Source organism: Eucyclogobius newberryi, unplaced genomic scaffold (assembly GCF_026437365.1).
Source record: "Eucyclogobius newberryi isolate DKJ021-1_F unplaced genomic scaffold, fEucNew1.0.hap1 SCAF_2, whole genome shotgun sequence".
Classification (NCBI taxonomy): Eukaryota; Metazoa; Chordata; class Actinopteri; order Gobiiformes; family Gobiidae; genus Eucyclogobius; species Eucyclogobius newberryi.
The window spans coordinates 24,495,416-24,565,210 of record NW_027315834.1 but is presented as its reverse complement, the minus strand read 5'-3'; the positions used below and the strand labels follow the sequence as shown (position 1 = coordinate 24,565,210).

The 69,795-nt window shown below is 39.1% G+C and overlaps 7 protein-coding genes and 1 long non-coding RNA gene across 9 annotated transcripts; 1 reads left to right on the top strand and 7 right to left on the bottom strand.

Moving 5' to 3' along the window:
• Window positions 1-2,594: 2,594 nt before the first annotated feature.
• alpk2 (alpha-kinase 2) lies at window positions 2,595-13,341 on the bottom strand. Its single transcript, XM_072454785.1, has 11 exons — window positions 13,288-13,341; window positions 9,627-11,367; window positions 7,473-8,793; window positions 7,254-7,401; window positions 5,664-5,791; window positions 4,945-4,989; window positions 4,152-4,450; window positions 3,763-3,851; window positions 3,465-3,682; window positions 3,332-3,380; window positions 2,595-3,263 (listed from the first exon to the last, which is right to left on the bottom strand). Exons 2-11 carry the CDS (start codon window positions 11,298-11,300, stop codon window positions 3,056-3,058), a joined length of 4,179 nt encoding a protein of 1,392 aa, XP_072310886.1. The 5' UTR covers window positions 11,301-11,367; window positions 13,288-13,341; the 3' UTR covers window positions 2,595-3,055.
• A 3,073-nt stretch (window positions 13,342-16,414) lies between these two features.
• Window positions 16,415-20,652, bottom strand: oacyl (O-acyltransferase like). The gene is made up of 15 exons (XM_072454818.1): window positions 20,491-20,652; window positions 19,931-20,064; window positions 19,780-19,858; window positions 19,574-19,709; window positions 19,313-19,488; window positions 19,009-19,197; window positions 18,841-18,943; window positions 18,610-18,711; window positions 18,354-18,519; window positions 18,207-18,286; window positions 18,027-18,137; window positions 17,837-17,957; window positions 17,012-17,198; window positions 16,702-16,844; window positions 16,415-16,598 (listed from the first exon to the last, which is right to left on the bottom strand). Exons 1-15 carry the CDS (start codon window positions 20,645-20,647, stop codon window positions 16,476-16,478), a joined length of 2,007 nt encoding a protein of 668 aa, XP_072310919.1. The 5' UTR covers window positions 20,648-20,652; the 3' UTR covers window positions 16,415-16,475.
• A 2,093-nt stretch (window positions 20,653-22,745) lies between these two features.
• Window positions 22,746-28,470, bottom strand: znf532 (zinc finger protein 532). Its single transcript, XM_072454796.1, has 8 exons — window positions 26,305-28,470; window positions 26,049-26,233; window positions 25,763-25,939; window positions 25,303-25,465; window positions 23,881-24,168; window positions 23,694-23,800; window positions 23,477-23,609; window positions 22,746-23,350 (listed from the first exon to the last, which is right to left on the bottom strand). The coding sequence occupies exons 1-8, from the start codon at window positions 28,453-28,455 to the stop codon at window positions 22,844-22,846; spliced, it is 3,711 nt and encodes a 1,236-aa protein (XP_072310897.1). The 5' UTR covers window positions 28,456-28,470; the 3' UTR covers window positions 22,746-22,843.
• Window positions 28,471-29,513: 1,043 nt separating this feature from the next.
• LOC140367991 (uncharacterized) lies at window positions 29,514-33,623 on the top strand. The gene is made up of 4 exons (XR_011928142.1): window positions 29,514-29,872; window positions 32,363-32,435; window positions 33,268-33,321; window positions 33,540-33,623. It is a non-coding gene; the product is annotated as an uncharacterized lncRNA (long non-coding RNA).
• A 2,161-nt stretch (window positions 33,624-35,784) lies between these two features.
• rx3 (retinal homeobox gene 3) lies at window positions 35,785-38,277 on the bottom strand. Of its 2 annotated transcripts, none has more exons than XM_072454812.1 (3): window positions 37,575-38,277; window positions 37,007-37,245; window positions 35,785-36,385 (listed from the first exon to the last, which is right to left on the bottom strand). In XM_072454812.1, exons 1-3 carry the CDS (start codon window positions 37,810-37,812, stop codon window positions 35,948-35,950), a joined length of 915 nt encoding a protein of 304 aa, XP_072310913.1. In that variant the 5' UTR covers window positions 37,813-38,277; the 3' UTR covers window positions 35,785-35,947. The 2 variants fall into 2 exon arrangements, with proteins under 2 accessions (XP_072310913.1, XP_072310912.1); XM_072454811.1 differs by having other exon boundaries at window positions 37,007-37,248; window positions 37,575-38,268.
• Window positions 38,278-39,611: 1,334 nt separating this feature from the next.
• Window positions 39,612-42,637, bottom strand: cplx4a (complexin 4a). The gene is made up of 3 exons (XM_072454814.1): window positions 42,301-42,637; window positions 41,468-41,555; window positions 39,612-40,121 (listed from the first exon to the last, which is right to left on the bottom strand). The coding sequence occupies exons 1-3, from the start codon at window positions 42,462-42,464 to the stop codon at window positions 39,894-39,896; spliced, it is 480 nt and encodes a 159-aa protein (XP_072310915.1). The 5' UTR covers window positions 42,465-42,637; the 3' UTR covers window positions 39,612-39,893.
• Window positions 42,638-44,250: 1,613 nt separating this feature from the next.
• On the bottom strand, window positions 44,251-50,233 carry lman1 (lectin, mannose-binding, 1). The gene is made up of 13 exons (XM_072454809.1): window positions 49,984-50,233; window positions 49,135-49,289; window positions 48,920-49,027; window positions 48,751-48,812; window positions 48,310-48,409; window positions 48,118-48,241; window positions 47,740-47,798; window positions 47,524-47,656; window positions 47,246-47,433; window positions 46,809-46,882; window positions 44,871-45,033; window positions 44,668-44,792; window positions 44,251-44,591 (listed from the first exon to the last, which is right to left on the bottom strand). The coding sequence occupies exons 1-13, from the start codon at window positions 50,201-50,203 to the stop codon at window positions 44,555-44,557; spliced, it is 1,548 nt and encodes a 515-aa protein (XP_072310910.1). The 5' UTR covers window positions 50,204-50,233; the 3' UTR covers window positions 44,251-44,554.
• A 4,626-nt stretch (window positions 50,234-54,859) lies between these two features.
• On the bottom strand, window positions 54,860-69,484 carry ccbe1 (collagen and calcium binding EGF domains 1). The gene is made up of 11 exons (XM_072454810.1): window positions 69,303-69,484; window positions 69,141-69,221; window positions 59,851-59,903; window positions 59,652-59,786; window positions 58,865-59,002; window positions 58,055-58,161; window positions 57,241-57,331; window positions 57,042-57,172; window positions 56,270-56,305; window positions 55,830-55,865; window positions 54,860-55,347 (listed from the first exon to the last, which is right to left on the bottom strand). The coding sequence occupies exons 1-11, from the start codon at window positions 69,407-69,409 to the stop codon at window positions 55,084-55,086; spliced, it is 1,179 nt and encodes a 392-aa protein (XP_072310911.1). The 5' UTR covers window positions 69,410-69,484; the 3' UTR covers window positions 54,860-55,083.
• Window positions 69,485-69,795: the final 311 nt, after the last annotated feature.

Here is a 69,795-nt window from a genome sequence, read left to right as displayed (position 1 = left end):
CCTGTGAGCGGTTGGTACTGGTACACTACTTGTGGACTTTAACTGTTTGAACACAGAAAAAAGTGGGGGACAAGTGTAGGTGTCTGTTAGATGGAGTCAGCAGAGAGAAGAGAGCAGTTCTTGGGGGAGAGATGACGGTTTGGGATGCCAAGGTGAGCCACCGAAACTTTTGATTTGATTTACATCTGTGTTCTTTATGTCACTTTATAGACTTCGCTACACTCACTACAAGCTAAACTATTTATTTTTTATTTTATTTTATTTTTTTCAACATATAGGCTTTCATGTGGAAATGACAAAAGTGTCCGATCTGATCCAAAAAATGTTTTATTCTTTCATTTAAACCTCTTGCCTTAGATTTAAACGGGACATAGTTAATTCAAAAGGTGAATTCTCTTAAAATACATTTTCCTCTCACAGGAACATAAAGATCACCAAATACAATCTTGAACTCAACAGGATGGAACGTTTGACGGAAGATATATGAGGATTTGTTATTGTTATCTATTGCTAAGCCTGATTTATTCAATTTTAAGTCTAAAATGTGAGGTGAAACTATATAAGATATCCAAAATCTCCTCTAATACATTGACAAAAATAGAGAAGAGAAGAAATGTAAACTTGGCTCTGTCCATTATTCTGATTCTAAATCAATCATTTAAGTCTAAAGTTTTTAAAGTAGATGAAATTTTTAAATTTAAGATTTTGCCCTATTCACCCGCAGTCTCTCCTTAAGATATTTTCATATTTGTATTCATATTTATATTATATTATATATATGTGTATTAACTTGACTTTCTAATACTCAATCTGGGAAAAACAAAAAACATTTTGATTTTATTGGAAAATCTCAATGTATGGGAGTATTTTCCAAACGAAAGTATCGTAAAGTCGCACACATTCCACACAGACAAGTAAACACAGGTGTTCTCATCTCACCAAAACTAGAGTGACTGTACTTTGAACTCCACTGATATTGATGTCTTGTTTTTTAGGGTTCTCGTCATCTACTCTTGAATATTTCAATCTGCTCCAGAGCTGTGGAGTGTGACAATGGTGTTTGTGTCCTCTTCGTCAAACGCCATTATCACACTAAATAGCTACAGTGAGAAAAAAACACCAACTTGTTATTTTTACTTGCTGCATGTCTGTGTGTTTGTGTATGTATGTATGTATGTACGTACGTATGTATGTATGTATGTATGTATGTATGTATGTATGTATGTATGTATGTATGTATGTATGTATGTATGCCTGTGTGTGTATGTATGTACGTATGTATGTATGTATGTATGTATGTATGTACGTATGTATGTATGTACGTACGTATGTATGTATGTATGTATGTATGTATGTATGTATGTATGTATGTACGTATGTATGTATGTACGTATGTATGTATGTATGTATGTATGTATGTATGCCTTTGTGTGTATGTATGTACGTATGTATGTATGTATGTATGTATGTACGTATGTATGTATGTATGTACGTATGTATATATGTATGTATGTATGTATGTACGTATGTATGTATGTATGTATGTATGTATGTATGTACGTATGTATGTATGTATGTACGTATGTATGTATGTATGTATGTATGTATGCCTTTGTGTGTATGTATGTACGTATGTATGTATGTATGTACGTATGTATGTATGTATGTATGTATGTATGTATGTACGTATGTACGTATGTATGTATGTATGTATGTATGTATGTATGTATGTATGTATGCCTGTGTATGTATGTACGTATGTATGTACGTATGTATGTATGTATGTATGTATGCCTGTGTGTGTATGTATGTATGTATGTATGTATGTATGTATGTATGTACGTACGTATGTATGTATGTATGTATGTATGTATGTATGCCTGTGTGTGTGTGTATGTATGTATGTATGTATGTATGTATGCCTGTGGTATGTATGTATGTATGTATGTATGTACGTATGTATGTACGTATGTATGTACGTATGTATGTATGCCTGTGTGTGTGTGTGTGTATGAGAATTAAGTGTGCCGAGGACTCTTCACGTGTAAAGCTGAACATAAAAACATGGTGCATAATGATATTACGGCGGCATGATCGTGCTCTGGAGTGACCCACTTTTTGTTGGAGGTGAAACTTGTCACAGTCGACCTGATGATGCCAAATATAGCACACATTTGTTTTTGTCCTACAGAAATGTGCTGTGTTGTTGCCACCTGTTCTTACTGTAGAAATAGGCCAGTAATGTGTACATTTTTACTGTGAAGAATAAAAATAAAATGTCCCTGTTTTGATACAGATATGGTTTTGTTCGCTACATTGCATTGCATCTAAATACAGACATGAATAAATTGCTATTGAGACAGATATTCACTTGACATTACTTTACATTAAACGTAAGTGGAGTATGGATTGTAGAACAAGTTCTACATTTTCATTTCTATCATACAATGTAACAGCAGCATAGAATCCAAGCAGCAGTGAGTATTTGTGCATAGTACAAACATGTTCATATGTGAGTGGTGGCATACACACAACTTCCAAAATAGAGTTTTAACAACTGTAAAAGAAAGGCTAAAAAAAAGAAAAAAATATTGATATTTCAATACTTATTTAAATAAAATATATCCTATTAAATAGACAATACAATTAAAGAAAATATAAAGAAATCAAACAAATTTGTTGCATTGCAACCAAAAGAATAGGGATGCACCATTATAATGACTGCAACGATGTTTTTTTCTAGCATCAGCGGAAGAGAAAACCAAAAATGAGTGCATCCCTAAAAGACAAAGCTAAAGGCATGTTATCCAATCAATTATTAAAGGTTCATTAATTTAATGAACCATCATTTGCAAACATCACAGAAGTATAAAAGCAATAAAACTCAACTGCCCACTTAAATACCTTATCATCAATGCACAGGAAAATACATAATTTCAAGTGTTAAATCTGTCACAGTTTTTACAAGTTCATGAAAGTCAACGTTAAAAAACACTCATTAACACACAAATTATTAAGAAATCAAGAGTCTTTTGTCTTTGTCGTACTCGCTCTGTTATGACTTCCCCTTCAAAGAAGGCTCGAACATCTTCTTCTTGGGGGCAGCACCAGGTTGAGCTTTGAACTTGGGGGCTGGTACAGTCTTTTTAGGCTTTGGTTGCAGAGAATTAAGTCCCAGGATTTCGCAGTATGTGTTGCATTGATGCAAGGCTTTGAACTGGTCAATAAAAGATGTGGCACAATTTCCTTTGAAACCCTTGTACCTGTTTAAGAAAAAACATGTTAGAAATGGTATTTTATTGATTTAACAACCATCTAAATAAATGCTTACCCTTTCTTACAGGTAGCAATTCCAACATCCGTGAGCTTCATACCAACACCTATAAATGAGTTTAAACAGATTGCATTATTATATATTGTTTACTACACTAAGACCATTTATATAGATGTATTGTTATTGGTACCTTGCATATCAGTGACAAGAAGGTTGCCCTCAGTGTGGTGATAAACCCAATGTTGGAAAGCACAGCATTTCTGTCCCGCCTCAGAGTCCTTCCTCATTAGGTTTATTTCTTTACCATCCTTTACAGAATACTTCACAAAATCTCCAAACAGCTCCTCTTCAAGAGTAGCATAAGGTATGTCATTAGAAGGACGGTGGACCAGGTAGATGGGAATTATCCTTTACAAACCAAAATAAACAATGATTTAGAAAGATTTTCTCCTACAATCAACAGCAAAGTATCGACCACTGGTTCTTACTGTGGAACTGGTCCAAAGGCCTCAAAGGACTGGGCCTCAGCAGTGTACGCCTTGATGTACTTCCTGGCAGTGTTCTGCACTTGACACTCCTGCAACCAGAGAGGCAGTGTTGATAAAATACATCAAATAAAATGCAATAAATCCATAAAATAAACTGAACAGAAAAAATACATTGTGTGTGTGTGTTTTGTTGTTTTTTGACACAAAAACAAGTGGTCACGTGGTTTGCTAACGCTAGCTTCAAACCAGAAGTAAACCGAAGTGATTTTACGCGGTAACATTGATATTTCAAACTAGTAACCATTGTATTCATATTGCTTTTTTAAATGTTGTAAAATGATACATCCATATAATATTATAATCCACAAAACAGCCAATAAAAGCCCTACCTCCACGGCTAGATTGAAGTTTTTCTGCACCAGCTCATCGTTGTTCTTGGTGCCATAGCTGATGGCGTTGTGCACCTTGAGCACACAGGCGTGTCCGGGCACGAGCAGGGGGATCTGTCCCTCCTGCAGAGTCGTCCTGAAGGCCCGCCGGTGCATGCCCTCGCCGAAGTGGACCTTTTCTGTCACGACGTTTGCACTCTGACTCTCCCCAAAGTACTGGTCAGCCAGAAAGTCCTCTTTGAACATGAGTCTGGAGCAGGAAATACTCTCCTCTTCATGGCCCGCCTCGACCTCAGCAGCTGGAGATAATGGACATCACTCAGACATGTCAGAGAAGAAGTGGTACGTTTGCAGACAATTTACACAAAAAACTACTAGCTACAAGTTTCCTGCTGCTAACTGCTGCAGGTGATGGTCTTACAGCTACAACACGGTATTTAAACCCAACTGATGCAGTGAGTGGCATTTCTGAAACATCCATGTGGAGGGACAAATCCCGTGGTCATGGAAAGATGTCTGTGTTTGAGAAGGGTCACATCATTTGCATAAAGCAGAGAAAACATCTAAGGAGAAGCAGAAACTAATGTACTACAGATCTGAACCTGAGAGTGTTTTGTGCAGTGTCACTCTCTCTCTATTGTCGCAGAAGCTTATTGGAACTAAGCCATAGAGAATGTGTGCTGCTATTAAAGCTAAAGGCAGCCCTACCAAATATTAGGGAGAGTGACCCTTTTTTCTGTGGGAAATGTGTTTTTGATCAGGCAATGTATTTTTGATAAGTGATTAGACTTACCAGGAGTAGTTTTAGGAGTTGTTGGGACGACAACCTCACTGAGCACTGTTAAGAAACATGCATTATTTCAATATGTATTAAAAGTATCAAAAATCAGATACTAATTTATCCTAAAACTAGAATTGAAACTAAATATTAATTTGTGTCAATACCAAAAAAGAAAATCACATTAAAGCTGGGGTATCTACCATTTTTGTAAATGAGTAAACTGTGTTCTCCACCAAAGAGTTTAAAAGCAGCACTTTCTGACAAAAATAGACCACTGTGCATTCCCCGCATCTAATCATAAAGTGTTTTATGTCTCTGGCGCAAGAGCTGAAGCAGCGCTCTGATTGGCTGTGCTTGGATGGTCCCCCCCAGTTTCATGTTGCCATCTGACTCAGAAAAAAGCCGTTTTTTAAAGGTTTTTTTAGAATGAGTTACATGGATGAGAAAATGCTTCCAGTTTTGCAGTGCGTAAAGCAGGAACCACAGCTTTAAGGGGACACATGTTATCCTTTCCTGAACAGTTTTGGAATGGTCTTGAGCTTTATCAGAACTATTTCAAACCAATGTGATAACAAATGAAGTATTATAATTCAGTGTTGAAAATATCATTCTATATTGTCAAAAAAAAAAGCATTTTGAATTATCATTGTGGTATTGAAATTGATATTGAGAATTAAGAGAGTTTGAAATGTTAGACAACAGTAATATGGCATTAATTGTGTGCTACTTACACTCATAGGTGAGCAGGAAGTCCAGGGTGACCTTTCCATGTGCGTTTTTGAGTTCACACTGGTACTTTCCCAAGTCTTTGTGGGAAGCATTGGAGATGTTCAGTGATACTCTGCTCTCATCCCCTGCACTTCAAAAACAGGTAAAATGTGTCAAAAAGGAATTACTGAGCTCTCTAATGTTTTACATAGTATTTATACAAGAATGTTTGAAGACATACAGCCTGAGCTGTGTTATAGGTCACCAAAATGTGTGATTTAAGAGTAACATTACTTCTAAATGGGGCTGTGTCATATGGCGATAAAAAATGCATCTGTGATCTAATCTTTGTGATGATGAACTGTTTTGGTGATTCAGTGGTTCTCTGTTTAATGCAAGTCAATATTAAACACAGTTTCCTACCAACTACTCCTACTAAACTCAGGAGTGTGAAATAACAACCGTTATTAACAAAATATTCCAGCATTTTTTTTACAAAATGTCCATAGAGATACATTGGCCAAAACAAGACTTAAAAAGTAAACAAAGAAGTGTAAAACCCCCTGATAAACTGCTGGATCACTACTATTCAATACATTTATCTCACTGCAGGAGTCAGGACACCTTTGAATGAATGCTAAGGTTGTATTTAGCGTCTCAAAATCTCCATCGGTTTACTAACATTATGTTAACCGACACGATCCTAAACTCAATTTAGAAGCTTCTAGAGGTTTGTTAACAAAACATGATGAACAAAAGTGGAACATGATGGGATTTCAATGGAAAAACTGGGATTAACCACAGTCAAGGGGGGGCAATGAAAACCACTCACATACATAAGTGACCCCAGAGTCTGGTTTTAAGACATTTACAATTAACATTATGTTTGTTTTTTTTAATAGGAGATTACGATTGACACCGGCAAATTCCAGATTTTTTGTTTTTTTCTGGACAAATACTTTAAATTTTATCTGCAGATATATTACATACTTTACCCTTACATACTTTAGTGAAGCTAAAACTGACATTTCTACTTTGGAAATTCAAAATTGTTTCTTACTATGTGTTATAACATTTAGATCTAATGTAATCTAAAATGTATGACTTCATTTTGCCTCCCATCTCCTCCATTACGGATTTTCAAACATTCTGTTGGGTCTATTCGTCAGCCTCCATCGTTCTCTGCTTGAGGGACAGGTGGATTTAGCCAATCACAGGGCAAACTCTCTGAAGCAGTAGACACCTTTAGTTACCCCCAAAGGCAATGTGGAGGGAATCGAAGTATTTATGAATCAAAATTGTGAGCTAGGCTCATAGAATGTTTATGGGTTTTGTATATTGTCTCCCCCCTACTTTAAAGTACTATTCAAGTACAAGAACTACAAAAGTACAACGTTTAGTAAATGTGACATACACAACAACACTAAAAGTTTCCCAGTGTGATAATGCTACTCTAAGCACAATGTCTTCTAATACTTAATTAAGAAAATGTGACCATACCCACCAAAGCCCACTACTCATAAAAGAAAACTGTTAACCGTTGTCCTGTTGTTTACTCATTTTGTATGGTGAAAGTTAAAGATAATCTGTAAAATAAGGCAAACATAGCATACCTCCTCTTCATTTCAGTCAAAACAATGCTGTCTTTTCTCCATGTGACCGTGTAGTCAGTGAGAACATCTGCAAACTGACACCAGAGACAAAGGCTCTGTGGGTCTCCACTCACAGACACTGCCTGGATGGGCTTCACAACCTTAAGATCTGGAAATGAAAAGATTTGTATCATTAGGTTAGAAAAAAGGTCCTGTGATGAATGACAAAAAAGCAGGTACCTTGCTTAGGCTTGACACATTTCTGCTTCACAACTTCGCTGTACGCTTTCCTCCTGGTTGCCCCGACGTCAGCCTTGTCTTCCACTGCTTTTGATGTGTCTCCTTTGTTTAACTTAGATTCTAGAGAACTGACCAATTTTCCAAACTTATCCTGGGACAGACGGCGCTTTTTAATGAAGTCATCATTAACACTATTTTGGGACAATTTGTCTTTTGGTGCTGTTTTTGTTTCTGCTTTCTCAATCTTTTTCTGTGGAGCCTCTGATTGGTCAGTGCCCTTTGTAACTTGTTTCTCTTTAAGAACATCACTTCTGGCTTTCTCCATTTGTGCCTCATTTTCTACTTCAGTCAGGGACTCTGTAGTTTTACCTGGGTGCTTCTTTTTCTTCTTGCTCAGACGTCTGCCAGTTTCTTTCTGCGGGAGCACTGCAGTTTCGATTACATTTACACTGTCCTTATGCTCCAATCTGGTCTCCTGTTCTTCTGTGATGTTTTCTTTGAATGTACAAGGCTCGGCTTCAACATTATTGCGTAGGTTATCTTGTTTCTTAGAGGTTTGCCCAGCATTGGAGTGACCAGTCGGCCGGTCCTTTTTGGAACGTGTTTTGCCCTCCAAGGAGGACTTGTGAGTTTTGTGTGGCATTCTGGCGACAGGGGTTTTTGAAGTCAAAGGAAAAAAAGGGTCAAACAAGTCCAAAGTGAAGCATGCTACCTGTTTTTCTACACAGACTGTGAAATGATCATTTGGTATCACTGCCAAATTTAAAAGGTCTCTTCTTTCTTCAAAAATAGTTTTACTTTCATTGAAAAAACACTGTGTAACTTCATCAGACTTTAGTTCAATTGAAGACTCTGTGTCACTTTGCTTTGAGCAAGCAATGTCCTCTGTACTGTCTGAGAAGTCAGTAATATCATCCGATTCTGGCTGGCAATCCAAAGTTTTATTAGGATCATAAACACTGTCTCTATTGAGAGCCCATCCAGTCGCCTTTTGGTCTCCATTCAAATGGCTGCTTGCTGCCTGAGTGACAAGGGACGAGCCAATACTGAGAAGAGCTGAGGGCATTATAAAGTTAGGCCTCCCCCACAGTGGCTCCACCTGACATGCTCCATCAAGGTCCGCAAAAGCGTGCACATTCAGACCAGGGTTAGTGTCCTCTTCGCGCACGTGCAAGTTTGCTGGAGTGAGTGCGCTGAGAAAATTGAAACCTAGTGCGTTGTTCCCTTGATGAGGGACCTTGAGTGTCTCCGGTGGGGCACAACTTCTGTCAATATCCAGCGAAGAGATATCTTTTACCTCATGCTTGTTATCTCTATGGAGCTAGAATAAAAACGTATACTTTAAGTTTCTGTAAAATTGCATTTCCAAAACAAACATCATAGCATATTAACACACAATAACACATTTATTTATTAAAGACTTACCTTTGTGTAAAGCCCCAAAGTAAAGCATCCATGCTTCTATTAATCCATATAATTTATCCAACATGCAAAAAAGGTTTGCTTTGATCTGTAGTTCTATTGTTTCTATTGAAACAAAAGTGTGTTGGCCAGTGGACCTGCTGGGTTTTTAAAGGGGAATGGGTGTGTTAAAGGGTGCACTGGAAAAGAGAGAGAGTCGTAGAGGGTCATGTTACAACCATCAGCTGTGCTCTCCTCTCACCCCTCCACCCTGACACGCCACGGATGCATGCTATTATCATTGCACTCCTAGCTATTATTAGATGCCATTTCTGTCCATCTGAAGTTTTCACTTAAGCGCTCCTGTTTCCCCTTTCACACACACCTGTCCGTCTGGGATACAGGAGCCAAACCACAACACAATCAGACTCGGATGAAGCATAAATGGCTCTCATGTGATGTTGACCGTTGCTTAAGGTCAGATGAGTAGTGACATTTGTGTCTCATGACTGTCTATCAATACGACTGCAGGTATGACAACACCGACAAGGACAGGAAGAGAAAAGTCCTTGATGTTCTTTCCATGTTGCCATCTGTGTGGGAATATGGCCATTTAATTTAGCCCCATGGAACAGATACTTGAAATAAGCAGTGTCAAGGCCATTATAGAAGTAGTCGAGGTGCAGTACCGTACATATGTTAATTATACCTTCTCCAAACATACACATTTGAATGCACACAAGCCATCCTTACCTCATTGAGAAGATTTCTAGATGTTTTCTTGAACTCCACATCTGTGTCCTCTACAATGTTCAGAACCACTTCTGTCTCAAATGAATCACCTCTTGTGTCCAGACGACCTGTTTCCCCGGGTACCACAGAAAGTGAAGCTCTGTCTTCACTGTATAATTCTGGTGTTGTGCCCTCAGATGAACTCATGGATTGCGCCTTGGGCTCAGAACGACATCTGGTGACCTCTGACAGTTCCACTTTTGCTGTACACATCGGCTCAATACCTACTTTTTCTTGGATCTCACCTCCAAGACAACAGGTCAAGCAGGTTTGTTCTGCAAAGATGGAGCTCTCTTTGCTGATGTGTGAGTCCAAAGGCTTGTCTTGGACTCCAATAATGGGCTGCTCGAGGATATCTTTAGCTGTCTCACTTTGTTGTCCTATTTCAATCTGTGTGGTTACCTCAGCGAGCGCCTGTGTCAAAGCATCTATCTCTGCGCCTATCTCTGTGAAGGCAGCCGTGAGGTCTTTAGGTGGAGAGGAGATAATCTCTGCCCAGTCAGAAAGAGCGCTTGCCCAGCTATCTACTGACGACCACCTCTCAACCGGGGCCCCCCAACTTTTGTTGTCATCTAAAGACCAGCCAATCACTTCACAGGCCTTTTGACTGTAACCTGATCTTTGGGTCTCATCTGAGGAGACAGAATAGTCACTTGTGTTGTTGGACATTGATTCCTGTATCACAGGTACACTCAAATTTCTACCCTGTGAATTTTCAACTGCAAAATACTGGCAAGCATCAAGCCACAGTTCAATAGGACTATCATTTCTCATTGTCACACCAATAACGTCAGTGTTCTCCTGTGCCACATCACAGGCATCCTCAACAGGTGCTTCTACACTCATCCTGTCCCGCTCCTCTGACTCATACTGAGCTATTATCTGATCTTCTAACACGCCCTGCTCATGTTTGGTCACCACAGATGAATCACTGGCTTCTAGATGTGTTGTAAACTGTATGTCTGCTGCTGTTGTGTGTGGTAATGCCTCGGACTGTGAGCATTTCATATCTTGGAAACCAGGATCAGTGCACAGGGAAAAATCTTTTGCCTCACTTTCAAATATGTAAAGATCTGAGAGCGGCGCAGGCATTATATCGCTCTCGGAACCCTCTGAATGATGTGACAAGGACCTTAATAGACCACCAACATCGCAGTCATCGGCACTAAACATAAACTCCACAGACAAAGTTTCTGCTGTAGATGGCACAGTGGCAGGTGTGTTAGTCATCGATGTGGATAGAGCAGCTGCTACCACAGAGTCACTGGTATTTGCTCCATCCAGAGGGACTGCAGCTTGTGGCAAATCACAACAATCCCACTCTATCATAGCGTTGTCATTTGTTGTTGTTGTTTGGGAGTAAAGTATGAAGCTCTCTGACATATTCAAAGGCGTGTTTGATTGGGCTCTGTCAGTATTTTGCTCAATTGAGAGAGATTCGGTATCTGGCAAGAGTGAAGGAGTTTCCTCAGCACCGAATACGTGTGATATATCTCCTGGTACTTTCTCAGACATAGCTGTTTCTGATGGACGTTGTAAATGAGAACCGGGGTTGACATCGTGTACTTGAATGGCTGAGGCTGTGGACAGTGGTTGAGGCTTTGATTGGTCATCGGTGCACAATATGAGCTCCATTTGAACATAGACCTCTTGAAAAAACAGAAGTAAATTTCCACTTCAGCCAAAGTTTAAAGCTCAGAGCCTGAAATGGTGACAAAAAAAGTAAACTTAACACAGTCGTATACAATAATTTACACTTTAAATACATAGCAATTTAGATCATAAATGCAAGAGTCCCTGGTGTGTGCTCGTAGTATAGCGGTTTAAAGCCGAATGTCCTGTCGTATAACGCTATTGGGCCCGAATAAAAATAAATACAAATTTTAAATCATTGGCACTGGGTGAGCGATTACGATTGTGATTCATTTGTAACGATTGCTTTTCATTTATCAGTTTTTTCCTTTAACCAGTAGCGTACGGGGACTTTTATGGATGGGGAAACAGACTTGGGGAGTTCAACAATATTTAGTGGATAAAACAAAAGTGAAAAAATATAATCTAATATGCAATGGTGGGCTTTGAACATCTTACTGTGCTAAACTCCCACACCTGGACATAGTGCTGAATGGATTAAATAAACTGACTTCCCTGACCAATTCAATTCATCAATTAGCATTCCATGTTGTTAAATGCCTGTATTTCTAACTATCTAACAATCATTATAAAAATGAACAGAGCCTTAGCTACAAACTCTCTTAAGTCAGTTTGTTGAAATTTGGCACTGCTGTTACTTCACTTCTCCTTTGCACATGCTCAGTCAGGGCAAAACCTGCAAACATTCATGATTCCCACATTATTCAGCGCGGCTTGAGTCTGTGTTGTCCTCAGAGCACATGCGCAGACCTCTAAAACAAGCTGTTGTTTGCTCAGGTTGTAAAAGCTCGTTAGAGAACGTGCCTCTGAACCGTGCCGAAAATAAGAACCCAGCGGCCTGTAGCTGCCATTAAATGACACAGTGACTTCCAGCTAAGCTTCAGCAGCAGATGTGAGGGGAAAACGGGATATTATATATAACTGTGTCAAACGGTCACTTGAGATTTTACTGGCCAATCACTGCTTGTCTTGATTGCTCTGAATGTACGCCACTGCCTTTAACATGTTTTGTTTTTGTGTTTTTTTTACAAAAATCATATGATATCTGAATACCTGACAAGTATCGTGTATTTTTCCATCTTAATTTCATAGATCACATACGTTTGGTTTGACATTGATTTGAAGTTCTGCATCTACACTATGATACACAAGCAGAAGAGCTGTGGCACTGACACTGGAAAAATACGAGCACATCTTCACCCATGACCTGCATTGGTCACATTCCTGATGCACTGAAGGACGCCTGACTCCTCAGACCTCTGGCAGTGTGTTTACTACACGATTGACAGTGTAGAAACGTTTCATGGCTCACTCCTGAACAAATGAGGGATTACACCGGTTTATAGGATTCGCACAACAAGTCTACCATGTACACTACAAGCATTTCAACTGCAAAACAGAACATTTAAAGCTGTGCCAATATAATTGCTCTTGAATAACAGCATGAACTATGCACCTGTTGCTCAAGACATAATTGTACGTGGCAAAACTAAGTCTTTTTGAGGACGTGACATCCGTTTTGTTGGTCTGCTTCATTGGTGAATTAGATCTAATCTGTGCTAACACTAAAGCTGTCAGCACAGAAGACAAAAATATGCAGTAGTATCACTGAGCCAAAATAGCTCCATTCTCTGTCACACAACACTGATAAGACTCCACATCTCAGGGGCTTCTTTTTTTTTACCTAAAGAGCCCCGAGACTATTAGACTTGTGGTGTTGAAGACATCAGCAGGAAACAATACATCAATAAATCACTTTAGATAAACTATAGTACAATTCAGAATCTGACTGTAAGTGTGTCAGCGTTAACAAACTTTGCAACCAATTTTTATCACATCCAAACAGCAAGCTATTTCTATGAAAACTCCAAGAACATAAGACAATACATTCTTTCCTATGACTTATGTATATAACTAATCATTGCGTAGCTGTGAAGGGGATTTCCAGCTGTGCATGAGCCATACGTACCTTTTTCATTGCGGTGAAGTGAAGAACCTATGAGACTTGAACATGAGCTGAGGCTCTGTGGATACACTTGGGGTGAGGGACTATTTTTAACCTGGCCCCCACAAGTACAAAGTCGGTTACCTGATATTGGAGACGTGCCGATCTTCAGCATTCAAGACTGAATATCTATATTGACATGGGTGACCTACTTTATATACAATATTCATTTTAAACTAACAAAGTTGTTTTTTGCTTGCAGTTATCTTGTGCAGAATATACTAAGTGGTCAATCACTCATATTTCTGCATAATGTATCATGTATAATATTTGTTTATAATATATATGATACTGTGTTGCCATTGTAATAGTAATTTGTTATTTTTATTCTGTGGCAGAACTTAATACACAAAATGATTAACACAGAATGTCTAAAACTCTAAATGTTAAACATTTGAAAATACAGACATCTGTTTGTTTTCTAAATATAAAACACCAGTATTAATATCTAAAAAATATCACATAAGTAGTTATAAAAGTACTAATATAAGACCAACAGGTGACATGCATGACCGGGCCAGACGCTGCATTTCTGTGTGGAGTTTGCACGTTCAGGTGTGTTTCCACCGGGTGCTTCCGTTTTACCCATCAACCCCAAACATGCACAATAGGTACCAAGTCTGCCTCCAAGATCTGGAGATGGGTCCCCAGGGCTCTGCTCCTGAACAGAGGCTACAGCTGCATTGAAGGATGGGACAAATGCAGGGGACAAATTCCTCACATGGACAATAAAATGTACAGTTTTTCATAGCTTATACCGATTGTTTAGAAAATCAGGGAAACCGAAAAGATATGCTTAGCTGATTTTTTCTGCTATGTAGGGCAGATTCAGCTTTTTCTGCAATTATGTAAATGTACTACAAGAAGAGCAGTGTAGTCTAGTTCTGAGCAGTGCCCTCTTCACACTGAAGTGTTAACATAAAGCTTTATGTTTATTATATAAGCAGCAGGTCAACCAAAACAAAATATTGGCCTGTGTATCTATGATTCTGAATTAAACAATTTGGTCAATAAATTTGGTGTTCCATGGTATTAGAATTGGTATTGAGTATTGAGCCTTTAACTTACTATTGAAATATATTAACTTGTGTTCGGTGATTACAATATGGGATGACACATTGTCAAGAATATTCTTTTTTTGCTACAGTTATTTTTTGCTCAACTTACGTTTGTACAAAGTAGATTAAAATGTTTAGTTTGGGGGATGTTGTGTCTTAATATTGGCTAAATACTGGTTGTAATACTTAAGTTTAGTTAGAATTACAATTAGCAGGGATCCCAAGATGGAAAGGTGTATTCATATTTTTTATTATTATTTCAGACATTTCTATTTTAGATGTAATTTTCCCCCAGAAATATTGTAATCTTTCTTGCATCAATGTCCTGCTGCAGGGCTCATGGACCATATGTAAACACTGCTGCTCCTTTAGGCCTTAAGCAGCCGGATGCTTGTGAGAAGAGGGTCACGTCCTTTGACTTTCTGCTGTTATGTAACCCTTCATGTCCTTACACCTGTTCCTTGTGGTGCCTTGTAAATTCACTGGGCAACAAGGAGTGTATTTTGGGACTATTTAAACAAGTGGTTTATGCTTGACAGTTCTTTGTTGGTTTAAGGTTAAACAATCTTTTTTTAAATTTTTTAAAGTGTTATGTCTAATTGACTTGTCGAATTGTCTAATTGACTTAAAATGACCAATGGTTTATTTGAGATAATTGTGTTTGATTAACTCAGACTTGAGTGTGTTGTTTTTGTGCACTGGGATTTTACACGGCTATGTGGAACCATGTTGTCATGGAGAGAAAAGTGTTGTCTTACCCAAGTTATATTTTTACTTCATGTTGTTGCTCAGTCTGCCTGATCCAGGACATGTCTGGGCGGGGACAGGGAAATGTGTGCGTCATTACAACTTTCTGTTTTTGTGGAAGACATGTAGAGGTATGTAATGATGCCCGAGGGAAGCGTTTAATTACACTATGATTCAATCACGCTATGCAACAGGGAAGCTTGTTTGGTGTTGAGCGACTGTCTGTGGGGACGCTCTGTGAATCTTAAGTTCTTAATCGTCTTTTGCTTGATACTGTGTGATTCTATTTAACATAGGGTGAAGTCAGGTAAACTGAGCCACATAAGGTTGTAGCCCCCTTAGTCTTAGGGTCTTAAGGTCTTAGTTTGTTGCCTCTTCTGTATTTTACCAAAAAAACTAAATATCTGATTATGTGTGAATGTTATTATCAGAGCAAAACAGTAGACAATTCATATTTAAAACTACAAGGTAAAAGTTGATAATTCAATAGAAAATGAATGTATATCTACAGAAAATATATATTACATGTTGTGACTGTGTTTCCACACATTTAATTTAGTCTGTCTAGCTAACTTATTATTTTCAAAAAATGAACACTTTGATGGTGACTAAACTTACCTTAATTCTCAATTGACTCAATTTAATTTATTGACTCGATTTTTATATTTTAATGGTTCTAGTTTAATACCTAAAATAACTTTATTGTGAATATGTGGAAATTAATTCGTAATATTCAATATGTATAACCAATACAGTATAGCAAGTGCAGTACAATGATCATAGTCATATACAGCAGTGTCATATCTGTGAGATTCTGCTTCTTTCCAAATTATTACCCCACAATGAATTAAAACATTTGTCTGCACAGTTAGAGCATATTTTCACCTGAACACAGCTCTGAGACAATAAAAGCATTTTATTTTCTAACTTCCCAAAATATAGGTATAGGTAACATCATTTAATGCTAAACTTATTATTATTATTATTGTCCAAAAAGTTCCAAAAAGTACCAAAAAGTTGCTTGAATAACTTCACCCTATTTATTTTATTAAATGTGATAGTAGTCTGTATAACATAATTTTAAAAGCTGCAGGTACATTTACTAAGCAAAAAAATAACACATTTCCCTACAGGGACAATAAAGTTTGAACCTGAATCTTTGTGCGTCATCAAAACCTTTGCTTCATCTCATGAACTGAGTCACTTGTAATTTATGACTCACTGCCATTATTATGTATATTTCTCCCTGATTGCCCTTCTGTACGTCACCATCAACAAGTTCAAGATATGAAACGTTTTTTATTGCACATTGTTATTTGTGATAGATGATTAAATCCAAAATTGGGATTATGTTGGTGCTTGTTCCCTTGTTTTCATGGACATCAAAAGAACATATGGTTTTTCTACGAGCACACATAATACATAGGCAACCATCAGAGTAATCACCACAATGCCAAGAAACAGGTACATCTGGAAAAGAAAAGACCAATTTAGCTTAACAGACCAATCATCTGAAAGCAGGAGGAATGATATCAACTTATTACTTGCAAAATTAATTATGAAGTACACTTACAAAATTAATGTCTGAGTAGTGGATCGGTGTCTCTTGTGAGCCAATGTAGATGATGATGAAGATCGGATGTGTCAGGTAACATGCAAAACTAATGTTGGAAAATGGCATCCAAAAACGTGATGATAAAAAAGTATTTACAACACCTTAAAGAGAAATATGGAATGGTAAAGGTTTAATAAACATAAACTTTAAAATCGTGTCCTGTAGATGTTTTTGTTTTCTGGTCATTTTTTGTCCTATTACCATTTTCGATATTTATCTATTGAAACAGAATGTTTAAATATGTCACGAGTAGAGCTCCTACACCCACCTCCATAGCCCCCTTCACAGGCCAGTATGATCCAGGTGATAGCCAGTGCCCACAGAGGCCTGTGCAGTCCTTGATAAAGAGCATGTGGTACAGAGGGATGAGAAGGGGCCTCCCGGAGGATGTACGCCAGTCCAACCAACACAGCCATGCCACCCAGACAGCACAGCCAACCAACTACTGCTTTCCACTGAAATATTTTCAGCATACAGTGAGCAAAATAAGTATTTAAGTAATAAGTTAATAAGTAGTATAAGTAGTATTGTATGATTTTTAAATAATGATAAAAATCAGTGTACAAAAAGATTCAGTTGTAGTCAACAACTGAATCTTTAGTCCTAGTTTTATAGGGGAAAAAACAAAACACTATAGTAATCTTTGAAACTGTGATCATTGTTCCCCAAGATGGTGAGATCTTGCATGGAGCCCCAGTCCGAGGGAGGTTGACAGTCATCTTTAGCATCTTCCATTTCTAACAATTGCTCAAACAGCTGATCTTTTTTTCACCAAGCTGCTGCCCATTGCCTCGTAGTCCTTTCCAGCCTTGTGGAGGTGTGTCAGGTGTCTTTATGCAGCCAATGAGCTCAAACAGATGCTACTACGGTAATTAAAGTGAATAAGTGGAGTAGAGGTGGACTTAAAGGCAGACTAACAGGTCTTTGAGAGCCAGAAACATTGCTGATTGGCAGGTTTTCAAATACATTGCTACGTTACAGCAATAACATACACTTGTCAGATGAAAATGTCAGACCCCTTAAAAAAGTGGGAGAACTTGCAAAATCACAGGGTATTCAAATACTTATTTTCCTTACTGTATGTAGTATGTACCTTTTGATTAAGGAGTGGAGCTTTTTTAGTTGTCAGAAAGATTCCTGTCATAATTCCTATCAAAAATGGCCCATATCTTGTGTATGGCCTTAAATAATAAAATATATATTTTTCAGATGTCCTGAAAGCAAGAAGAAATATGAATTAAAAAACACTCATTTCTTAATCCTTACTACTTTACTTTACTTACATTATTGTTGTGTGAAAAACTGGCAGATGCCATAGTGCAGTTATTACTGAACTGGTCACAGTTGTCAACAACAGGAGCCCACCTGCCACTACTCCAAATACAGTTTTGTTTCTAATGAACAAAATAATGTTTCTTTCAAATATTTTCCTATTGAAGAAGGTTTCAATCATGATCACTTACAGTCTATACAGGAAGACCAATAGAGGAGTGGTTGTGTAGCACTGAAAGTCCAGAGACAGGTACCACGTCCATGGAACACACTGCAGAGAACACAAGATAATATAGTGAATAATGTGATTATGTGTCAAATATGCTTCTTACACTTACAATTTTATGATCAGGCAAAAGGTTGCTGACCAGGAGTAAGTTAGCCCACCAGTACGACTTACAATCCATTATTGTGTTTACAAATGGAAACCAGTATGGCCCCCAATGAACCACAGACATAAGGCCAATGGTAAGACTTGTAATAAATATGTGCAGAGGCTGAATCCTAGGATCACAGGTACATTTATCAACACTTCATTATTTACACAATTATTCAAATTGTCAAGATAATTGTATGGAAGGCAATGTCATTAACCTTTTGAGCCTGCTGAAGAGAAAGTGGGTCACGACACTGAGGCTAAGGGTGTCATCAGCCTTTCGTATTGAGCTTAATAGAGACCTAGAGCTCAGCAGACCTCTACAACAGGGAAGGATGATCAGAATAAGACACCCAAAGACACTCTACAGAACAAGTTAAACACATTAGTATCACTGCAATATTTTCTTGTCGTGTCTAGGTGATATGTTTAAGCACTTCTATTCTCACCCCAATAACAGGAATGTGTCCACTGCCAGAAAGACAGGTCCGCTGAGACTAAACACATACAGGGGACTCTTTTCAAAAGCTTTCTTCCAATTCTTATAATTATCTGCGAGGAAAAGAGGTTTATGAAAGTATGAGAAATAAAGTTGAATTAATGGACATGTCTCTAACCAATGCTGGCGATAATGGTGTACTGTGCTGAGTGGCCACACATGATCCATAGCAGGCTAAGGACGCGGATGCCATGTAGAGATGGATACCCTCCTCCTGCGATAGAGGAGGAAATGCTCAACACGTCCTGGGTGGTCTTCTGTAGGGAAAAGGCCTCTATGCAGCGGGAAACACTTTGCAGAGGTGTGTCTGTGGAAAACAATATCAACTAACCTTTTGGACATGTATTGAGAGAATTAGAGTACATAAGAGATTTCTATACATATATTTGGAGTTGACTATTGATCTGTGAGAGTGTTTGAGCTGTTGTGTTCCTTACCACTGGAACTGTTGTTTGTCATGGTCCCATAAAGACCTAGACCAGTCTTTAAACTGGATGACTGTTCTTCTGGACCAACCTCTCTGTTCCGCTGCCGTGTTGTGATAGCTGTGAATAGACTGGCTGCCAGAGGAATCGCTACCATCAAGCAACACACAAACCTAAAGGGCATTTTTAAAAATGGATTTAAGACTCGACAACAACTTCCTAATAACGATCACGTTTTGTTATGTTTAGTAGACTCACAGGAAGGTGACATCTAACATGTTTGGTGCAACAGTGTCTGGCACACAGTGGGTCAGGAGCACCTCTTGCGTGGAGTCATTCACCAGAATAGAAGGGAAAGGCGCCAGAAGAGATGCACGCCCAAACTGAAACCTGTCTATTAAAAGGGAAAACAACCTGTTTTATGTATAGCTTCAACAACAGAGAAACATGCTTTATAGACTGACCATGCAGCGCCAGCATTTGGACATCCTCTTCCTTGCAACTGTCAGGGACACAAATCCCCACAAAGTATTCAATTGATCCCTGAAATTTGAATGTAATTAGTGCATCTTATACAAATATAATAAAATGACTTAATTACTTTTGTAATGTTACCTGTCGGAGGAACACTTGACAGTACTGTCCAGAGAAGGTTGGAGCCTGAGCAGACTGGCACAGCTTCAACAGCCCAGGCTGATCAGTGTTACCACCTTCCACATTACTTCCCATTTTACCAAAGGCATCATACACTGATTAAAACATAGCACAGTCACCCTCTGTTAGTTACCATGCCCATAATATTTTCATTTCTTTAGAAAATAAAAATACTTTGTGGCCCTTGGACTTTATTGACAGGATAGTACAGAGTGAAAGAGAAAGGAGGACAAGCAGCAAACCGCCGGAGTCGGGAATCAAACTCACGACACTGCAGCCGGCCGCACCATTACAGTTCATGATAAAAAAAAGTACTGTACTCTTCACTCCACAAATAAATAAAGTTCTAGTGCCTGGTATTGTTGCCACAATACCTTTGTAAAGCCACTTTATTCATCCAAAATAATGCAATTGCATGGAAGCATCACATGAAACAAGATGAACTCCATTCATTTTTATAATTATGAATAACTACATATTTGTTCTTCAGAGTAATAGTTAATTAATATATCGTTACTTACTGCGAACAGCATATTCTTTTGGATGGTCCATGTTTATTTCAGATAGAAAAGTGTCTGTATCCACAAGACATCTTTGAGACAGTGTCAAGTCTTGTGTCGTGCCCAGGCCTCCACATGAGCATAATAAAAAGAGCAGCAACAACAAACTGACTTTCATTTTAACACTGACTTTACCACTCCACTGCCAGCTGCCTTTTATAGTCATTATTCCACATCCACGTCATTGGGATGAAAGCATGAAATTCACACACAGAGAGAAGCTAAACCTGGGATTTTACCTTGGTGTGAGCAGGATTGTGTTACAACATGAATGTCACTGAAGAATGAACAGGATTAGACATTACATCTGCAGTGAGACTGATAAACCACTAGATGGAGCTAAATGATACCGCAGAGCTGCTTTGTAACGTAAACGTTTTAGATGCTCTCAATACAAGTCTAAGGGAGTGATTTGTAAAGCAAAAAAAACAAAAAACATATGAATTTAGTTTTGAAATGCATATAGTTATAGTCAATTGGAGCATTATGTCTGGTTTGTTGGCTCAAAATGGCCTTTTTTAAATTGATGCGTTTTGATTTATTCATATACAACAGCTCAACTATCAAAAACAGTGTCAGACTTGCTGATAAAACATTGAAGGGCAGTTTTATTTCATTTGGCATACATTCACTATTGAGACTTATCTGATTCTTTTCCTTTATATATAACAGAAAGTGTACAGGGCTGTTGTATTGTGCTTGATACAGATCATAAAGGACAAATGACCACTCTATATTATGAACCATTGATTATTGAATTCTAATTATTTGTCAAACTTAGCTCATAAAGCTCAATCCAATAACAGTAACAGACATGTAATTATGAAGAATCTTGACCTAAATTACTCACTTGCATCGAGTGGGACTGTTGAAATAAGTTTGTGTACAGTATTTGCCCCTAATTATTGACATCCAAATGTTTATTGATTTAAGTTCTCAAAAGGGAACAATGTAGCTACATTACAGTTGACAATGGGAACTCTTACAAAAACTTGTCATACAGATTACATTCATTGGACATTAGCAGCATAAAAACCATGTTTTGCTGACTAAACAATGTTATTTCAGTATAGGCTACAATACTCCCAAAATGTATAATGTATAAATGTTCTAGACCAGGCATGTCCAAACTACAGCTTGGCTTCCTGCTAAGTTGGTCCAAACAACAAAAAGTAGTACTTTTTACTGTAAAATTGGTCATTTTCAAGCATTTTGATGACTAACCTAGTATTAATGTTCCAAGTCTTATTAAAGGTTTGTGCAGTCTTATTAAAGGTTGTCTGTGGCCCTCTGCTCCAAATAAGTTTAAAAATGCGGCCCTCAGTGAAAAAGGTTTGGACATCCCTGCTCCAGACAATCATAATAAATTTGTAATAAAATGTATGCAGTATACTTACTAATCAAACATTGTATTTGTATTTGTCTCCAGTAGATTAGACTACTGTAACGGCCTGCTCACTGGCCTGTCCAAACCAGTTGTAAAACAGCTGCAGTACATCCAGAACGCTGCTGCTCAGGTCCTGACTAGAACCAGAAAGTACCATCACATTAGTCCTGTTCTCACTGTTCACTGGCTCCCTGTGGCTCAGAGAAGAGACTTTAAAGCAGCTCTGCTTGTGGTGCCAGAGTCAGGACTAAACATGGACCGGCCTCCTGCTGGTGCCAGAGTCAGGACTAAACATGGACCGGCCTCCTGCTGGTGCCAGAGTCAGGACTAAACATGGACCGGCCTCCTGCTGGTGCCAGAGTCAGGACTAAACATGGACCGGCCTCCTGCTGGTGCCAGAGTCAGGACTAAACATGGACCAGCCTCCTGCTGGTGCCAGAGTCAGCACTAAACATGGACCGGCCTCCTGCTGGTGCCAGAGTCAGGACTAAACATGGACCGGCCTCCTGCTGGTGCCAGAGTCAGGACTAAACATGGACCGGCCTCCTGCTGGTGCCAGAGTCAGGACTAAACATGGGGAATCTGAGTTTCAGTTTTATGCAGCTAAATTCTGGAACAGTCTTCCTGAACATTTGACAATGTTCAAATCTAAGCTTAAAAACAGTTTTGTTTAGCTGTGCATATGACTGAAAGGATTTGTTTGCACTCTTCTCTTTCACGTCTTAAACTGTTTTGTGATTTCTGTGCATTTTTCTCCTGTTGTGTGAAGCACTTTGAATTGCCTTGAGTATGAAATGTGCTCTACAAATAAACTTGCCTTGCCGTAAATAAAATTAACCAAATTAACTTGACAATATGTTGCATTTGACTGCCTGTTATTTACACCTGTATTTTGTTCATGAAAGCTGTATTGCTTTTGGTCAGTATTCATCGCTTCTCTGCATTGAGTTTACTTGCTTTTGCTTTAATAAATGCCATTCCATGTGTCCTCATGTGAGTGTTCAGGATCCCCTCAGATTCAAAATCTCTGTCGCACACTTTACATCTGGTGTTTGGTGCGCCGTCATCATTCTCATCTGCACTGTTGAGGTGGTTCTCTCTTTGACTCTCATCGCCCCCTTTGCCTTGTTTATAGCAGTAGCCGAGCCCACGTGGCTCCTTCAGCCGGTGAACGATAAACAAGTGTCTGGATAAAGAGCGAGGCGAGGTGTAGCAGAGGCCACACTCCTTACATTGGTATGAAGAGCCATCACACTTGTGCCGATGGATGTGCTCATGGAAAGTAGCTATGTTCTCCGTGCTAAAGCCACAGACAGCACACTTACGAACTTTTAGAATATTTACTTTGAGTTTCTTCAATGGCCCTGAATCAGAGCCCCTGCTATTTCCATCTGGAGACCCTTTATATTCTTCAGACTTCCGCTTTGGACTGGCCTGTGAGAAAGTTATATATGATTGTTATATGCTGTTAGTTTGCTGCGTCATTAAACAGGATGTACTAGATATTAATAGCAAATACTAAAGGCATTTAAATAAACATAAATATAAAAGCAAGAGTACCTTTTCTTTATCAGACACTGTCGTCGTAATATGAGTACTGAGAGTTTTCTCCTCTTGATCACCATGTGACAGCTGAATATGTTGGTCCAACAATACCTTTTTAGTAAAGGGTTGACTTATAGGTGGACATTGTCTGTAGCAAATAACAAAACATAAGGTTATTGTTTTCATCAGCATACAAAATTACCTGTAAATATTTTTACAACTGTGGACTCACGGGCTGGTGAGATCTTTGCCCTTGTGTTTGAGGCAATTATGTCGACAGAGACTGTGCATAGAACAGAAGGACTTCTCACAGTGATGACATGGGTGTTTTTTTAATATCTGTAAATAATAAATAATGACATTGAATGCATTTAGCTCTGTAAACCAGAAATATTTAGTGTGTGGCTTAAAACTTCCACCTTTCCATGCATTTTCCGCATGTGTCCCACATATGTCTCTTTGGAACCAAAGATCATGCTGCACACCCCACATGTGTATCCAGTACTCGGTGTGCTTTTGAACTCTTTTTGGCTGTTACTGTTTGCTCTCTTTGGTAACAGATACTTATCAGGTCTGCCATGACATTTTTTATTTCCACTGTCTTTGATGTGGTTGGAGCTGGCACTAGAGCCCTTTGAGTTGGTGGGCCTTGTGATAAGAGGAAGATTTGGTGTGTCCTCAGCTGTCTTCAGAGTACCATGAGTGGCCTGACAAAAAAGCAGAACTCATCAATTAAACTGATCATACTGCCACTGTTTTTCAGATTTCAAAATCACGATCATATCATACTCTCAGATGGGGCCCAAGAAAGAAAAGAAACAGGGGACATTTACAGCAAAAACATGCATGGAAGTATACCACTGGAATACTTTGAGGGACTGGCCTGTCTCATTTAATGTCCAAACCGAGCTTAGAGCTTTCCTGTTGTGTCCTCAGAGTTTACCATGACCATGACTTTGACTCCGGCTGCAGGACACGGAGGAGGGACACTTATTTCCTGAGTGCTTTTACTCTCCTCAAACTGCCATCTGCTAACCCAAACTGACCTGTTATGCTGCATTGAGACTGTTTGGAGTATTTCACTTTTTTTTCTTCTTTTTTTTTTACTTCAATGTTCATTAAGTTATTTGTTTGATTGAGTAAATTTTCCCAATTGATAAATTCACAGATATTGAAACTTATCATTTTTAATTGTTGACTAGGCTAAAAAAACAACAGCATTTTAACAATATACATTTTTGCTGACGCTAGTATAACATGTACAGTATATACTACCTGTTATGCATTACACTGCCTGTCCACAAAAAAAATCACCACATGCTTCAACTAAGGGGATGCATGGATGATGATCTCACAGCTACAACATGGTATTTAATTCTCATTTCTAAAACAACCATGTGGAAAGATAAGTCCCGTGGTCATGGAAAAGATGTCCGTGTGTTTGAGAAGGGTCATATAATTTGCATCAAGCAGAGAAAACATCTAAGGAGAAGCAGAAAGTAATGTACTACAGATCTGAACCTCAGTGAGAGTGTTTGAGCTGGAGAAGGCTTTGTGCAGTGGTCACTCTCTCACATCATCAAGACAAGATCAACTGCTGAAAAATAATGCAACACTGAATGGAAATAAACATTTTAATGTCGCAGAAGCTTATTGAAACTATGCCACAGTGAACGTGTGCTGTATATATTAAATATTTGTCAATATTAGAGCGTGTGCCTCTTTTTTCTGTGGTGCCTTTTTTTTGGACAGACAGTGTGTTTTAAATACCTACAGTAGATAGAAAGTTGATTATACTTTTGAAGTTTGTGACAAATGGCTTGGCAAATACGCTTATATACCTTGATGTGATCGAGCATGAGTTGTTTGTTGGCATAGTTCATGGAGCAGTCAGGGCATTTGAAGACGGGTACCCTGTGAGTATTGACATGCTGTTCCAAATGTGTGTAGAGAAGAGACTGTAGAGTGAATACAGTGTCACACATGGCACACTTGTAGATCCGCCTGGAACACAACAGAAAGAAGGTAAAAGCTCTGTTCGGAAAAGCCTCATTTGTAAGACGACTCCATCTAAAGGTCGACACCTGGAAAAACAATTAAGAAACTAAGCTACCGTGTCTAAAGTCTCTAAATCCTTCTATTGAGAACGCAATCTATTTCTCAAAGAATACATTAGACATAGGTATAGCATAACACTGTCTAACTACTATAGTAATAGTAGTCTATACTGCCATTGAAAATTGTGTTTTTGTAATTTTTTGTCAATACACAACACATTTTAAGTAACTTAAAGATACTTACTTGGCCTCTCCTGCTTTCACGCCTGAATGTTGTGTATACGCGTGGGATTGTGTCCCAGCCGCTGATTTGAATGCCATTGGGCAGATAGGACATTTATAGAAGATCTCACAGTGTGAACTCTGGATGTGGGACTTGAGACTGGAAGCATCAGTGGAGATCACGCTGCACTCGACACATCTATTATAAGACAAGTGTCAATAATATCATACAGTAATATTGTGACCTGCGTTGAGGGTCACCCACCAAGGGCTTGAATTTTTTAGTTACCGTATTCAAACTAGCTCACCTGTAGCCACTCCGCCGGGTGTAGTGGAGGCATATTTTGTTGATGTGATGTGACTGAACGTGGGCTGATTGAAAATGAGCTCCACACTCAGGACAGACATACGGAGATTTATGTTGGTGAATTCTCTCATGTGACAAAAAGCTGCACTTGTTTGGCAGAATCATTTGGCAGACTGAGCATGTTTTCTGTAAAATATGATTGGTATGATTAAATTATGCAATTACAAAATCAGCTAATTGCTACGATATACACACACCTGGCTATTGGACTCCTGTTTGTAGTGGACTGCAAGAGAGTATGCATTCTCAAATATTTCATTGCACCCCCAACACTTTTGTCTGTCCAGTTTTGACGTTTCATCCTCCAAGGATTTGGCCTTTGCTGTACGTGGTGATGATAGTAGCTCTCTTTTTACTCTTTTGGAATGGGACATGGAATTGGTGCTGTACATACTTCCTGGACTTGGGGTAGTTATCATCTGGTCTGTCGGAATTGGTTTGAGGATAAGGTTTGAGCACTGCATGACCGTGCCTTTGTCTTTGTGGCTTCTGGCGTGAGACAGCAGGCTGCACTTGTTGTAAAAAAATAGACTTTTGTCGCAGTGGTTGCAAGTCACGTCAATCCTGACACTGCGACGCTCACAATGCTGTGTCAGGCTTTTCTCCAGGGCAAAAGAATCACCACACTCCAAGCACCTGTACCCTTGAGATGGGAGCGTTATTTTGGCCGTTAATGGAGGGGAAAGGTCTGGGACATACACAGGAAGAGGGTTAATGCTGCTGAGGACTTTGTTGAAGGCATCCACCAGAGAGCTTTGAGAACCCCCAAACACTTGTATCTTGGACAATTTTTTGGACATTTGGTCATTAAAGATTGGTTTTAGTTGCTGTTGAGACTGATTCTTTTGTGAGGATGGGTAGACTTGTTCACAGGAGGATAATGCTATAGCGTTAGGTAAGAGATTGAGGTTTCCAAGATGCACTGTCTTTGGCACAAGTTTAACATTAGCCCCTTTGGAGGAAGGTATCATTGTAGCCTGTTGTTGAATGCTATTTGCAGCTTTGAGAATTGCCCCATGTATACTTGGCATTGATGAAGCTGGGATTACTGTAGCTTTGACTGTGGCGTTATCTGCCAGCAATAGGCTGATCACTTGGGAACCAGCAGTTTTAACAGCTGATACAGGTAAAAAGGATGTCGCTACAGGTTTAATTGTCATCTGCTTTGGTGCTTTCTTCACAAAGCCACCTGAATTTGCTACTTCTGTTGTTGGCAGGGAAGGTTTTGACGTAGATAATATTGCACTGGTTGTTCGTTTAAAGTTTTGGCTTTTGGAAATCCCAGATTGTTTGTTGCCCTTATGGTCAGACGAAACTCGTGTAACTGTGCGCTTTGTTTGCCCTGTCTTTGTCTTTATAGTTTTAATATGGACTTTTGGGATCACTGGGTTGTTGGCAGTGACTGAGGAGGGAGAACTTCTGCCACCCTCCCTCGTGATACTTAAAAGGCTATCTGGTAGCTCCGTTTGCAACTTATTTTGGGACTGTTCAGAGTTTTCAATCTTTGTAGGAGTTTCAGGACTACCATCCTCTTGATGATTACCAAGTACGGATTCAATTTCCACTTCTAGAGAATTATACACGTCAGCCTTCGTAGCAGCAGTAGCCCTTTTGGTACTATGGACCACTATGGCTGCCACACACTGAGATAGTTTATCAGAGGTTTTGTTTATTACTTGGGCGATATCAGACAAACAAAGAAGTTGCGAAGGCTCAACATTTTTGCTCAGGTGTAGTTCTTCTAGTTTTGGAAGAGCTGGTAATTCTTCTTGTTGCCCACATTTCTTGGGTAAAAGAAAGCAATCAGTATTTACTTGGTTGTTGTTCTGATCATGTTTTACATGACCCTGTTCATTGTCATAAAAAATAAGGGCATCAGGCTGTTTATTTGTGGGTCTATTGGGGGACTCACAACCATCTTTGTTACCACAATCTTCAACCTTGTCTTCCTCATCAAATTCCTCACCACTTGAGATGGGACTGAATTTATTGAACATAGGTGACTTGGCTCCAATGATATTTGGAGGCCTCCATTTTTGGGGGTTTTGATGACAGCTTACAGATGGGATAGTGGACAAACAGCCATTATGAGGTCCATTTCGTGATTGAGTCTGAGAAGGCAAATGTCCTTTATTCTCCTTGTTTCTTGTGTTCTTAACAATGACACTAATGCCGACATCTTGCGTTCTCTGGAGCTCATCTCGAGGTGTAGTTGTTGAATTAGTTGGTTTGAGTTGGCTCTCATGATCAACTTGACCTGACTCAATAGCAGCTTTAGGATCCACCATGTCAGGGATGTCAAAGGCTGCTAATAAATCATCAAAGTCTGGAGTCTTCATGTCTCCCATGATCTTGATCACATCATCAGCATCCGCTCACCTAATAGATGAATAAAGATTAAGATAAGTTTGATATCTTAAAATGTGTTACCCCCTCCCAATTGTTCTAATTGTTCTAATACACCACTGGGGTATCGAGGCTTTGGAGTCTACAGCCCTCATGCCAGAAGCCCCAAACCGCCATCCACTTCTGTGCATTAGTGTTTTTTCATGTTTCTCGTAAGTCAATAAACACTTTTCATCCTAGCTGGGGTTGGGGTCCTTGCTAGTGAAACATTGTACAATGTACATTAATTTCAACTAAATTACCATGCCATATTGCAGTTTTGACCTCCCAACAACTGTCAATTTTCCACTTTTTAAATTGGTTATCATGCCAAAGGTTTGCAAATTTTTTTTCCCAGCCGGAAATCAGACAGCCAAGCCTATTGTGCAGCTATAGCACATTTAAATTATTGGCTCAGTATTGATTTAGGTAAACTGTCCAGACAATATGACTGGATGTTCAGAGCAATGCTGGGCAGAGGAGGAGCATGACTGTGGGGAAAATGGCGGATGAGCTCTGGGGAATTAAGATGGACTTTGAGTGAAAGAAAATCACAGACATACGTATCATTTGCAGAGATATTTAATTCTAATATGACTAGAACTGTACAACAATCATGGCATTTAAACTAATTTATTCTTGATTCCACATTTGTTCTTTAACAATAATGGAGCATTAAGACGTTACGCATGTTGCATCAAATGCTATTTAATTAAATAAGTGCAGAAAATGCAACATGCAAATTACATAGCATTTTGCTTGCCTTCAGTTTTTAGACCTCTCTATCCTTTCTTTTCTCCATCTTGGCTGCAACAATGAATGACAATACCAGTGACTCACAGAGAAATATCTAGCCAAATGTGTCTGCAAATAAATGCGTTTCTTTCCCATCAAAGCTCAGACCTAAGGGTCAGGTCTCCTCTTTAAATGATTATGTTTTAGGTAAGAAACCCTCTCAGTTTTAACATTATCAGACGGGCTGTCTGAAAGATGGTGCTGGTGAGTGTGTGTGCCTGTGACTGGGTGTGTGTGAGGAAGATTCACTCTGCCTGCCACGTCCACTGCTCTCATCTATTCCCATTCTTCCATGTGAGCATGCCCATGCTGCAACCACGACAACTGCTACAGTAGCATCGGCTTCAAGGAGTTCTGCACCACAGCTAAGCACCATAGAGCTGCCACAGAAGAAGTCTGGAGCAGCCCTCTGTATCTCTCACTGGAGCACAGAGACAGCATTGTTCCTGTATTCCCTCCATCTGCCTCCAACCGGTTTCAGCTGGTTCTGGTCACCCAGCCTACAGCAGTACTGCAGTACGGCCTTAGAAGGGAGACAGAAGCCTATCCTGAAGGAAATATTGGACTTTTGTCTTTGTATAACATGTAAGTATCTATATTTATGTGATGTCAGTCTTCAGCATACTTAAGACCACATGTATTTTCTCCTAGTTAAGGCCTCTGTAAAAAAGAATAGTGAAGCATAATGGACACAGAAATCATAAGAAATGAGCTATTGATATGGGACAAACAAAGAGGTGCATGGTCAGTTTCTCTACACGAGTAAATGAAGTAAGCAAAGCAGACTAATAAAGATGTTATTCACTTACATAACAGAGGATGTTCTCTTCATGATGATGGCGGGAGAAGCTCAGTCTTGGCCTTTTCCTCAGCCACATCCCCCCAGTGCACACATACATACACTCTGCTCCAGCCCGCCCCCGACACCCAATAAACGCCAAAAAACTGACTTTGATACTAATAGCCCTCCAGCTACACCTCCAGCACTGTGGTCTTAGAGGAAGCAATGTAAATAGTCACTGTCTCACATAGAGCAGTAATCCAAAGACATCCCTGAGAGCTAATGCTGCCCACTGTCCCTGCTGTCACAAAGACACACATAAACATGCAGCTTCATGCATAAACAGAGAAGGCATACCCTTGTCAGGTTTCCACACAGGTATTCAGTAAAAGGGAATCTTCATGTGCAAGCCCCATGCTCCCACTACTGCATTTCCCCAATGTCACATCCTTCACTGTTTCCCCTCTCTCATTTTCAGGGTCATTCCCAGATTTTAGTCTTACTGCAGGCCCTTTCCCTCTCCAGCCCCTGCCACCAGCGCCAACACGGCATGAAGGGACAGATAGAGAAAGGGGGCAGTGTTTTGCAGGCGAATCAGGCCTTTTGTCTGTGTGAGGGGGTGAGGGTCTCTCACTTTGGATTGTACAGCAGCAGCTGGTGCAGAGACAGAAGAGAGAAAGGGAGACAAGGTGGACGGGAAATGACAAGCTGGAGACAATAAGGATTACTCAGCAAGACTGGGTTCGCCCCTACAAGCTATTTCTGATTCTTATTATCATATATTAACTTGTACTTGTGATTGCAGCTACATATATTCTGTATAAGTCACCTTAAAAAAAAACATTGACTGCTGGGTATTTAACACAACATACTACAATTAAAGCAAATGGATAAAGTGACAACACTTCACCATACATCTCTTATAGACTTACTTATTGTGGGGTCCTACCTGACTCAAGTATTTTCAGTCAGTTGTCTGAACCTGGGAGCATCAGCCATTAAAGCATGAACTAACCAATATGCCAGGTCTGCTTTGTTCAATATACTGTACACGTACATTAGTACTCTGAAGATACTTTTTTAGTGTAAAAAGGCCCTAATCTGAAGTGAAGCAGATTCAGAGCAGGAGATGGCGCAGAGGATGCTGTGTTCCTCACGTTTTACTGTCATAGTCACATGATCACAGCAATCCTCCATTCATGCTGTCTGCTCCGGCATTCTGATTAGGCTCAGGGATCTGTCACAAAGGATCCTTGTTGGTTTAATCAGAGCATATATGTTGTTGAGTAACATATACACATGGTCATTTACCATCCACATACACACGTAAATTTTATAATGTGTTACCATGTTAAAAATTACTCTTCAATCTTCTGTCTTTTGTAAGGCCTCTAGTGTCTTTATTGAAATCACTGATTTGACAGCTGCCATGAGACAACTCAAGTCTGAAGGGCTTACAATGGATAATTGCCTTCACTAATTGTCAATTTGCTCAGAAAGATTTTTTTCTCATTAAAAGGCCCAATATCATCTTGAAAACAATGTTATTTCAGTCCGCAAGAGCACTTAATTTAATTTGACAATTTAAAAGAAACTGCCTTTATTCATATGTATTACTTATATATAAGCTATGACCCTGAAGAATGATTAATTTGTAGTGTATTTCTTCATAAATTTACCCCAAAATGAAATATGTACAAGAGCTTCAGCGTGAGCCTCCATTTATTTTAAAGTTGGCCTGCAGTGCCCTCTGGTGGATTAGATTTCTTGGGTTTATGTATTATATGGCTTTTCCTTCTATTGTAGAAAGTTTGCTAATGTTTAAAACTATGCATTGTTAGCCTGTTTCAAAATATAATTTGATTTACTTTAACTGTCTGTAATTAACGTCCTTTTTTAAATTGATGGAAATAAGGAGTTAGCAATCATGAGTAAGTGGCTGTTTGCCAGACTGATTATTAAGAGCTGTACCGATTACACACAATTCAACATGCTGTGACCTAAAGACTTCTTCAAGTGTGCGGCTGTTTATTATAATTTAATTGCTGGTACTTTTATTGCCACATTTTACACATACTGATTTTCAAAAGTTTGATAATAATGTATTACTATTTCTTTAGACCGGACAAATCACTGACATCATTTTAGCAACACGTTTGAATGTATTTTCACATAATTATTCTCTGGTCTGTTCTAACAGGTTAAAAGTGTTTTCAATTTTTCATTTTTGTATGCATTTTATTTGTCAAGTCTCTATGTGAGCAATGTTAAGGTGACTCACTGTTTTGTTTAAGGTCATCCATGGACAAAGATACTCTCTGGAGGACTATCTGGTCAATGCAAAGAGGATGTGACTTGTGCCAAGAGGTAACCCTAACCTTTTCAACACAAATGTTAGCTGCAGACATCCACTTGAAGCATATTGTGCTCCCTTATCGGTCACTGTGTGTATTTGGCAATATTCATGTCAATGCTGGATGCAAAAATCAGTCTGGTATGAAAACTACACATGAACGGCAGGACCACACTTTTTAAATTTACATATTTTCCAACGGACACACAGTAATAGTCTCAATCATTGTATTTGATATATTAGGCTACTTGTAAAATGTATATTTCAGTTACCAAACGGAATCATGCCAACATTAAAGGCAAACTAAATCATACATTACTGTAGTCTTTTTCGGGCATTTGATTCAGATTTGTTTGATTGCTCAATGACCCCAGTTAGAGCTCTACAATTATTGGTCCTAACCCATTATTCATAGCAATTATAGTGAAGTCTTGAAATGACGTTGACACCTCCTGCAATCACCCCGCAATCTTGGGCCAAACAATATGGACGAAGAATAATTGCATAGTCTCATTTGTCATAGCTCTGGCACCGGCTACTTTTCAAAACACAGCTGACGTGCAGCTCGTGCATCAGGAGGGGCTTTAAACTTGACCTAAAATACATCTCTACCCAACGCATAGAGAGTATAACTGCTCCGCAACGACAAAAAAAAGCGATTGTCTGCATATAATTATTTGATGGAGATTGTGATGGATTTTTGATGAAGTTTCTGAAAGTAATTTAGCCAACTGAGACACGCAGTAAGACACAATATGCGCGCGCTGTGCTCCTCGTGGACCTGCAGACCATTTCTGCAACTCTTTGTTATTCTTGCAACAATTTCCTGTTTTTTGCACTGCATAGAAAGTCCTGCTCCTGTTGGGAAAATGTATCCGCGCGGAAATCACTGGGCTGTAGGTAAGTGGTTGGCTGTAAAACTTGATAAAGTAGTCCACACGCGCGTAATTTTCATCCCACGAAACATATAACTTTAATAACTGACTATATAGTATTTAAATAGGCCTAGCAATTAGAACTTTTCTTGGCTGTACAGAGTAATCTGAGGGTTGCTGCGCTCCTATGTCTGTGATGATGAGTATTTTATCTTACCCGTGTCTTTTACATAATCTGTGTAGGTCATTTGATGGGCAAGAAGAGCATCAATAGTTTCTTCTCTTTACAACACACTGACTACGACAGAGACCACTTCAGAGACCACCCCAGAGACCACCCCAGAGAGCCAGGGACAGAAGAGACCACGCGGCTGCAGAGAAACGCGCGCCTGAAGCAGCGGAAAACTTACCGCCTGAAGTGGAGGCGAGAGGACAGGTACACACTTCTCAGAGAGGTAGGCTTGTACTAAGCTCTACATTTGTCTTTTTAAAGTGACATATTCAAACTGTGCATATGCTGTCTTGTAGATAACCGACCTCCTGCTTCTGGCTTTGAAACTCCAAGAAAATAAATCTCTTTGAATGTTGTCATTGCCAAATATGGGCAAGTTTGTTTCTGTTATTTGCTAAAATCATGTATACAACAATGCTGTCAAATACCAATTCACCATCTTATATAAGTGACATTCTGCTTACTGCACTATTACTTGACAAGTTGTTTAAATCCACTTGCACCACAAGGTGTCGCACAAGTTTCACAGAACTGTAATTAAAGCGTGTCCGTGGACCATTTACTGTTGTGGATAATAAATAAAAAGTCAACCTTAGCTCTGGCTTCTGTCTTTGCAGAGACACAAACACAGTTACTTGTCCCTGTGCTGTCCGTGGTGGGCTGGAGTTTGCATAATTTGCACTGAATTAAAGATGCTAATGGAAACAATTTGGCTACACACATCTTTTCTAAAGCTAAGAAAAGATTTCCTTCCGTTTTCTTCTTATATTTGTTACGGCTGATCGGTAAACAAAAGGGGAACAATGGAGTTACAAGACACTTTTACTGTTTTGGAGGCACTAATCCCCCGCAGGCGACGCGATGAGGTTTACAGAGGATAATGAGCTGGAAATAATGAGACTCAAGACATCAGAAATACAGAGGAAGTTAGTCTGGTTAGAAGTGCCTCTTCTCCGTTAAATAGGCCCTTAAAACAAACATGATTTGTAAGAATTGTGCCAACTTTATGGGAACAGTGCAACTCACTGCAGTGTTAATGGAAAGTCTTTATAGTCAACTATACACTTGCCTTTTAAAATAAAAACCTTTTCCTGAAATGTTGAAGTATTTTTCCCCCATCTATGTTTTACCTGTACTGTCACTGTCATTGTATTAAAAAATGCTTTTTCAGTATTTTCTAACTCTGAAACTCGGGGTTAACTGCAATTGACAAAGTCTAACTTCTGAGGTGAGAACAACATTAACATTAGGCATTAGGTGTGCAGTGTTAGATTATTTCGATTCATTAAAATCACTGCTTTCTAGAACCAAAGCTGCCTGAATAGTTCAGCTTTCCAAAGACAAGGGAGATACTTATGTTTTGATGTATTTTCAGCAAACATTTATGTGTTTGCACTAGTTTCAGAGAAAATGTGTGTTCTGGACATGGACATGTATACACGTATAACATGTATATGTTCAACGTTCAACATGGTAAAAAGTTCAATATCCAACATATAGATGTGTCAGTGTTGGCCTCATACAAAGGTAAATGAACATACAAATGATGGCCATCCTGCTTGAGTCTTTAATGCACATTCAGTCTTTTTGTATTTATCATTTCCCTCTAATAAATGCCCAGCAATTTATTTTCAGGGATTTTCTCTTAGTGAATCTGGACAGACGGACAAAGGGTGAGAAGAAGAAAAAGAAGAAGAAGACATCAAGTCGACAGGCGTTCAAGACTCAAGATCAGATTCTGCAAGTTTCTGAAAGAGCGAAGGACTCTTAATAAACTATTTTCACATTTTCACCACCTCCCTCTAAAGATACATTGTCTTGAGTTTTATTTTAGGAAAGGTTTTACAGTTTGGGTTTTATTGTTATATAGATCTATTTACACAATACAATTTGCGACAAATCTTTGTGTTGGAAGATTAATAGATAAATGTCCGTAATTTGGATTGAAAAGTGTATGAATAAATGAACATAACCATTTCCATTTTTTGATTGATGGAATGAATTCACATCGTGTTATTTTAGCAGAACACTGATTACAGATAAAATAACCCTTTTCCTGAATTTTAAGTTGAAGTACATATACAATATCGTTATAAATAACGAATAAATACTGCACATAAAATGTTTATTGTCACACCCAACTATAGGCCTGATGATTATTATGCAGTTGGAATAAAAATGAATAGGCTAATACAAACCACACACACAGAAAGATTGCCTATGAAAGAAAGTAAAAAAGGAGTCACTGCAAACTAGTCAACAAGTGCAGCATTTCAATTTGTGTTGACAGGGAACATTTTTTTTTGCAAACCAGTTTCTTTGGACTTAAAATGTCAACATCAGCAGAATGAAATATCTCAGTAGTTCAATAATGATAGTATAAGAGCTATAATGTCCACCGTTGCTCTCATTAGTAGCATCACCACGACTTTCCAATTGTTTGAATGTGTTCTTTGGCTTTCATCCTTAGAGAGGCAATACTGGAGTTTCTGGGATCCACTGCACACTGGTATGACACAGGCGGACACACGGACCTGATGAGGGGCAGGTGAGTGCTGTGAGCCAGGGCAGGGGGGCCGAGGAAAGGGCCCGCTATAGATGGTGAAATGGAGGTGGGAGGCGATGCAGTGTATGTCCCGGGAAGAGCATGCTGTGGGCTGAAGCCGGGGAGCGACTGCATAGAGGTGGAGGAGGTGATGGGGGTGGTCAGCCAAGAGTCCAGCTGCAGCCCGGAGCCCAGCGCGTGCGTCGGGGAGCAGCCGAACGACAGCAGTGAGGGGCTGTCCTGCAGTTTGATGGAACTGACTTCAAGCTTTTCCTGGCGACGCCACTTTGCGCGTCTGTTTTGGAACCAGACCTGGAGAAAATAACATGAAAATAGATAAAAGAGCCGAGATAGAGACATTACCAATGATGCTCGTGAGAAAGGGTATACAGGTCATTTTGAGAAAGACAAATAGCACGTTGTACTCACTGAGTCACAAAAAAAACCGCTGTTATTTTATGATGTCAGGACACGTTAAGAAACTCGGTGTGAAATAAAGGCTTTTCAAATTATTTCTAACCAAGTGAGTGCTTGATATGAGTTTTTTTCTAAATGAAAATTGGTTACACATCTTCCAAACCTACAGCCACATATCGAATGTTGGACTCAAGACAGTTTAAGTTGGTTATATTCCCTTAAAAAAAGACTTAGCAATAGATTCTGGACTTTTTGCCACATAGTCAATGACATTTATATATATTGAAAAAACGTTATTTAACAGTAGTTTAAATTGTAGTCATCAGCCGCATAGTGGGCCTATGACTGCAGACATGTATCCAACTGAAAGATTTTAAAACGAATAGTTTACATAGAAACTAATGGAAGGAATAACCAGTCAAATAATTACAACATCAAAATTCTCCTGGACGTTTCACACAAGTTTAGAGAACTGCTCTGCATTGGCCCTCACATGGACAGTGTACGGGATGTTACCTGCACGCGGACCTCCGGAAGGTTGACTTTCAGGGCCAGCTCTTCTCGACTGTACACGTCCGGATAGTGGGACTTCTCAAAGGCTCTCTCCAGCTCGTGCAGCTGGAATGTTGTGAACGTGGTGCGGTTCCTCCTGTGCTTTTTCTTTGAGTTTTCATCGTCGGACAACTTGCATCCTCCTCCTCTGTCCGGAGAGTCCACGCACGCAGATGGCGCAGTGACGCTTTTGGCGCAACACTCTGCTGCGGGGCACGGGCGAGAGGACAGCGGGTGAGCCATAGCTGTAAGTTCACTTTCAACTTTTTAGAGAATAATTAGCCTGCTTGGATTAATTGTGCTTGATCGTATATATAGATTAGGTTCACTGGAATGCCTAAAATGACGCGTGGTTGTTAATTTAAAGTAAACATGGCACATAAGAGGGTTGTAAATTAAAATAATTGATAATCAGTTTAAGTTCAATTGAAGTTAAAGTCAGACTATTAACGACACAACAATGTGAGAGAATATGAGAGAATTCGGATGTGTTATTTTTATCTTTTTAATCTAAACACGTGTATAAACTTACTGTCAAACTTGCCGGAGTAGGCCTTTTTCTTCGTTGGAGTTGCAGTGACATCCTCATTGCGCTCAGCGTCGGTTCCCAGCTCTCTGCCCATCATGCTGTAGGACTTGTGGAAGAGTGCGTCCTCTCTGAACCCCAGGATGGCCTCTATGCTGTGCGCGGTGGACACGGGGCAGTCGACCGCGCGCCCCGGGGACACAGCGTCGTTCATGACTGGAGCAGGTGATCCGAGGAGCCACATTTGTCCCAGATTGAAAAGAAAGCAACAGAAGAGTATTTTTTTTTTTTTTTTTTTTAAAGCTGTCTGTGTAATCAAGAAGTTGGAATCCTAAGTTGTCACGCCCGCAAACGCTTCTCCCTCAGAGCATTCAAACAATCTTCAGATGGGGCTTTTAAGCGGTAAGACGCCTATCCTTGTGGCAACCCCCGTGGACGTCAGAAAAGGGGACGTCCCGTTGGATTTAGGGATAACATAACGCGTTAAACGGTGGCCCTCAAAGACACATGTGCCCTCCATCACTCCTCCTCCCCATAAGTGTGCCTCCTCTCTGCCAATATTGTCTCTAAACCTACTTACATAAATCTTAAAACCATCTTTCTGCTCCTCCAGATGTCATGCTCATGTCAGACTGTGAAAAAGAGGACGATTAGGCTCACAGATTAAGGTACAGCAAAACCATAATTACATGACTTCTTAGGGCACGGATTGAAGCATAATATTTAATCAACACATATATTATATTATGGGGGAAAAACACAATATCTTCTTTTAACATGCTTTAACGATTTAATGAAAAGAAACAGAGGTCACAGTCAAATGAAGATCAGTTTGGTCAGTTTTATGAAAATATAAAGTCATATTCACCTGGCATATTTGTTTGAAAAAATAAAAAATGTGTAGATGTCATTGGCCTCGGTAATAAATGTTTATGCTGTTATACTATGCTTTGGTTTAGGATTTAAACTATAGTAATAGATGAAAAATCAGTGAAAATGACCTTCTTCTGTATATGCCTTTGCTCACCTGAATATTTAGTGTGCGGCTGACTGTTCAAACCATCATTAGTGAACATTTCCTGAACTTATCCACCTAAATGTGAGATGTAACCACTTAACAGCAAACTTATTCTGACACCAGCGTGGTGATCCCACTTAAGGGGATTACAGTGTTTTACTCAATAAAGTTAAAAGCCCAAAACTATTGAGCTTTTCCTAATTACAAAAGGTGACCAGAGCTTTTGTTTGACAGAGTGAGGTGGGGGGAAGGAGGCTAATGAGTTACTGGATCAATTAACATCATCGTTATGGCTCAAACATTTGGATTTGGCAGCATTTCACCGTATATTCACTCAAATTATAACAGGCTCATACTGAAAAATGTATTTTATGGGTTTTATGCCATTTCATATGAAAAAAACAACTTTTGGAAGTTGGGCTCAAGCTACAAAGAATTTAAATATTTCTTTAAAAGTACAAATAACAATAACTACACGTTGTTTTCCCCCAAACTAAATATTACACAGTTGGGCAGACTCTGCAGTTTGATAGGCACAAAGTGACAACCTTGAGATTACTGATCCTATTAGTTGGTAATCCCTGGACTTCACAAATCCACAGACATTAAAACACAGGTCCATGTCAAACTCTAAACTTGTTTCCAGCCTGTCCCAGCAGGTGTTTAGATAATGCCCAATTAAGTGAAGACAAATTTCTTTATTTGTTGCACTATCATTGATATAGGCTGATCGGATTAAGAATAGTCTTTGTCCGCTCGCTATAAATAGATTTATTTTAATTTATGTTTTTCCCAAATAAAGTGTACAATTCAATTTGACCTTCTGTAATTTCACCATCATCGTTCTGAACAACACATTGCAGCTTTTACAAACCGGTGTTATTACATGAGTCTTAAAACAATGTGTGTGTTTTTTCAATAAAGCGAGCAAATCCGCAAGTCTGTTTTTATGTTTCACATGACTTTTAAGTTAAAGAAAACTACTGAAAGAGAGTATTCTTTGAGGCATAACATAAAAAGACAGATTTCACTCAAACAAGTCTGGGAATTTATTAAAAGGAAGCGTTCGGGAGGGTCATTTAACGCACTCGCACAGACAACAGTGTTCCATATTCACCACACACCACACAGCTGAAGAACATACGTGACATTACATTGTATGGGAGGGAGAGTTCAGGGTTTAGCATTAGAAGTTGGTTTTGTTGGGCAGAAGGAATATTTACAAAAGTTACAGTCAGTGGTCTAGACCTGCATAGTGCCAGTTAACATGTACATGATCTCTTAAACGCTGGTGGTTTCTTCTCTCTTCACATGACAGAGCACTTCTCCTCGGCTTTGGTCTTGAGCTCGGTGACAGTGGCTGAAGCCTTCTCCTTCAGTTGGTCCATGTCCATGTTCTGCAGGTTCTGAATCTGGCCCATAAGGGAGTCCTTGCCCTCCTCCTCTGTGGCGTCCTCGTCCACCATCTTGAGTAGCTCTTCAGGCACATCCACATCATCTCCAGCCATCTCAATCATGTTGTCATCCTGCTCGCTCTGAAGGTTAGAAAAAACAACCGACTTCACACAATGCACAGGGCCAAGAAAAAAACAATACAAAAACATTTGTAATACATCTTTTGTGTGGATTAGCAGGTATTTTAGACTTCACATGCAATGGATCTTTCTTTTGAGCTTATGGGAGATTTAGTGTTTTTAAACAAAAACAATGCCACAGTGAAAAATATTTAATAGGATTAGATCACTTGTTTTCAAAAACACTTGTTGTTTATTACTATGGTCACTCTACTACTAGCACAGAGTTACATTTTATGTTTTATTTTTTTTTTAAATAAAATGTTGTTTCCTGTTCTGATGTTTCATTCCTCAATGAAATTATCTTCACTATCTTGTGTTTGTTTAACTGTATGAAATAGCTTCATTCTATACCAGTGCATGCTTATGTGTTGCCAATGAAAGGAAGAGCAAAGGTTAAAGCTACAGAGAGATAAGATAAATATGTTGACTAGTGTGGAGCACTAGCCAGTCTGTGGGATTAGTCCGAGGTGCTTTGGTGTTTTCTCTTTGGATCCTGACGATAGGCTAAAGATATCCTCTGCAGTGATGCACGGGACGTAAATCCATTAAACCGCAAACATTTACCGCTTCAATCATGTCTTTTTCTATTGCATGTTGAATATTATAGTATTAAAAACCTGTATTTGATGAGCGTCCTGTAAGTTAGTTACCTTTGTTCCATTCAATCCTTGTACAACGTAAACATAATTAACGGTAATTAATTGCTTCATTTGTGTTGCCAACAAGCTTTTGTTTTTGTCTTGAAAGCGTGGTTTCGGGTTAAAAGACCAATAGTGAAAGGGTAAAAAGCCATTGTTTGAGGAAAGAATATTTCCCCGATTGTAAAGCATTGTATAGTCAAGGCCTTCAATGTTTGCAGTTGAATAAACACAAGACAATTATACTACAACTGGGTTTAGCTCTACAACCATCATCTAAAGCAAGGTATTGTCTCAGCTTAATTATCATATATGTTCTCATTCAAAAAATAAATTCAAACATACCTTCTTTTCCCCCTCCATAATAACAAGTTTGTAATTCTCAAATGCTGAGCTCCTAGAATATGCACTAAATGGTGTGTCTTCGTCTACAGTGGCTTCTCCCTAATGAGCCTAGACACCTGCTCAGTGGCACCTAACATTTCCAGGACCTCGTTCAATGCCTTGCTTCCTAATCCACTTGTGCTTCCTGCAGTAGGAACTGTGGCTTGCATCAACAACATCGTAGTATTGGTGTCCTGTAGTTAACATCTACAGACTATGTACTTTAGAATGAATCCACATAAAAGAGAAAATAGATGTATATGTTCACAATGAAGGGTTTACCTTTGGGAGTCTGTATTTGTCTCTAAGGCAGACCCGCAATGTCGCCCTTTCTGCTTTCTTGTGTAGAAAATCTGCATCTCTCTCCATTCTGAAAAGGAACAACAAAAACAGCTCAGCATTAGTACAATACTAGGAGCTGGATGCATTTATTGTAATATAACTATATATGTGGTATTTTTTTTGTGCTGTTTTTTTGTTGTAATTTTTTTGTTCAAGGTTACAATCCAAGGGATCTTCTTTATTTCTTTTTTCAAATTACCTAATTAAACATAATATTGTATGCAGGCTTTTAATTCTTTTTTTTTTAATAGTAGTTGATGGAATGCATACATTTTATAACAGTGCATGACTTTCACCAGGCCTGAATATAATTATTTTATTGTATGTTTGTGTAGATATGTACATTTGGTCTAGGTGTCCAGACTGAGTAGAGCAGATTTCAAATGAAGCCAAGAGGCCACAAATCAAATCAGGGATAAGAAAATAAATATATGTATGTCTGTATCTTCAAATATAATTATATTCAAACATTTTCCACAACTAATCCAGTAAGGTCTTATAGGGAGAGTGAATCTGGTTATGTAATAGGGCATGGAGGATAGATAAAGATAGAAAAAGATAAATACCAAAATGTATCATCCAGTCCAAGTTAAGAAATGTTTTGTTAGAAACATTATTCTATATTAAATACAATATGCATAAAAGGGCCGTTATCTAGAGACAGACTAATTACCAAACTACTAAACACATATAATAAACACATTTAACACCAAATATAGTGAAAAGCAGATTGTTCAGGTCAGATTGTGCAGCCTGTCTTTGTTAGTACTTACTTCTCCTCCACCAACTGTTTTTGATACTCCTCATATTCCTCCCGTGTCATCCCAGCTGCTTTTGCAGGATCTTTAGGGGCTTCGTCTTCTTCTTTGTCACCTCCACCTCCAAGTCCTATGCCTGACAAGGGGTTTCCAATCATGCTTTTGATCAAGAATGCCATCTTCTCTTATCTAATATAATGGCAAACAACTACAATATATCCTGCAAAACACAAATATTCCTCTGCTTTGGCTCCCTATAGCTGTCACATCCAGTGGTAGCTTTGTAGTCAACGTGCTGCTTGTCTATGGAGCCAAGGACACACTGATGACAAGCAATAGACATAAACCGGCACGCACAATCTTATGCACACATCGTTGTGCGCCAGCCGTAATCTGGATTTAATCCCTCGTGCTACACTATACTAAGAGACAGATGGCCTGTTTACAAATTTCCTGTAAATTCCTGCAGTTTCTCTTTTTATTTGGTAATTTTGTGAGTTCTTTCACAAGTCACGGTGCATCTCTTCACAAAAAAAATACATTTTAAGATGAAGACATCAACTTCTGACTTCACTTGTGACGTTTCCACCCACTTGGGTTTAATCATATTAGTGAAGTGCGGGCCACGTGCTGTGGCGGGTGAGACCAATGGGAGCAGAGAGAGGAGCGGGATTACAGTCCTCTTTATCCCCATCGAGCTGCCGTGCTATTGTTCAGTGGGGGATGATTGACGGAATGGTAGAGAGGAAGCGCCACAATGCCATTCCTGTCCTCCATTTATAGTTTACACTTTATTTCTGCACCCTTATAAGGAATACAACTGGTTCTGTTATAATGCATCAAACCACACTATGCATACTTGCCAGCCCCAAGCCTGAATAAGAGGAAGGACTATTTTTTCAATGTCATTTTGTCATAATTTAGTTGTGAAACAAACATTAATATCTATCAAATTGAAATTGCACTTTGAATAATAACATTTATGTCAATAACATAACAACCAACATTTCCTCAGGTTAAAAAGCTCAGTGACACAACTGTTAGGACATTTATCTCATGGGATTCTTGCATTAGTTTAGTAGTTAATATCTCTGATAATGGTCTTCTGGGGAGTTCTTCTTTCAACCTGTGTGGAATGAGACTCATCAGCATAAGGCCATCTTTAATAGTTCCTGTGCTCATCGTGACACACAAGCCCCACAAGCACTGTAAGGTCAATGCAAATCTGACAATCATAATGCTTGTCAGGAAAATTGCAATCATACATTTCGTTCGACCCTAGAGTAGAATCCTGTATAATGGTGTGACGTATAAGACATCTGTTGTGGCCAAATCTCCTGGTCAATGCCTGATCTAGTCTGATCTTTGAAGCTAAGCAGGGTTGGGCCTAGTTAGTGATTGAATGGGAGAAGTGTGCCACAGTGGAGCAGCAGTGTCTAATGTGAACTGTTATTCAGCAAGACACTTCACCCACTTTGTCTTGTTTGAGTGATTGTTTAGAGACCACCACAGGAAGTAAAACATGTGTAGAAGTGTTGTTCGAGTGACTGGAAAAGTAACACTTATGCATTCATAATTGAATCACCCACTGCACTGAAAGTGAAAAAGAAATAATGTCACATATAAGTCGCTCCGGAGGATAAGTAAAAGTATATAAGTATAAATATAAGTATAAGTCGCACATCGGCCAAAACAATGAAAAAAGGTGCGACTTAATACGGTATGTAAGTTACGCATACATTGTAAGCCTATTTCTATTGTTTTTATCCTATAGCAGATTTGAATTGTTTTTCTTTTTGACTTATATAGGTTGTTTTATTATTGTTCATTGTGTTATGTTGCATCACCAAATCACCAAAGCATGTTCCTATGTTTGAGAATTATGTTCATAAACAATGGCATTAAACCTTTTCTGATTCTGATACTATTACCATCTTGTGGGTTAAAAACAGAAGCAGCACCCAGTCCTTTCAAGTATTTCTTTATGGAAAGATTTACCAGCATTCATTAAAAAAAAGCATTTTATATTTATAATGGTGTTCTGTTGCAACTTTATACGAGAGGCTATGGATGGGCATTAAAAAATCTGACAGAAAAAATACTGAGGGCAAATGATGGCTTGTCAGTGTCATACTAGCATTCATACATACAAGGCGACAGCAATGATCAAATTAAATCTCCAAATAATTACAACAAACTTCAAAATTCATAAACATCAGCAAACTGAATTCTGTGCAAGTACAATAACTTATATCCAATACTTATCAAATCAAAAGAACTTTTTTGCAGCTGCCTCTTGTTGACTTCTAAAAGATAAAAACAAATACATTAGTGTTCACAGATTTAGTTCATATAATGTTCAAATGACTTGAATTCACTCACTTGTACATGATGTAGCAGAAAAACACGACCGACTGGACAATTATGAATATTATAAAATGCATGGTGGAGAGGCACGCGGGCATCGGAGGTGGCTCTGGGCATTTGACGGCCTTTTCAGCTGGATTCTGAAAAAGATGCAACAAATGTCAGGAGAGTGAACAGGAAACAGACATGGAGTATCAACAGTGACATAACAGTGATACCTGCACGCTTTTCTGAACCAGATGATCCACATCTCTTTTGACTAAGTGCAAATGTTCCTTGATGTCATTAAAATGTTGGAGGCTCTCATAAGTTCCCATGCCGCCCGTGTTGGCCTGGTGTTGAACTGAACCAATCTGCTTCAGAGAGTCAACAAAGGAGGATCTGTGGAAATATGCAGTAATCCCAATAAAAAATTAAAAAAAAAAACGCGCCAACCCAACAAGTTAAATGCTGAATAATAACGTTAAAATTCACTTTGGTATCATGACCGCGGGCAACAAAACTGGACCAAAAATGAATCCCTAAATCCATATTCACAAGAGACTACATGCTCTTAAAACTTAAAATACAGAAATTACCATCCGATAAAGGAGGCATAATCTCTTAAAAACATGTCCCTTTACAGATTACAAATAGAACAGGCCAAGAAGCATGTTATCGACATCGACTGTAACGTTATAACAACAAAAATATTGTTTTTCATTGTTGTTTTTTAAACTGTGGTTTATCATACTTTTTGTTTAAAACCCCAACAATGAGGAAACACCATTTTTACATAATGTGGCCAAACTGAATTTTCACTGTACTTTTACTTTCAAGCTACGAGACGATTATTGGATAAAAAAATAAATAAAAAAAAATCACTAAGATTTAACACATGATAAAATTCACACGAAAGTAAGGAGGCCTGGGGCAGGATTATGTCATAAGGATAAAACAATTGGACCAAAACCCTTGGTCCATGTACTGTCGTTTGACAGATGTATTGGACAACATCTAATCTGATAAGGAAAATAGTGCTAAGATGTAGGCTTTTCTTGCCCCGAGACATGGCTTAGATCTGACAAGATGATTCATAAACAAAATCTAATTTGTTTTAGGGAATAACCACAATCTTCCTTGAGAAAGTAAGTGAGCATTTATTAAAGCCTACACCTAATCTTCATCGGCCTCAAGTGACCCATTTATGAAGAGACACTTCTTGAATATTAGTCCAAGAGAGAGTCCTATCATGAATTTCAATGACAAGGCAGGATAAAATGAATCCTTAATCTACAGTGTATTACAAATGAGCTTTTCACTTGAGCAATTTAGAAGGAACAGACGTGTGCCTTTTGACAGGGGCTAAACTCCTGCAGTCACGCTCCCAGGATTTAATCTACTGTGACAGCATTTACATGCCCTCCTTATGATGTGATTATACCTATACAGGGCTTAATCAACGCACTCATTATTGGTATTAAAGACATGTTATAACAACCAAATTCTATTGGCCATAAAGACCATGGGCCATATTTGGCCCCTGGACTTCGCGTTAACGGGAGCCTTTTCCAGGGGGTGGGATCAGGGCGCTATTCTGCTACCTTACCAAACTTAACACTGGCATAAAGAGGCTGGACTTGGCCGCTGGAGGCTGGAGTGGGATGGTACCAGTCCATATATGATGATACTGTTTGAACCAATGACTGATAACTGTGGCATTCAAAAGCACCACCTGAGTTGGATGTTTGTCATGGCCTCATAAAAGGGATTGATTTTCATTAATAATTTAAAATAAAAAGTTCCAGAAATAGATAAAATAAAATAATACAATTCATTTAAATAAATAAATGCAGCCTCAGAGCTTTGGTTCTTTATTTATTTAATTCACCTTTTTTTGTTTTGTGCAACACTGAGAACTCGCCTTCATCCCCGGGTTCCTCGGGCTAAATCCAGACTAAACCACATCCAAAACCCAGAGGCGCTGAGCAAAGAATGCGATTCCCACGAATGACCCACGAATGACCCACGAATGACCCACGAATGACCCACGAATGACCCACGAATGACCCACGAATGACCCACGAATGACCCACGAATGACCCACGAATGACCCACGAATGACCCACGAATGACCCACGAATGACCCACGCCCTCAGGTAGCAAAACGAAGGTACCTCAAGTCATTCAAATTCCGAAGGACTTCCTGTTGAGTTTCAAGGATGGAGCTTAGCTGCGAAGTGGAAGCCATCTATTATAGACAGGGGGAAATAAAGAAATACATAAAGAATGAGAAAAGCAAACACATAGATAATTTTGTTATGCAGTGGTCGTGCCGTGGTCGTGCCGTGGTCGTGTCGTGGTCGTGCCGTGGTCTTGCCGTGTTCGTGCCGTGTTCGTGCCGTGGTCTTGCCGTGTTCGTGCCGTGTTCGTGCCGTGTTCGTGCCGTGTTCGTGCCGTGTTCGTGCCGTGGTCGTGCCGTGTTCGTGCCGTGGTCGTGCCGTGGTCGTGCCGTGTCGTGTTCGTGCCGTGGTCGTGCCGTGGTCGTGCCGTGGTCGTGCCGTGGTCGTGCCGTGGTCGTGCCGTGTTCGTGCCGTGATCCTAGTGGTCCTACCTGTCCTGACTCAGCGCTGACTCCTTTCTTGGAGACCTCATCAGTGATAACAGACACATAGCGACGCTGCTCATCCAGGATCATTGCAAGTTGTCTGTGGAGTTGTTTGATTTCCAGATGAATCCGGTTCTGGCCTTCAAATACTTGACGAATCTCAAGATCATTGACGGTCTCATACAAGTCCTCAACTAAAGAGAACAATACAACTGTTTTAAGCATCATTTGACAGTCATTTTACATTAAACCGTTTCTAAGTGATTTGTCTCTGAAATACTGACTTGGCTCTCCTTGCACATCAGGGTGTTCTTTCTGAAACTCTTCTTTCTTTTTGTCCAGCTCTTCTTGAAAGTTTTGAAATTCTTCCTGATATTTGTCCTTCTCTTCTTTGGGAATCTCAGATTCAGGTGGAGGCTTTAGTAGAAAATAGAACAATATTTGCTCAATGCCATTCCTTATAATGCACAGAAATGTAAGTGACAGATGTATGTACTTACTGGCTCTTGTCCTGGCTCTGTGAGACTGAATAATAAAAAGGACAAAACATCATGGTCATCTAAAAGAGAAATCAAAACATTTTAGATGCAATAGGCTTTCATTGTCTTTAGAGGTTCTCAACAAATGTTAAGCAGTGGTAATTTTGTAATGTTTATTTTAAACATTTACAACCAGCAATCAGTTCCCCTAAAGTTTAAATTTTATTGAGATGTTAGGAGTAGTAGGTTCCAGGTTCCTGGAATAGATTCTGTTGGATAAGGGGTCCCTAAAGCCTAATACAGTTTGTTGTTTATGAGTAGTATATGCACATACACAAGCGTATATTCCATTATAGCTCGGGAAAAACAATGGATTATATTATTAGTTGAAAAGTCTACCTGCTAAGCCCCCAGTGGCAGCTGAGATTCCAAGGAAGCCTTCATTGGGAATCACCATGTTATCTACCTTTGCACAGAACTCATAATCCTCTTTATCAGGAGTAAACCCATTGTTGATCATTACCTATATTGAAAGCAAAAAAACATAAAATAAAATCTGGAAATATTTACCCAATTCATTTTGTGCGTTACCGTTAATGTCTTCTTGTAGTATGTAATTTTGGCCCGAATAGGATACGGTTTGTTACGAAAATCTCGTAGACATGTTCCAAGGGCTTGTGTTGTGCCATCACTGAAACAATACATTTTAAACAAAATGTCAAAAACATTAAACTCTGGCTGGGCAATGTGATCCCAATACTGAAGTTACACCAAGTGTGCTTAAAGTGGATAGTCAGATTATAATGCCAAAAAACATGCTTATGCCTGTCCATGTTTTTGTAAACAAGAATATTATTTTAGGTCCCAATATTTATGATTTTAAAAAAGTGACGGGAGCTTTCACTGGCCTTAGTGGGGATTATCAAAAGTAGAAGATTATTCTTTTTCTTAAGCAAATACAGTATAATCATATTTTGTAATCTTCTTTGAGTTGTGAGTTGTAAATTGGTGACATCAGAGATGTTTGCTTACTTTTGATGGTCATAAACAAGGTTCCCATTGTTTCCCACAACAAGTATAGCCGGGTTATTTTTCTGGATAAAGAAGAAAACACACCAAAGATTAAATCTAGTGATTCACCAGTCTTAACAATAAGAATGTGATTATCAACACAAGTACATAATAAATGCTTCCCACAAACCTTGCCGTCATTGTCAAAGGAGTCAAAGAAAACCCCAAATCCATTCCATTTGTCAGCAGCTCCATAGACTGGACCATCAAGTCCTTGTTCAGTGGTAAACCAAAAAGCCTGTCAGAGAAATTCAAACCAAAAATATGCAATGAAATCAGCTAGAATAGGCTCCACAAACTCAACATTGTGTAATTGTCTGGAGTCAGTCCAAACAAGCCCCTTACCAGTCCATCTGCCCCCATCCTGCCTCTGCCAGACACGCGGAAGGTCACCTCGGCCTCCCAAAACTGAAAGTTGACTTTGTTTTTTGTCCATACAGTGCCTCGCTGACTGCGGAGAGATGGTGTGATGCGCACCTGGTCTGCGCTGGGAATAGCATCTGCAAAAGACAAAGAACATGGTCAAATCTCAGTTGGCCTAACTATCTGACCTATCTGAAGTCTATGATATTGCCACACAAGGTCACAATAAACTGCCTACACACCTTGTGTATGGACAGGCAGCGAGGCAAGTGGCAGCAATTACAAATATAAAGTTAGTCGTCTACTGTCTTTGTGATTTAAATGCATTTTTTCCTGTTGCGTGAAGCACCTTGAATTACCTTGTGCTCTGCAATAAACTTGTCTTGCCTACTGAGATCAATGACAAAATGAAAATAATAATAATAATGTGTGCACTGAAGCCACATAAGATAACAATCCACTGCCACTCAACAGGGACCTTGGATCTCTGCTCTTTGCCAACAGATATGGCTCAATGTTTATCAAATTGACATTCTCAACATTGAGACATTTCTGTAGCAACTTGTGTGTGGATATAATGCCATTGATGACTCAAGCCTTGATATAGATTCAAAAATAAATGGAAATATACTGATAATAGGCCATATCTGCATGAGTGACTACAACTGAGGCTTCCAAACAGAAGCAACCCGACTCCATGTGTGTACTCTGTGCCATTACACCCAGAGCACATATACCAATACAACAGCTTTATTGTTTTTGCCACAACAAGTGAACTTCTTTCCACAGATCAAGCAGTGCTCTGATGTTGACATCTGGATACAAACTTACTTCCACTGTGGATCCAGAAGGGGATGGATCCATCGCTCTGAGCCAAATGCGGACCTTTAAAGCTGTATTTATACTCGAAACGGCGGTGAGGAAGCTCCTCCGTCCCCGGGGCACCTGTGGCCACGTCAGCTACGCCATGGTGAGATATTAACGCAGTGACAAAAGTTATAATCCACACATGAGTCGTGGCAGCCCGGCGCCGCGCTGTGGACACCGCCATGTTTAGTCTGTGCTGACGTAGCGCTAGAGCGCGAGCGTGACGGGATGTGAGGCCAACAGGGCGCGCGCTCATTGGTGGCTTCAGCTACAGCCTTTTCACTACAGCCGCTCAATGTAGTCTGCAATCTAGCCAACACATGTACATATACCTGGGCAGATTATAAATGCAATAGTTGCAATAATAATAATAATCTCCAAATAGGAAGCCATGCACAATTAAAAAAAACATTGAATATGACAAATACTTTTGAGCATTCACGCAGCTTTAGGTGAAGCCTCTAGAGGCCTGCTCATGCTCTTGAGAATAGGCTGCTCTTACAGACAGTAACCTGTAACAGTGACCTTAGCCCACTGCGAAGTTCACACCTAATAATTTGTCTTCTCGGTTTATGAAATGTTGCTTTTTCATACATTGTAAGTGAACTAAATGACAATAGCATATAGGCTGTGCATATATAGCTGACTCTGGGCCTGTATTGCCAATGCGTCCTAAGATTAGAGAACACACACTTTTCCCCTCATAATGGCCCTCAGGGTTAGGTAAGGCGAGCTGGACCATGCTGGACACTCAGTCTTTAATGTTTACTGAGTGCAAACAATACAAAACATGTCATATTCAGACAGTGTTGTTATTCTACCAAGCTGCCTTCAGGTCTTCTTTGCTAAGCTGACATTTCATATTGTTAGTAGAGAAAGTCTGCTTGTTGTAAAGCAGTATAATAGTTGATTTTTGATCAATACATTTTTTTTAAAAAAGCAGCCAATAAGCTCTGCTGATATTATTTTATGACTTAAAATCACTAGGCCTTTAAAGTTACTGTCTACTCAGTGCACTGCTCTACATTAGAAAAATATAATGAGGACAAATAATATACACAAGGTATAATTGGCTGTAGTCTCACTACAACTCTCTTTCCCTGCAAACTTGTAAAGCTGAAGCTCACAACCCAGTCCAAATAAAATGTCATCTTGTGTTGAAGCTTTAAGTACAATATTTACAATGCAAATATCAGCCAGCCGTCTCTTCTTGTCAACGATTGTAAGATTTAGCATAGCTCATTCAATATTCTGAAGCTTTGACCCCTGCTCACAGCAGTGACATTCAAATCTCAAACCATGTGGTGTCCTCTTGCATTAAGAGCATTGTTCATGTATTAGCATGTGCCTTGTAATCCTGTAAATTGTCAAAGGTTAGCTGACACAGCCTTGCTGCTCCACTACAGAGTGAAAGTCTCAGTGGGAGATGGAAGATGACACAATTAGGCACCAGTCACTTTCTTTTCAGCCGTTTCTTCCACTGTCCTCAGCAGGCTTAACATTACTTTTTGGCTGGGCCTGATTACGGGTTCAGGAAACAGCCTGATGAGACAACTGCAATTGTTTTGGCACAAATTGGGGGTTTAGCAATTGATCAACCAAAGTTTCTGCCTCGATGTCCCACAGTTATAAGGCTATATTTAGCATCTGAAGAAGAAAGGGCTGGGCAATATGGTAAAAAAAAAAAAAAAAAACCTCAAACAAACATAAAGATTGATTTCCTCTCAAACAACATACATTTACTAATAGAGAAGATTGGCTGTTGACGTCTTGTTTAAAATAGCCCAAGCTGATAAATGTTGGAAACATTTACAGTTGATCTTTGATTAAAAAAAAAAAAAAGATGTAAAAAATGTCTACTGCAGTCCAATTGATTGCAGTTTGTTTGGTGAATTCCTGGACCAAAACTGAAATATGTTTTGGCAAGAAAGGTAATCTATATTACCACTATCCCTTTGTTGGTCCAGCTCATCTTAAATTGTGGTTTTTGACTTAATTCTTAAACATATTCCATGTTGAAAGTGCTCAGTTTTATATTTGTTCACAACACATCCACTCCTCGCTTGTAAAACCGTATGCCACATGGGGAGAAAGGGAGAGTTGCTTATTCTCTCCTGCTGTTAAAGCCAGAAAAAGCAGCATGTAGTTCATTTATACAAGGAAACCCAAGAGCAAACCATTATCACACGAACTGAGCTTCCGCTGAGTAAACGACATTGTGAGGAAGTCAACTGATTAACCTCACTCCCTTAATGAACCAGTTGTGGTGAGGTACTTAAAGGTGCACTTTGTCACTTTTCTGTTGGGGGTCCGCCACCTGCTTGTCGTCACTGAGATGTTATTCATTTGCCTTGGATGTTCAACTCTATGGCATTGAACTTATTGATTTAGCAATTATTCATACATGTTTTTTGCTCCAAACCACCTGCCAGAGGATTGACCATTTGCTTCTCGATTAAAGTTTGGTATCCCCGCCCTACTTAAATATTAATACATCAGCATTGTTGATGTTGTGTTGATTTTGCTTTTCATGCAGACATTTTCTATTGGTTTTCAAATACAATTCTCATTCGTCACACTGACACGCTATTTGAAATAAAATAACCAATGTTTTCAATCACTAGTTGCTGCCTTAGTTCTGTGAGCACAAGACATACACTCCATCTTAATAATGCTAAACCTTTATTTCCAATTTCTTCAAATCGGTCCAGTGTGGTCCAGCAAAGAGTGCACTTGTTGGCCACTCAGGACTTTGCCACATTCATTTGATGAGGAGCCCTTTTCCCCATTACCAGCGGACACACTAAACGATGGGCAGTGGACAATACCCACCAGATCCCTTTATGCACCACAAGTACTCAGTGTTGCGGCAATCATTGCATGCCCTCCACCAACTGGTCTTTTCAGATACCTGCACATGAGCGAACTACGTAGATGCCACAAAAGCAATCCTCAACTTCAGTTTAAAAAAAAAAAAAAAGTTCTAATTGTGCAAAGCCTCTCATTAACTCGGCTCGTATTGCCTCCCTTGGACTGGCCATTACTGAAGTACTGGATGTTGCAAAAAAAGCTACCAATTAGTCCCTCATCAGCTCCAATTAGGGGAGACAAAGCCTAAAGTAAAGATAACTCAATGAGAGGGAGCGGTGGAAGGGTGGAGGTTGTCTGTATTTGTTTGTGCCTGTGGACAGGCCCGGCACAGCAGCTTAGAACTTGTGGCTATTCAGAAGTGACCTGCTGCTATGGGCCCATTCACCCTCTTGCCTCCTCAGCAGACCCTCTTTTTCTCAGGGCTAAGTGTTGTTGTGCTGGGAAGACAGGCCTCCCAGGAGTCCCAGTAAAAAGAACTATTCAAATCCCCCTCTACCTGTTTGCAGCATATAAAGCACTCAGGGCCAAACTGATCTCTCATGATTGTCTCCTTCACTCTGAATACTTCCTTAAACTTAGGCTTCGAGAAGAGCCCAGGCCTTTTATGCAGAGAAATAAGGGGATGAATGTTGAAGGGGTGGCTTTCGCCTCATTAGAATTGAATTTGCACTGTCCTCTAATTACGTAACAGGGCAACAATGTATTTTTTTTCAAGCCCAATCTCAGTGAATAGAGGATTTTTGGGGCTGTTAATATGCAACCCTCAGTAATGCATTAATTAATATATTGGGTAACTCTAATTTTCTCTATCCTGCCTCTTCTGTTTGCTTCCCCTCAACTGTTCCACACACTTTGTATTATTAAATTACCTCATTATGAGATGAAACCCACTCATTCATTTACTATCAAATATTTCTCTTTTGAAGGCGAGTCATTGGGTGTACTGTGGTTCTCCTTTGTCTCTTGGTGGTTAGTTCTAAATAATGAGGGGGACAAGCAGGAACTTATAATTAGGATTGAGGGGCACTTCAGTAAATATTTACTCCCAGCACCAGTAATTAATTACATCCAGAAAGAATTTTAGTCAAATATAAATGTGAGTTTATACATTTGTTTGTGTGTTGTTTCAACAATCAAAGCATATATTTAATATAATACAGAATGTTCCTAGGCAAGATGTAAAAGTGGAATAACACCAATTTGTGACTGCAGTATTTACATGAAATGTGCAATATTATTGTTTTGTCATTATTATTAGTTATTAGATATGTTATTTATATTATTATTTATTATTATTGCTGTTCTTGGTGTAGTACTCTCCGATCAAGTCGCACTGGAGAAAGTGCCTGCCTGTTTAACGCGATAGAGACGCTTCCTATCGGAAAATAAGAAGAACTGCATTTAGTGCAACCTTTTTGGATTGGAATATAAATCTAATAATTTTACTGCCATAAAAATAACCTCTTTCCCCCCCAATTTAAATTAAGCCTATAGTATTTTATAGAGCAGATAAAGAGGGCTAGCTGAGCAGAAAGTAAGATAAGTTAGCTTCTGAAAGCTGTCGTTGCTGCAGATACTAGTTCATTAATCTGTGGCTCCCTCGTGTGGTCATAGATTGCAATTACCGCCCTGATGCATTTGAATCTAGGGAGTGTCTGCAGTGCCGCGGCTCCTGAAACTGAGCCGCTATTTGACCGCGTTTTAGCGCCGTTTTAGACCGCGCCGGGTTAAGGTTAGGGTTAAGGTTAGGGTTAAGGTTAGGGTTAAGGTTAGGGTTAGCCATGAGGCTATAACGGGCTATAAGGGAAATGCCGCGGTCCCTGCGGCCCTGCGGCCATTTGACCGCGCCGCGGCTCTCCAGCCTCGGCCTTTAATCTAACATGCCTAGTGCATTACCAAGCCTAATAAAGATAAATATATTAGACATTATTGCATCAATATTGAGAGAGTGCCACAATCTCATCCCAATATTGGATCAGGGCCATATTCTGCTCGATGTTTTAGTTCTGTAATAGATAAAAGAGAACAAATCTGTATTAGATATGCTTTAAGTTAAAGATAATAAAACATTTAATGAAAATATAAAAATAAACATTTGTGAATATTAAAAATACACTGCATGTTTTCAATATAAACTAGTCAATAAAATATAGGCTATGATCTTAATTTACACCTGCCATATAAAACATTACATCATCTCATATCAGTCTGTGTGGGCTTCTTCTTTCGATTTCTCTTTGAGGCTCCTCCTATTCGAGACAGAGGAGGGTGTGTTTTGTCCTCTTCCCCTGAGCCCGTGTCTGAGTCCTGGTCCCGTTTGCTCCAGTTGTCTGGGATGGAGGGAAAGTCCTCAGGAGACTGCACTGGTTGCCCATAAACCTTACTCTGCAGGTCAGATATGTCATTACGAATGTCTGCCATCAACAGGAGCAGGAAGTCAAAAGATCCTGGCGGGCCCTGGAGGTCAAGCAGAAACACAAATACATTCATGAACTACGCAATATCGTAGATTACATGATCAGTATGTAAGCATCAATCTGAAAAGTCAGGATGGCTTCAAGTATTTCAATTATTGCTCAAATCAGTAAGAAGTATATTGTAATCGAAAATACAATGAATTACCTTATGTTTAGAGTGGTATGTGCCTTTAATCTGCAGAGGCTTTTAAACAAATGAGTCACAAAACTTTACCAATAACATATTCTAGGTCTACTCTCTCTCTATACATGAATTTTGACAGTTTAGAAGTAATTGTTTGAAATAATCTGCATTTCAATTAAAAGCCAAATAATTGTGATTATAAACGCTGCCATATTAGAGAAGTCCTACGTTAGAGGTGTAATTTCTCCTTTGGGTGAACTACATGTACATGGTTCAGGTCAATGGGTAGAAAAAGTGTGGCATCAGTATAGATATCTAAAGACAAATATGAGTCTTACTGGTGGTCCGGCAGGCCCAGGAACTCCTCGACCCCCCTGTGGAATCAAAACAAATATTTAGCTTAGATGAATTACACTGGAAAATGAAGACATGGGAAGAGTAAACAAAAGAAGATAGAGGCATGAAAGACTTCTACAATTTTGCATAACATTGTGATTCCACGGCGCCTCCAATGTTTGATGTTGAAATGTTCTAGGGGAAAAAAATGTAACAAATATACACTGTGTTTCATGATTATATGTCAGGCACAAACTGTAGTTATTATGGATGCATGGACAAGATAGCTTTAAACTTAAAAGGTTTTGTTCACTTTTGTTTAGTTACTATTATTTAAAATATTATCCAGTCATATTAGAGACAGTGATAAAGGAAGTGATAATCATAATGTTATCTACCCATCAATATGCACAAATCTATCTTTTTTGTTTGTCGCTCTTACCTTGATGCCATCCCTTCCAGGAGCTCCTTGAGGTCCCTGTAGAAACGTCAACGTTCAGTCAAATAATATCTACTTAGAGCTTTTTGGTTATTCAGTTATTCAACGGATCATTACTCTGCTCTGTCAACTGAATCATTATGAAATCGTATGACTTGAGGTCCTAACCAAGATCCTTGTTTTAATTAAAAGCCAGAATACAAACTTCTTAATCAGTCAATAAGTAGTTGTAAATGAAAGCATGTAGACGCACACGCACATCCATCATTATGTCTATGAAAAGTATTTTTTCTGTCCCTGATGCGATTTACTGCAGTTGTTGATAGGCTGATTTATCTGCAATAGAACTGTGAAAATACTGTGGCTTTAAAATGGCTTTTGCCACATCCTTGCACATTCTTGACAATGAGCCCACTTGTCAACACAAAAGTTTATACTCACATGAATGACTTCACAGAGAACGCCGAGCCAAAAACAACAGGCAAAACTCTAAATGGGTCTGGCCCACTGTTGTTATTGCCATTACCATACCACATCTCTTTTACGTCACACTAATCTTTAAAAAAGAGGACTCTACAATTATCTCTTTGAACAAAGAAAAAGATATAAGTACAAACTAAAGACTAAAAACTTAATAATACATACAACAATCACCACATCTATGGAGCCGCATTAATCAGAAAATACAAAAATACTTAATAGTGATGTGAATTAGTCAAGAAGTAAGAATGGTTAGTACCGGTACATGAAATAATACAGTAGGAAATCTACTGACCACTGGTCCTCGTGGGCCTCTCTTGATGTGGAAGAGGTCTGGAGTCGGCCCAGTAGGTCCCATCAAACCCCTGGGACCAGGCGGCCCAGGCGGGCCTACATTTCCCTTCAGTCCTTGTGGTCCACGAGCTCCTACAACAAGGCAAGCGACTGTAAGATGGTCAGTGGACGTAACAAGAGAAAAGAGGCCAAAGACTGACCTGGAGGCCCAGGTATGAACAAGGATGAGGCCTGGACCTTCTGTCTCATCATCTGCTCTGGGATCTCTGCACTGTTTGACAGAACAGCCATCTACAGGAATATGTAAAGAAAGGACAAAGTAAACATGCTGTGTATTGAAATGATTTATGTTATTAGGATACATTTCAGTAGAGACTATTGTCCAAATACACAACAACAACAACAACAACAACAATTCAGGTATGTAATGTGTTCAAACATACACAGACACAGACAGAAGCACATTGTGCCGAGTCTGTTTTCTGAAAGATGATGAGCTTTTTAAATGTCACATGAGAGCGACAGCCCCACAGGGAGCACATGAAAGACGTCTTGTAAGAATTGAAAACTCTTTTGTACATTTGAAGCAGACATATGTTTGGAATATTCGATTCAGGCCACAGATTGTAACCTGTAACCCCATGGTACAGGTGTTTAAAACAAGGCTTAACCTTCAGGAATGTCAACACATTCTGTCCTATACTGGCAAAATTAAGTTGCAGTGTTCCATATTCCACTTGTTGATACACAATAGACTAAAAGTTCACATAGACCACACATAATGTAAGTGCTTGTACTGCAGAGCTATTCAAACTTGTTCATTTGGACATCTGACTTTAGTACCAGGTAAAATGGCTTCATGTCCGTTAAAAAGTTTATATTTATAACACTACAATGCCCTTCAGACACAACAACAGTGCATTTCATCATGAGTTCAAACCAGCACAGTGCCTTTAGTGTCCTCCGCTCATTGTGTAAGAGCATATTTATAACAAGCAAAACTGTTGCATTAACCTTCTCTTTGAGTTGCAGGACAGACATCTTGATCTGGTAGAAATCATCACACGTTGCTGTGCATGTTTCAGCATTCATGACATTTTCTGACTTCTCAAAGAATCCCACTACTTTAAAAGAAAAGAGAAACAACAAGTTATATGGTTAATCATGTAGGATGATTCACTAGAAAAGCAATCTAAAGGCCCATTTTCTATGAAGGTTATACAAAGTGTTATAAATAATCACAAACATAAAGGACTTTCCCTCTAGGGTTTCCACTGGCTGATGTTTCAAACCACAGAAATAACATTTTGGTCACATCCATGCTCAGGGTGTTCTGAATAAATACAAATGTACGACTGTAGTAATGAGCCCACCCTTACAACTGCATACATTTAATGCATGAATGAAAGTGTCTGGACACTACTTTTCTGTGCAGTGTTGGAAACAGCAGGACATAAAGCAGAACCGTGACTGTACATACGCTGCAGATTTGCCTGAATGCTTAAAGTAATGGAAGATAAAGTGAATGTGGGAAATTACAATTCCACCACCTCTGACTCCAACTGAACCTTGATCAAACCTCTTTTATCGCCTGAACATTTGTGATGTTGTACTCAAATGTAGTGAGCAAATGAGAGAAGACTTGGAGTCAGAAGGTTAGCCATGTGTCAAAGAGAGAGAATTGTTCTGACATGTTCAAAGACTGGATGTATAATGACTACCAGGTGTCTGTGTTTGTCATACCCCCAACCTGACTTTTCCCACAATGCGATTAATAACACTGGTCCAATGTGCCAGTGAATAACACAAGAAAAGGCCTCTCACCTCTCTCTCCCATGGTGCATGTTTTCCCATCTTTCTCCAGGAAAAAGCCCTTCTCACATTCACACTTGTAGCTCCCAAATGTGTTGATGCAGATCTGAGAACAGACACTGGTGTTTCTGTCTGCACATTCATCAATGTCTGTTCAAACAAGCAAGTTAAAAACAAAAACAACAGCCATTACAGCAATAAAACTTATCTCAGACATAAAAACAATATAGAACTAATATTTTACTATGATTAAAAAAAAAGACAAGTTGAAATGTGGATAAAATGAGAATGAGACAGTTAGCAAACCGAGCGCGGATAAAATACACATAAAATAACAAAATAATTGTATTCAGGCCATAATATAAATGTAAGAATAACATTTTCAATGTAATCTACACTCCGAAAAGGAAGCCTAAATGTAAAGTGCTTTATAATCTGTCTATTTATGACACATTACTGTTACTTTATCCTTCAAAACAGTTCAATTTGACACCAGTGGAATGAAAGACAAGGATTTTACTGTTACTTGGTTACAGTGTCAGTAATTAAGAATAATTGGTATGTTTCTAAAATTTGACATATTTAAACCCTGATCATTCAAGATTCAAGATTACTTGACAGGACAGACACACAGCACAACGTAGACGCTACATACAATAAAGACTTATGCCTTGCCTTGCCTTATATTGAACACACTGTTATGATCATCTCAGAAATGTGCCAAATCCTCCAGAAACATTTCTCAGATTGAGTCAGAACAACTGCGTGTCACAAAATTTAAATAAGAGCGCATTTCCACCTAGACAGTAGGGCTTCTCTCGGTTTCGGTGGCGCTCGCGGTCATATCGGTAACCGGGGTAACAGGTGCAAACGACTCGCCCAAAGTGGTCTGTGCACTGCTGCTCACAGGGGGCGCCGGCACACACATCGTAGTCTGGGGAAAAGACAAGTCAAGTCAAAGTGAAGACACCAGCATCAGGGACTCTGCTGTTCCCTACCGTCAGGAATGCACTGTCCCAGCACAAACTTGAATCCTTTACAGCATTTTTTCCTGTTAAAAAGACAAGGATGCGTCATTTACAAATTCACTGGACTCAAGGATTCACACGCAATAATAATGACTACATTGAATCAAATGCTTTGGTTTAGTATAGCTATGATGTCAAGATTATGCAGGTAATCGATAATCGTGATTATTCAGGTCCCAGTATAAATGTAGCAACTAATAAATAATAATCATGACAATTTTAGAAGCAAAATTAAGCATTTTTTGATTCATAATATAGTAAGAAAAATACACCTGGCTGTTTTTGTCACATTAGCTTTATTTGTTATAATTCAGAAAGGTCCGTTTCATAAAGCAGGTCGTAAACGTGAGGAATAGCTTTATATTTTATTAAGTTAGAGTTAGACTATGCGAATGAAAGAAAATGAAAGATTTCACTGTCGTTTGTGAATCCTGATGTTTTTTTCTCACACAATAAACCTAGCACTAACATTGTACATCGCGACATCTCAAATGCATTCACTTCCACAGTTGCATAAGGTTTGCATACAGTTGGACTTTTATTATTGTGTAAAACGTAATCCTTTTGAAAGCCGCTCCTCTCACTTGAAGACTCCATAAATAAATACAACCAGGTGCCAGTTCAAATATACAACAATAGTCTGAAGTAATAGTAAAACAGATGCTGCACTTTGATAACGGCAGCACACAAAGAATTCAAACACGACAGGGCCATAAGCCACAAATCTGTTTGTTCATCCACTGACGTAACACTCCAGAAAGAAAAGAGAAACAAACCGTAAATAAATCAATACATATTAAACTTATAACTTATAGCTACATATTTCACACTGACAAACTTTAGAACGTCATGTAAATATGCGAGGCGCTTAGCAAACATCCAGCTAATAACAATAACCATAAAAGGAGGAACAATGAGACCAAAATAAGCCTCTACGTCCGGCTCTCACATATCACTTCGAATCAGAAAGTCTAGGCACTTCTCTTCACTCTGGGTGGTTAATTTATCTTTCAAAATACGATAACCCTCTTTAACTTGCAACGGTGCAACGGCCTGCGTCGAGATGTTACAGTGATTTGAGCAGTAAAAGCTCTTGTTGATTCGCCTTACTGATATACAGTGTGAGTTTAGGGGATGTTGATGAACGAGAGCACATCATTGTCAATATAGTCAAGACAAGCATTGAAAAGAATAGTAAATACAAAGCCAGATGATTTGAATGGACTCTAGAGTACACAGAAAACGTTTTTTTAGTCCACTTGGGTCATATTGTCTAAAACATTTCAGAGATTTCCTGTCAACTGATGTGTTATGTCAACAGCTAATCCTGCAATTACATCTTGCAATGCAAACGCAAACAGAGCTCTCTAGAATGTTAAGTGGCTCAAATCGAGAAAGCCGGGTGGACATGTTATAGTGACGGCCTGCCAATGCTTAAAGTCTGCATACATTATAGATTTCATCAAGCACTGCTGAGCTCTGCCTTTCAGTTTTCAAAAGAGCAGACGCAGAGAAAGCAAATGTCTGCGGGTATCACACAAAGTTTAATGTCTTGGTTTATTCAAAACACATGTAAAAGGGACATTTCATAATAAATTCAAGTTATGTGCAGTGCAAGATATATTAATACACAAGAAGTACGATCATAAAAGCATGACAGAGCATAGCTAACTGAAACACTTGTTGTCAGACACTAAAATGTGAGTATTTGTCCACCTGTGCGCTGTTCGACTCGAATGCTGTTTTGTTTAACTGTTTCACTCCATGGAAGTCTGACCTCTGCCAGCCAGGTTAACCACGAGTCCTTGAACAGAGATTAAAAAGCAGCAATATGTGGAAAACAAAACACTGAGCTGTCCTTGTCAAGTGTTAGTCATAACTTATGTAATAATTAATCAATATCCATATAACCTTCCCTCCGGGTCTAAAACCTGCACCTTGTGACAAAGCTCAGAGTAACACAGTCACATCTACATGATACTTTACCTTATCCTATAATCTTATTACGCAAAGACTGAAGTTATTATGAAATCTTTCAAAAGTCATTGCATCAAAGACAAGATCGGATCAGGAACAACATCCATTTCCATTTACGCGCACGCGCAGAAAATATATTGACCACTTTCATAAATTAGTGGCACAGAGCAAGAAGGTTTTGGGTTTGAATCCCGAGCCTTTTTTGCACGTTGCGTGAGCTGGCATGTGTCTGGGTGTGTTTCCTCTGGGCTCTGGTTTCTCCCCTCAAACAAAAACAGGTAAAGTCCTCCTGCTCCAGTCCAGATCTGGGTCACTGCCCCTGACAGTTTGCTCCAGCAGTTTAGAAGGATGGGTCAAATGCGGAGGACAAGACTAACCTTAAACAGTTTGTATTTAATTGTAATACATCATGACAAACACACAAATCCACAAATACATGTGAGACAAGTACTTCCTATCACAGTAATTAGATGTTTTATGAGTACACAGTGTGCATGCTCTTATAGCCAGAATACCTTTTGGGTCCTTCTCCCAATGGGCTGCACTGGGAACGCATGTACGGAAAGGTCAGTTTGTCTGCTAAAAATACACTCCCAACAGGCAGGAATCACTGGGATTGTTGTTTACCAAAACCAAGGCAGTGCTTTCAGTGATGGTTCAGCAATTCCAACATTCCCTGTGGTCTTTGAAACATGCAAACAGTGTATCAAAGTTACATTAAACAGGGTTTTTTTGGGGAAAAGCCTTAAATATTTCTCCATTTTAGTTTAGGATGCTTTCTTCCATAAGCTGTGTGCTGAAATCAGTCCATTTCACACAACAGTCAAAGTGCTACATCCCCCGTTAAGCCCAGAGCAGCAGAGCTCTGACTGAAGGCTGAAGGGACATGTCAAAAACGACTGCCTCCAACAACAACTCAGCTGTTTAAGACATTCCTGCTGGAGTCTTTCCTTCAACTAACCTCAAAGTCCAGAACAAAATCCACTTCAACACATCATATCCGATTAAAAAAGTATGAAAACGGCACTGTTAACCTTAAATTACTTGAAGGAGGGCTGTCTACATGGAATCGTGCTACATTACCAAATGGCATTGGTTAAAGTCATACAACTGATATGATGATGTGGTATTACGCTTGTTAAACAAATAAGAAGTCTCCATTGAATAGTATTAAAACACTAGTTTCAGGTGTGCGTTAAACATCCACTAAGGGTGACTCAGTAGTAAAATAAAAAGCAAGTTATTTGTGTAATTAATGTGTTTAGAGTTGAATTTGCATAGACTTACAACCGAACAGGAAAGCTGTCAGTAGATGTTGAAGTATTTGGTGGTTGAAGGTGCACAAAGCTCATGTTGCCAAACACATGATTATAGCTTGCCTTTATATATACACATTACTAAATGTTAGCGGATAGTTTTGGCAATACACTGGGCTCCTACTGTGCTGGCATCTGCAACGCTACTACTGGACGTGCTTACACTAAAGTAGATATCATCTGCTGATATAAAATATAAAATAACCCATAAGAGCCTTGTCTGTTTTGTGTTAGAGTCTAGATGATAAAACCGCACAGACAAAGCAGAGGGTAAGTGTTAAGTGGTGAAAAATATTTGAGTCTGACACCTCAGGAAATTATAGTGTGCACCGCTGTCTGAGGCTTGTTACATTAAATCATCATGAACTTCCATGTGTTTCTAACTTGCCTTTGGATAAAGGCCAGGTACAGTGTACAAAGCCTTCAAAAGTCACTATAATAGTCTAATATTAAAGCTTTAGAAAATCTTAACTCTGAATAAGTTAATTTTGAAATGATTTGAACAGACTTCTGTTTGTAATATTAATCCAGCTAGAAGTAATAATAAGCCAAGCTTGTTCTGGCTCTGGTCCAGAGAACTAGTGAGGGAGCGCTGAGCTGTGAGATATATTATGGAGAGTTTTATAATCATCAAGATGAAAATGCTTGACTACTCTTATTGGTCAGCTTAAGCATCCTCTGAGTGAGTGAGTGACAGGTGGATCGAACCAATCAGTGTGAAGTGTGAACCTGAAAATATGTAAATAGCTGTAATTACCTCAGGTGTGCATGAATCCTGATCTAGTCATGATCTATAGGTCAATTTCACCCACCAGAGGATTGCATTAGAATGTCATGCTGCCATAAATAATGCAAAAGTCAGTGCTGCTCTCAGGCAGATTATTGTCTACCGCATGAAACAAATCTACAAGTTGAATACTAGTTGAGTTTTAGATTGCTTGAGAGGAGGACTTCTGCTCTATCACTGCTACTTCAGACTTGGTTTATAAAAACAATTAAAGAATCGCTGCGTTGACAGGAAACCTCTTCATCAATCTAGAATCAATTAAATCCTAACAACAAAGCCGCTTCTGTCTGATGCCTTCAACACAAATCAATATGATTCATTTACTGTGGTTAGGGAAGTCTTGTTTACACCTGAGAGGAATAAGCAGGATTCATGGGAGTAAGAACAAGCTTTTATAAGTGTTATATAGAGGGCTTGTAGACATCTGTTACTCTGGTAAAGTGATTACTAAACAATATAGGAACACGATTTAAGATTGGGTCTGCGGTGTGGGTCTGTTGAGTTCCTGGATTATAATTCTTTTTTATGTCTTCTCAGGAGACCTGACATAATGTAGCTTTAAAATAATGAATGTGAAGCCTACAGGGTGCAGGTTTTCTCATTTTTCATGTTTCCACTGGGCCAATGACCATGTTTTCACTTCATTCACATGACATTTTTTTCTTTGGAATTTTCCCTTTTCTAAAGCATCATCTGCCTCTCTCTACATATAATACTGTAACCTATGTAGTTTAATAACATTCATGTGATCTAGTTTTACCTCAATAAAATGCTGTATTAACTCCATTACTCAACTTATACTTTAACATTGGTGTGGCGGTCATTACTTGTAGCTTGTGGTAAAACCTGGCTGGACCCTGCAGTGGTGGTCCAGGCACTCAGACACAGACCTCATGAGGGTGGGCCTGAGGGACAACTGACATCATAGGGGGCCCTGTGCTCGCTGCCCAGCACTGTGGAGCTTCATTTGCATTTGACATAGACAACAATTGGCATATTCACTTAAAGGAACTGTATGTATAGCCTGCAGCTCATAGTGTAGAGAGTTGACTGATGCCTCTGAAACTTTTGCCTGCTCGTGCGCCCGACTTGCCAATAAATTAACAGTGCACTAAATGATCTGGCAGAACCGAGCTGCAGTGTTATGAAGAGAATGCATCGCACACATTCATACAGAGAGTTTCAGTGTTATATGTACATGGCACATTAAATACAAGAGAGAGGCTTAGATGAGATCAAGACCTGGGTAAACACACAACAAACCACAACCTTAGAACACGATAATTGTGGCTTTATTAAATCGTAAAGCCATTTCACCACCGCAGAATGTCCAAGCATGACTGCAGAGAAAATTCTTTGGAGAAATAGACGAGGGAGTGAGTTTCAGGCCAAGAGAAAGTGATGCCAACTGTGAAGCAACTACGATGTGTAAATAAATACATGTGATTTGATAAGACAAGTATGACCACAATCTGTAGCGTCTGGGTGTGAAATCGGACCACACAAGAAGACCACTATAGGGCTGTTATGTAGCATGCTTTGATACACTCTAAAACCACATGTGGTCACTAAGATGGCTAATTCATAGAGTTGACAGAGCTATATTAAGCGTTATTCAGGCTTTTATAAACTACTTTGCATATGGACACCTTGAATTCATCGTGGAATAAAGTATCTGTCTGGAACTTTACCCCAGGCCTTGTTTGTTACGACACTGAATATACAAAACAAAACAGCAGAGGGCGCAGGACCGCATCTGCTGACACACAATTGTTGCAAGTGCTTTGTTCTTACGGTGTGCAGCGGCGCAGGTTTCACCACTAACATGACCAGAACAGGTCTGGTTTAAGGACCTACAACATGCTGCTGAGATAAAGACAGGCTACGGGTGCGCTCACACGTGTCCTGGTTTTAGTCTAGGTCCAGTTTAGTCCTGATGTAGACTTACTATTGTGCTATACTAAACCTGGTCAAATGAGGTCAAGTGAAGCTGCTATAGAAGTACAGTATGTTTCAATTATGCAAATATATTTCCCTCATTTCCATTTCAACTAATAGCAAAGCTCCAGTGCAGGCTTCAGACCGCACTCTCTAATCCACCAAGGCTTTGAACATGTAAAGGTGTTCCTCCCCCTCTCTCACTCATGTACTTCTGTTTGATAATCCAGATGAAAATGGCTAACCTGTGCAAAAGACTGAAGTCACAATATCTTATTCTGGACCACAAGATGTTAAACTTTGTTTCAAGTTTTTTATTTGAACTAAACTAGAGATATTGCTGCCAGTTTGCTTCGTATGTCATGAAAATATAAAGAAAGACAGAGGATCTTTGCTGCTGTTTGGACTCTACATCCGTCACTGAGGAATGCTCCTTAACACTAACACATCCTCCCTTCTTTTCCTCTGATAACTTACACGCCACTGCTCCTGCTTTCTGAGGACCAGCAAGTGGCTGTGACTCACACTTTGCCTGACAGAGCTCTATATCATCATTTAGGCCCTTGCTGTCATTTAGACGTACTGTCCCAGAAAGTATGTAGATGGAGGTAGTAAGTTTAACTCCCACAGAGAACACACTTGTACCATTTTGCCCTGACATAGAGTGCATTCACACTTGCAAATTCACTTTATCAAAACAGAGACTTTACTGGAACTAAACCCAGAACTAAACACATATTAGATCAGGACTGAATCAAGACCAGAAAAAAGTGAAAGGTGAAATCCCCCCATTAAACCATTCTCAAATTAAGAAAAGATAAGCTAATATTTTATGCATTTTGTTTAGTCAATATGAAATAATTACACAGAATAACACAGAAACGATTTTGAATAGTGACCTAGCTCATAAAACGCACAATCTGCACAATCTGCACAATCTGCACAATCTATAATGATCTGTTTTGGAACAAGCATGTTCTGTAAACAGCACGACAATGAGTGCAAATGTATTTATAGCCTCATCAAGGTACATAGAGACTATAAGGTCTATTTGGAGAAATGATAACCTGGATATAGGACTATTTATAGTCAGCACTAGAACTACACATTAAACTGCACCTGGTCCTGCCAGTGACACAAAAGAGAAGCATAATTCATGGCTGGTAAATAATTATCCATGAGTGTGGAGTTCAACTAGTGTGTTTAATTTATTGTGCAACATGAATATACTAAAGGCAAGACCCCAAACCCCCCCTGTAAAACATTTTTCATCTATGTCAACAAAATAATTATCTAGTATTCAAATTTATGCTAGAAATGTATATCATTTTGACATATTTGCTTCTTAAATTTACAATACAATTTCTTCAGTCATATTTGTCATTTGATCCGTCTATTGACACAATGAAACAGTCTCATTCAGCGGCAGTGTCTTGACACTTGTCGTAATCATACACACTTGTAAATCACACATCTATAACAATATTTGGTTCAAACTGATCCTAAAGGCAATGCTGCAGCACCGCTGCAATAACCACTTATCACTCTCAAACTGCTGACACCAAAATGTCTAATTTCATAGTACATTGGCATTTACTGACGAGATCTTCAGCTGAATAAAGGTTTGTTTAAAGAAGGCACATCAAAAGAATGGCTGGTCACTGACTTCATAGACTGATGAAGTCCAGCTCAGCGTGTCAGTGGCAGCTCATCTCTGTAACTTATGCTCTGTGCTCTTTCCTATAATGGCCCTCACGATATGATGAATGTGCCATGAGGAGATGGAAGGGCCAAACCCTTTGTTTGGTCCTACAACATTACATTTAGAGTGGTGAAAGATGAATTGTTCAGTTTTGGCACTAATGTAAAAATACAGATACAGGTGCAAAACAATAACTAAAGTAAAAGTAAAACTAGCACAAAAATCTAAGAAATGTGCTAATAAAGTAAAAGGTAGTATTTAACACGAATTTTGGGAACAGTCAAAGCGTTAAATGTGTTGATTTCCATAAAGAATTGTGCAGATATTTTGTCAGCAGTAGTAATTTCAATCAATTTTTTTTTAAAAATCTGGTGAATTTTACGTATGTTTTTAGTTTCACTCAAAACCTCTAGGCAGAATATCATCATAAAACGTGCCAAAAATAACACCAGAAACCATAAGAAAACTACTTTCTAAAGTCAGCAGAATGTAGTGGAGTGCAGATGCCTGCTCTGAGAGAAAAAAATAAATAAAAAATATCCACTGTAAAAATTTTGTAAACCTAAAAATGTTACTTAAATACAGTACTTTTACTTTTTTATTTAGTTACTTTCCACCCCTGATGATAACCGTATTATAGTGTTTAGTTGAGGACAACACACAGCACTAGCCCTGTACTACATTGCAGTGTAGTACAAAATAAAAAAAGTATATAATATAAAGGAAAACAGGATTAAGCAAATACTCTAGATCCTAAACTTAACCAAATCAGTTCATCTAATGTTTTGGCATTGAAAGAGGCCTGATTGGCAGGACTTGCAACACTCAGGTGAACTCAACTTCTGTAATCACACTTGGCACTCCACTAAAACCATTTTTCTTCTTTAAATAAACACTGGGACGTAAATGTGGCCAAAGTCAGAGACCATAAAGCAACATAATTACTTTAAGAGTGTGTCTGAGATTTGAAGATCAAAAGACACATCACTGATCTGTTGTTGAATCACATCCAACAGTTTGTCAGGAAAGGGATGAATAAAATTGGACAAGACAACATGTGGAAAAAATCTTCACATAGTAAACATTCTGTGTGACTGCTGATCTCAATCCTTTTCCCACAATAGGAAAGGCAAAAATAGATCTGTAATTATGTGCTTCTTTCCATTACAAAAAAAAGAGATTTTCCACTAAATAACCACAGTTGGTTTTAATTTGCCTAAATTTGAAATCACACTTTCCATCTGGACCCTTTTCAAATATTCCTATGAGCTAACACCAGGTCTGGAGGTGGTTTTGTACTTTTAGTGCCATTTTCAACAATGAATGTGTTTGAATAGGATCTTTATCAAAAAAGATATTTTGCTCCAAAGCAGAACTGTGCCCAAAAGATCTGTTCAAATGCCATAACCATAATTTGTAGAAAGGAGCAATTCATTAATAATAAAACACTTTGTAAACTTATGCACATATATAACATCTCATTAAAGTGGCGGGCTAAACATGATAATTACCCTTTATAACATGTAATAACATCTGTTACCTGTGGCATATGGTCATTTCTCCAGTGGACTTCATGCAGGGGTAGGTCGTGGTGGCAATGTTATTTTCAGAGCATTTCTCACTGCAAAACGGAAGCAAAAAAGGACACAGTATCAGAATATAAGCCAATCCCTATCCTACTTGAAGTATTTGCGTGCCATACCCGCCGTGCGTGAGCGCCTCTTCCAGATAGGACCAGAGTAATCCTCGTGAGAAACACACGCAGGTGACGGTGAGCAGCAGCGGGCCCCCGGAGCGCGTCACCACCATGTCTTCACTGCTCCTCCAGCCTGCGCGTCTGGGATGATTTGCGGCTCACAATCCAATGAATAAAGTGTCAACAGAGTCAAACCCTCCCACTCCCCTAACACATTTGTGAATTGAAGGCCTATTCTGCAACATTAAGACATTAAGATATTATTTTTAAGACACGCCAAATAAACGTAACATTGATGGAAGTGAAATGGCGTCCAGTTGTCAACAAGTATAAGTCATGTTGAGTCATTCATATTTGAAAAAGGCTCCTTCTCAGTTAGAAAAGTGAGACAGTTGTACCAAGCTGTGATACGTGTAGCCTACTGCCACCACGTGGTCGTGGAGGAACAATCACGTCCTAAAACTACATACATGGATGGAACAAACAGAAAAGGAAGAGG

Coding starts and splice junctions, on each gene's coding strand:
- alpk2 (XM_072454785.1), bottom strand. CDS start 11,300: ATGGAGCTCATATTGTGCACCGATGACCAATCAAAGCCTCAACCACTG. Junction 7,402..7,472: donor ATGTGTCAAGCCTAAGCAAG/GTACCTGCTTTT, acceptor TTTCATTTCCAG/ATCTTAAGGTTGTGAAGCCC. Junction 3,264..3,331: donor ATTGCTACCTGTAAGAAAGG/GTAAGCATTTAT, acceptor TTTCTTAAACAG/GTACAAGGGTTTCAAAGGAA.
- oacyl (XM_072454818.1), bottom strand. CDS start 20,647: ATGAAAGTCAGTTTGTTGTTGCTGCTCTTTTTATTATGCTCATGTGGA. Junction 19,859..19,930: donor GTCAAGTGTTCCTCCGACAG/GTAACATTACAA, acceptor TTCAAATTTCAG/GGATCAATTGAATACTTTGT. Junction 19,710..19,779: donor CCAAATGCTGGCGCTGCATG/GTCAGTCTATAA, acceptor CCCTTTTAATAG/ACAGGTTTCAGTTTGGGCGT.
- znf532 (XM_072454796.1), bottom strand. CDS start 28,455: ATGGGAGACATGAAGACTCCAGACTTTGATGATTTATTAGCAGCCTTT. Junction 26,234..26,304: donor AACAGGAGTCCAATAGCCAG/GTGTGTGTATAT, acceptor CATATTTTACAG/AAAACATGCTCAGTCTGCCA. Junction 23,610..23,693: donor GGCAAAGATCTCACCAGCCC/GTGAGTCCACAG, acceptor TATTTGCTACAG/ACAATGTCCACCTATAAGTC.
- rx3 (XM_072454811.1), bottom strand. CDS start 37,812: ATGTGGCTCCTCGGATCACCTGCTCCAGTCATGAACGACGCTGTGTCC. Junction 37,249..37,574: donor CTACTCCGGCAAGTTTGACA/GTAAGTTTATAC, acceptor CGTGCCCCGCAG/CAGAGTGTTGCGCCAAAAGC. Junction 36,386..37,006: donor TTCCGGAGGTCCGCGTGCAG/GTAACATCCCGT, acceptor TATTTTCTCCAG/GTCTGGTTCCAAAACAGACG.
- cplx4a (XM_072454814.1), bottom strand. CDS start 42,464: ATGGCATTCTTGATCAAAAGCATGATTGGAAACCCCTTGTCAGGCATA. Junction 41,556..42,300: donor AAACAGTTGGTGGAGGAGAA/GTAAGTACTAAC, acceptor GTTCCTTTTCAG/AATGGAGAGAGATGCAGATT. Junction 40,122..41,467: donor ACAAATACAGACTCCCAAAG/GTAAACCCTTCA, acceptor TCTAACCTTCAG/AGCGAGCAGGATGACAACAT.
- lman1 (XM_072454809.1), bottom strand. CDS start 50,203: ATGGCGGTGTCCACAGCGCGGCGCCGGGCTGCCACGACTCATGTGTGG. Junction 48,242..48,309: donor ACTACAAGAAGACATTAACG/GTAACGCACAAA, acceptor CTTTCAATATAG/GTAATGATCAACAATGGGTT. Junction 44,592..44,667: donor TTCTGCTACATCATGTACAA/GTGAGTGAATTC, acceptor TTTATCTTTTAG/AAGTCAACAAGAGGCAGCTG.
- ccbe1 (XM_072454810.1), bottom strand. CDS start 69,409: ATGGTGGTGACGCGCTCCGGGGGCCCGCTGCTGCTCACCGTCACCTGC. Junction 58,162..58,864: donor ATGCACCATGGGAGAGAGAG/GTGAGAGGCCTT, acceptor CTTTTAAAGTAG/TGGGATTCTTTGAGAAGTCA. Junction 57,332..58,054: donor TCCTGCAACTCAAAGAGAAG/GTTAATGCAACA, acceptor ATATTCCTGTAG/ATGGCTGTTCTGTCAAACAG.